This window comes from Schistocerca serialis, chromosome 3 (genome assembly GCF_023864345.2).
Source record: "Schistocerca serialis cubense isolate TAMUIC-IGC-003099 chromosome 3, iqSchSeri2.2, whole genome shotgun sequence".
Lineage (NCBI taxonomy): Eukaryota > Metazoa > Arthropoda > Insecta > Orthoptera > Acrididae > Schistocerca > Schistocerca serialis.
Window position 1 is genome coordinate 699,234,596 of NC_064640.1, and position 72,089 is coordinate 699,306,684.

The 72,089-nt window shown below is 41.1% G+C and overlaps 1 protein-coding gene across 4 annotated transcripts; it reads left to right on the forward strand.

Annotated features, from left to right (window-relative positions):
• Nucleotides 1-36,208: 36,208 nt before the first annotated feature.
• LOC126470567 (c-Myc-binding protein-like) lies at nucleotides 36,209-50,951 on the forward strand. 4 transcript variants are annotated; one of them, XR_007586243.1, is made up of 3 exons: nucleotides 36,209-36,350; nucleotides 36,693-36,810; nucleotides 49,620-50,951. XR_007586243.1 is itself a non-coding variant. In XM_050098511.1 (3 exons), the coding sequence occupies exons 1-3, from the start codon at nucleotides 36,585-36,587 to the stop codon at nucleotides 49,834-49,836; spliced, it is 363 nt and encodes a 120-aa protein (XP_049954468.1). In that variant the 5' UTR covers nucleotides 36,570-36,584; the 3' UTR covers nucleotides 49,837-50,951. The 4 variants fall into 4 exon arrangements, 1 of the variants encoding a protein (XP_049954468.1); XR_007586244.1 differs by having other exon boundaries at nucleotides 36,250-36,414; nucleotides 36,689-36,810; XR_007586245.1 differs by lacking the exon at nucleotides 36,209-36,350 and adding an exon at nucleotides 36,354-36,487 and having other exon boundaries at nucleotides 36,689-36,810.
• The last annotated feature ends 21,138 nt before the right edge of the window (nucleotides 50,952-72,089 follow it).

Genomic DNA, 72,089 nt, shown 5'->3' on the forward strand with positions numbered 1-72,089 from the left:
CGAAAGATATGCCGCACATATTGAAAACGAGGAAGTCTGCGTCTTCATACGTTTCCTCCTTGAAATCTGTATGCTCTATTATATAATAAGTAGCCCGATCATTGTTTCAGTAATGTTACCCTCTTGTTTGACCCTGTAACGATGAACAGATTCCAAATGCATGTCTCTGCATGAAAGTAGCTGTTCGAACCCTTCCTGGGTTGTTTTTTGTGTTTTATTGGTTGGAATTCCTGAAGCCGACCACTGTGCCTTCCCCCCTCGTGGGTTAGGTCTCAAAACTAAACCGCTTTTTATCCAATGGCATAATTTATTCAGACAGCATCAGCACAAGACTATCAAACAAAGCCTTCCATTTACAGTTGCAACACTCTAACCAGCACTGACCGAAGTGTAATCCACGGTCATGGTCCGAAATTAGCAGCTGTCTGCTACTGTGGCAAAGTCCGTACTACACTTTCGATTCCGCAGCACCATTTTATCTGGTAACACTGTGTAATTGCAGAGTTGTGGCAGCATGTCTCTCCTCACACTGTCAACTTTATGTATCTCACTTCTCCTGTAGCGTAGATCACGAGGAGCCGAAGTAAATGAGTGTATTCTGCATGACGTAACATTCAGTATTCCCTTCTTTCATAGCCACTCTTCATGTGCATCGATACCAAATAGGAATGTGAAAACTCTTGCGAGTGAGAGAATGACAATAACAATCGTAACAAGAACAAGCAAATAATGAATGATGTTTATTCCGACGCAGAACGAGAATGGCTTCAAATATAAAAATCTATATCTATATCCATATCTATTGATCTTTGAGTTGGCACAATGCAAATATGTTCTTAGCATTTAGTTACTGAATTTAGTTCTGGATGTTTGCAGACAAAAGGAAACGTCGGTACTTCTCGCTAGTGTAATATAATGTGAACCAGCAACTACCCTTTCCTTAGAACACGACTCAAGCAGGTCCTCAAGTAGGTACCAAGGCACTGCTGCATTCTGTTCTCTGACATTGCTCTGATGACGGTTAATGCAGATAGTTCCGTGCGGTTCTAGGCGCTTCAGTCTGGAACCGCGTGACCGCTACGGTCGCAGGTTCGAATCCTGCCTCGGGCATGGATGTGGGTGATGTTCTTAGGTTAGTTAGGTTTAAGTAGTTCTAAGTTCTAGGGGACTGATGACCACAGATGTTAAGTCCCATAGTGCTCAGAGCCATTTGAACCATTTGAACCAGATGGTGGGTTCACAACGGTATTGATGCGAAAATAAAACAGAAGTTCGCAAAAGTGCAGTTGTGCATTTTCGTACGTTTTCACCTCGAGATGTACAGGCGTGCTCAAAAGTATCCGAACGACCTGAATTACATTTCGCCTGATTCGCATGCAACCGGCATAACGCAGCTGTCTAGCAGGTCCTCTAATCGCTCCCTGGTACAGTCGTTTGACTATTGAAAATGGTTCCAATAAGTCACCACTAGAAAACACTGCTCTGTATCGCAATAACTCAAGATGCAAAGTAATACCACGATACTACAAATATCAGGGAACACCTTATCACAGATAAGACTGTCCTTAAGGCTTGTAAGCTCACATTTATTACAATAAATGACATACCTGAAATGTTACCACTCTCATTATTACGTCGGATTGGTAATGCACGTAGTAAGATCGTCGTATTCATGATTTCCTCTTCAAAGCAACATACCGTACTTATTATTTAACACAAAATGACATTAAAAATTTAAGTTATTCACGAGCAGCTAGTTGAGAATATGAATGAACTTTAAATGACACGACAAACCGTCTTGTTCCGCATATGGATTCAAACCCAGCTCATGCAGACTAAGCAAAGATTTCGTGACTGACGGAAACTAACAGTCATTCCTGATTAGGCATACAGAGAGTTATATACCTCGATTTTAGACAGTATCAGTTAGCAAATATCAACTTTAAATTGCATCACGCAAACATTTTTAACAGACGCGAATTCCTACCCAGCATCTATTGTCCCTGTTAACGAACCACGAGAGATGTTAAGTATTGCTTCTTCACAAGTAACTTTCTTGAAATGCCGTGAGGTAAAGCATTGTGTTGGACACGGATTCGAACCCAGAACCTAATCGGATTGCTATCGAAGCACAGTCAAATGTGACATATTGGATTTTCGCGGCAGTAGCTAGATGTTTTAACTGAAATGACGAGACGAAACAATAATTTTTTCCTTCCCAGGACTCCAACCCGGCACCTATCGCTGTTATATTCTAGGGAAAACGAACGTTAAATATGGGTTTGTTGCACCAGCAGTGACATGTGAACATGTTTGAACTAGAAATAATATGACGAAGAGTTCAGCGCTCACTGGGAATAGAGCCCCACACATATCGTTGTTGACTACACACAAAGAGACGTCAGCTACCGAATTTTTCTCCACCAGCTGCTCAGAATAGCATCTTGAACTTAGACAGTCAAATCGAAAATAGTTCTGTGTCTCACTGGGAGTTAAAAACGTCAGATATCGTTAGTGTTGACAACGAATGAAAATACATTAAAAATCAGAATTATTATCCACCAGCAGATAGGTGTTCTGATGCTAGAGTTTGATAATACATAATTAAATCTTTAGTGCCGGGCCAGGATTCGATCCCATTCACGCGTAATATGTGAAGGTGTTGAGGAATCTGCAGTTTTGAACAAACAACAAATTGTAGCCGAGCTGTATTGCCACGAAGGGATCAAATTCCGCGTTAAGGGCGGTCTGAGTTGCATTCCCAGTTCAGAACCAATTTTATCGACATACATAAGCTCGGATAAAAGATGGAACAAGTGTCTTGTGACCATACATAGCGTTTGTTTCGTCACTTGAAATAAATAACTAGTATAAGAAAGGTTACTGGTGATAGAGTTTCTACATGTCGCCACTCCAGACTTTATTGTGGTTCAACGTACCGTCTACTTGGTAGAGAAGGAATATCATCTTTAATGTGAATTTTCAGACCACGCTGCCATTATATCTTCTTCACTTGGTGTAGCCAGGAGAGAATGGAATCTGTCTCTCCCTATCTAAAATCATTGACAGAAGTGGGGATCGAACCCAGACCATAGGTATAACAACATACCATCCGTCCAACAGGCCATGAAATCCTCTTCTCTGCGACTCATTTTTCTATCGTAACGCCGTTGCGCCACACTGGATGAGAACTCTGACACACAGGATCCCTGTAGTAATTTGCAGCATGTTCAGTAAATTCATTTACTTGGTTGACCGAATCACCATGAACTAGCTGCCTCGGCTACCCAGTGCATACATTCGACTCTATTTTGTAATCACTGAAATAAAATCACTTAACTGCCACCTACAAAGAACTGCCAACAGTGTAGGATGCAGATGTTTAAATAGGAAGTGTCCCTTTCCACTTGAGCTATTCTATTACGCTATCTGTTACTAGAAAACGTCGTTCAGTCCAAAAGAAAAGCTGTAACTGTTTGTCTCTCAGAAGTCAAGACCTGGCCATATGCATAATCTCACAGTGCTGTGGAATCCAAAAGTTCTGGAGGAATAGTTGTCAAGCTCTGGAGCTGTTGTAGCTACGTGTCAGCTTGTAGCATAGATAAGATGTCGCGAGTTCGAATACATTCAGTGCTACATTTTTTAAAACGCAATTCTGCTCTCTGCTGAAGTTATCAATCTAATGGAACTTTGAACATAATTCCCTTCACTTCTCAACCCAAAGTAGCCGCATGTGGAAAAAGGGCTAACTACTGTGACATTTTGTTCTATTCAGGTTTAATAGACAGCAGGCAGCAGATGCATCTCGAAGATGTGTAGGGAGAGCGCATCGTGCCATAATATGTCAGAAAAGTATTTTCTACATTAGCTGTCCTGTGGTAGTGAGATTTTATTCTTCTTCAAACTTTGTTTGACAGCTTTAACTCAGAACAAGTTTTCTACATGCATGTAATCAATAAACTGCTTGTGCATTGTCAGACTGTCATAGGTAACATCAGAGAATTCGCATACATCGTTGATGATTAATTTCTCTCTCATGTTTACTATTGTTTTAACAACACTAAAGGAAACCTTACGAAAATTGTGCACTGTATTATAAGAAAGGAAATAAAACTAACCACGATAACCTTACGACGAAAGTCTGTTTTAATAAAACCGAGTATCTGTACACAAGCATGCCTCTATCGACACGAATTAGTAAAATACTACTTACTTAGATTTTGATTGGGTCTGTGTTTAATTGGTATGCTGTGTCATACTCAAGAGGTATGCAAATGTGGCATTTCATAAATATAGTTATGTATTCCAAGAAACCCAAAATTCGCTTGTCAGCAGCGGGAAGAGGCGTTACCTGTTGTGCAGCATTGTAAGTTTTTCAACATTGCACTATGAGCTGAAAGCATTTTCTAGCGATTTCCTTATTGATGTTTGATCCGACTGCTTGTAGCTCTTTCACAGAAGGGATAAAAACGTTGCAGTCAGTGAGACTGGAACTGCGAACCATAACAGACGCTTTTTCACAAGTCAGCATGTTACCACAGGGGTGGCGAGGAGGCAATAGGAACTAGAACTCGTAAACCGCTATTTAAAGGTCGAGATTAGTTGCGATTTCCACCTGCAACGACTTTCCTGGACTGAAAACCGTAAATTTACAATCTTTTGTTAACCTTCAAGCGATAATAACTCAGATTATTCAATGGAAACGACAGGTAAAATCAAGTGAACTTTGAGGCTTAATTCCGTGCACACCAGGAAGTAACTCGTCGATCACAGAGTTGCCAAATGTATGTTGCCTTGTTGCCAAATCTCAGTTACAGTACCAGCAGGAAGAAGACGAACCGATGTGATCCTACAGCGGGCTGGGAAGTGACCATAGCTGGTGTCTCCAAGTCGCGGCTGCTACGGCCTGGAATATGTAATGCATCTGATTCGCTTTCTGTAACTAGGTTTAGGGACTGGAGCGTAGTTACTAATAATACTCAGAACTGACTGCAAACTGAGCATCATAAATCAGCAACTCTCATTGTTGTTTTTATATTTCTTTCATAAGTGTACTCAAAACTAAGAAACTCATTCACAGGTGTTTTCGTGCCTCGCCGATAGTCGAGGACAACATACAAATAAAAATAAAAAGTGTGTGTGTGTGTGTGTGTGTGTGTGTGTGTGTGTGTGTGTGTGTGTGAGGGAGAGAGAGAGAGAAATAAAAGCAATGAGAGAGAGTGTAAAAAATTGTTGTAAAGAAATTGAATCATGGTATTTAAAGAAATCTATCATTAAAATGACACGTTCCACATCATTATGAAATGTCGTATTTGTGATCTATGGAACAAGAGTTAATCTAATGTAATCTAATCTAATCTAATCACATCATATTGATCATTAGCCATGAAGAGTCATGAACTACCGAAATTTTTGCCAATACCAGTAACCAAATCTAAACTTGAAAATAAAAGACGACATTTGTGTAATAAACCGTGACTCCTATCAAGACCCTTTCGTCCCTGTTATCTAACCACGACAGATGTCTGATATACCTCCATTCTGAAGTAACAAAGTGTCTGAATCTAAAATAAGGATACAAACTTTTGTGCCTAAGAGACAATCGAACTGCACACCTACTGTGCATCCACGAATATAGCTTAAGTATCAGTTGCTTACTCATGAACAGTAAGATGTGTGCGATGAACAGACACTGAAAATGCGCGTTAATTTTCACTAGCAGGTGGGTGTGCACTTGATAAAGCTTGAAATGAAATTATGAATATTTTCAAACTGGATCAGGTTTCAGACCCTCATACTTACCTTTGGAGGAGACCTAGAGAAAATTGCAGTCTTGGGAAAAGGAACGAAATGACTGAACTATACTGTTCTGAGAGATTCAGATCCTCGAAAGAGGAGATACGAATTCGAATCACAGTCCAGCACCAAATTTTTAAACGTCTCTAGTTCAATCAAGTACAAGGAAAATAAGAGCCCTGTCCCTTTAAATGGATATCGGTTCATCAAATAAAATTAAATTTTCTAATGTAAGTAAGCTTACTGTCGACTGTATTTCTGTTTACCATGACGTCCGCTATGTCATTTCCCAACGTAAACCGGCTCTGCCCAGTTGGTAATGAAGGAACGTGATGTTTAATGCGGATTCTGGATTATAACATCTTTCTCTTGAGGTTACCAGAGGTAAAATAAATCTGTTTGTGCCTCTTAAAAGTAAATGCCTGAACCCACGCATTGCACCTGTGATAGTTCGTTCCACCAGACCATTGTGGCCACATTACCCAGCCCCAGGAGTGTGCTGTAACGGATGAGGTGCTTAGCTTACAAAATTAGTCACGGTGGAAAAAATGCGAGTCTATTAAATGGTCAAGTAGAAGCAAGCTTCTGACGCAGAGATTATGCTGTTCTCATGTCAGCAGGATGTAAAGACTCTTCTAGTCTCACTGTGGTCTAGGGGTGGCGTGTTTGATTCATAATCAAAACGTCTTCGATTGCGGGTTCGATCCCCACCACTACCTAAATTTTGATAAATAATCAGCATTGGCGGCCGAAGACTTCCGGCATTAGAAGTCAGCCTCATTCTGCCAACGGCCTTGTCAAAGAGGGCGGAGGAGCGGATGGAGGTTCAGGGCATTCTCTTGTCCTAGGGGTGGGAAATTGCCCCTAAAGGCGGAAGAATCAGCAATTATCAACGACATGAGGATGCAGAAGGCAATGGAAACCACTGCATTAAAGACACGTAACGTGTATCCACAGGACATGTGGCCTGTAATTGAAGAAGTGTCATGACGATTGGCAAAAGATTCCGGAAGAGTCCCCCATTCGGATCTCCGGGAGGGGACTGCCAAGGGGGAGGTTACCATGAGAAAAACAGGAATAATCAACGAAAGGATAACGTTCTACGAGTCGGGGCGTGGAATGTCATAAGCCTGAACGTGGTAGGGAAACTAGAAAATCTGAAAAGGGAAATGCAAAGGCTCAATCTAGATATAGTAGGGGTCAGTGAAGTGAAGTGGAAGGAAGACAAGGATTTCTGGTCAGATGAGTATCGGGTAATATCAACAGCAGCAGAAAATGGTATAACAGGTGTAGGATTCGTTATGAATAGGAAGGTAGGGCAGAGGGTGTGTTACTGTGAACAGTTCAGTGACCGGGTTGTTCTAATCAGAATCGACAGCAGACCAACACCGACAACGATAGTTCAGGTACACATGCCGACGTCGCAAGCTGAAGAAAGTGTATGAGGATATTGAAAGGGTAATGCAGTATGTAAAGGGGGACGAAAATCTAATAGTCATGGGCGACTGGAGTGCAGTTGTAGGGGAAGGGGTAGAAGAAAAGGTTACAGGAGAATATGGGCTTGGGACAAGGAATGAAAGAGGAGAAAGACTAATTGAGTTCTGTAACAAGTTTCAGCTAGTAATAGCGAATACGCTGTTCAAGAATCACAGGAGGAGGAGGTATATTTGGAAAAGGCCGGGAGATACGGGAAGATTTCAATTAGATTACATCATGGTCAGACAGAGATTCCGAAATCAGATACTGGATTGTAAGGCGTACCCAGGAGCAGATATAGACACAGATCACAATATAGTAGTGATGAAGAGTAGGCTGAAGCTCAAGACATTAGTCAGGAAGAATCAATACGCAAAGAAGTGGGATACGGAAGTACTAAGGAATGACGAGATACGTTTGAAGTTCCCTAACGCTATAGATACAGCAATAAGGATTAGCGCAGTAGGCAGTACAGTTGAAGAGGAATGGACATCTCTAAAAAGGGCCATCACAGAAGTTGGGAAGGAAAACATAGGTACAAAGAAGGTAGCTGCGAAGAAACCATGGGTAACAGAAGAAATACTTCAGTTGATTGATGAAAGGAGGAAGTACAAACATGTTGCGGGAAAATCAGGAATACAGAAATACACGTCGCTGAGGAATGAAATAAATAGGAAGTGCAGGGAAGCTAAGACGAAATGGCTGCAGGAAAAATGTGACGACATCGAAAAAGATATGATTGTCGGAAGGACAGACTCAGCATACAGGAAAGTCAAAACAACATTTGGTGACATTAAAAGCAACGGTAGTAACATAAAGAGTGCAACGGAGATTCCGCTGTTAAATGCAGAGGAGAGAGCAGATAGGTGGAAAGAATACATTGAAAGCCTCTATGAGGGTGAAGATTTGTCTGATGTGATAGAAGAAGAAACAGGAGTCGATTTAGAAGAGATAGGGGATCCAGTATTAGAATCGGAATTTAAAAGAGCTTTGGAGGACTTATGGTCAAATAAGGCAGAAGGGATAGATAACATTCCATCAGAAATTCTAAAATCATTGGGGGAAGTGGCAACAAAACGACTATTCACGTTGGTGTGTAGAATATATGAGTCTGGCGATATACCGTCTGACTTTCGGAAAAGCATCATCCACACAATTCCGAAGACGGCAAGAGCTGACAAGTGCGAGAATTATCGCACAATCAGCTTAATAGTTCATGCATCGAAGCTGCTTACAAGAATAATATACAGAAGAATGGAAAAGAAAATTGAGAATGCGCTAGGTGACGATTGGTTTGGTTTTAGGAAAAGTAAAGGGACGAGAGAGGCAATTCTGACGCTACAGCTAATAATGGAAGCAAGGCTAAAGAAAAATCAAGACACTTTCATAGGATTTGTCGACCTGGAAAAAACGTTCGACAATATAAAATGGTGCAAGCTGTTCGAGATTCTGAAAAAAGTAGGGGTAAGCTATAGGGAGAGACGGGTCATATACAATATGTACAACAACCAAGAGGGAATAATAAGAGTGGACGATCAAGAACGAAGTGCTCATATTAAGAAGGGTGTAAGGCAAGGCTGTAGCCTTTCGCCCCTACTCTTCAATCTGTACATCGAGGAAGCAATGATGGAAATAAAGGAAACGTTCAGGAGTGGAATTAAAATACAAGGTGGAAGGATATCAATTATACGATTCGCTGGTGACATTGCTATCCTGAGTGAAAGTGAAGAAGAATTAAATGATCTGCTCAACGGAATGAACAGTCTAATGAGTACACAGTACGGTTTGAGAGTAAATCGGAGAAAGACGAAGGTAATGAGAAGTAGTAGAAATGAGAACAGCGAGAAACTTAACATCAGGATTGATGGTCACAAAGTCAATGAAGTTAAGGAATTCTGCTACCTAGGCAGTAAAATAACCAATGATGGACGGAGCAAGGAGGACATCAAAAGTAGGCTCGCTATGGCAAAAAAGGCATTTCTGGCCAAGAGAAGTCTACTAATATCAAATACCGGCCTTAATTTGAGGAAGAAATTTCTGAGGATGTACGTCTGGAGTACAGCATTGTATGGTAGTGAAACATGGACTGTGGGAAAACCGGAACAGAAGAGAATCGAAGCATTTGAGATGTGGTGCTATAGACGAATGTTGAAAATTAGGTGATAAGGTAAGGAATGAGGAGGTTCTACACAGAATCGGAGAGGAAAGGAATATGTGGAAAACACTGATAAGGAGAAGGGACAGGATGATAGGACATCTGCTAAGACATGAGGGAATGACTTCCATGGTACTAGAGGGAGCTGTAGAGGGCAAAAACTGTAGAGGAAGACAGAGATTGGAATACGGCAAGCAAATAATTGAGGACGTAGGTTGCAAGTGCTACTCTGAGATGAAGAGGTTAGCACAGAAAGGAATTCGTGGAGGGCCGCATCAAACCAGTCAGTAGACAGATGACCAAAAAAAAAAAAAAGGAAAAAAAAAGGCATCATAGGCTGGATGTGAAGCCATTTTGATTTTTCACAAATTCAGCAAATTTCTTAGTTCGAGAAAATCCACTGTGAAGTGTGAAGTTGCCGGATAGTTCGATTATTACTGTCATTATTACTATCATTTTATTCATACCGCTGCTGGAACACGACCGTAGTCTTGAGGTAAAACGCGAGACCAGCTAATATGACGTCTGGTGACCGAAAGCACATATCGACAAAATTTTTATCGCCCCTTTTCTCTCGCTGCTGAAGCTATGAGTGTAATTCAAGCGTATCTACAATATCATATTAGCTGGTCTCGCGTTTTACGTCAAGACTACTGTCGTAGTCAAGAGTAATGTACTAAGACTGGAGTCAAGACTTCCTCTGGGAAGTGCCGCAGTCTACATGTTGCCAGATCGAGCATATTGCCAGACATGGAATTCTGAGAGGAGCACGACTGTATTGTCCACCTTACGTGAACGACTCGGCGGTCAATTTTTTGGTCTGAGACTGTATCTACAACACATATTGCACGCTTAAGACCCAGAATAATTAAAAAAAACACAAGAAGTTTATGAGAGTAACGTTAACCATAGCGTTCGAAGTATTCATAGTATTGTATACGTGTGTGTAAACGCCTTCCAATGACCACTCAAGGAAGACAAGGATACACAGTCTAGCTTCAACATTATAAATACGCCTCAGTTTGTGGATGAACTCAGACTTAGGTTGATAATAATTTTGAATATCTAGCAGCACTGTACCCATTGGTGTTAAACTCGTTTTCAACCCATGATTCCCACAGCTACAGGGACACTACTTGTGATACCTCTTAGACAAAATACTTAAGCAGTGTTATCAGACGAAAAGATCAACCTGACACAAACTGTGAGAAGTTTGTTTTACAACCTTCGTACCTGGATAATGAGCTTTTTCCTATTTGAGATATCTGTGAACGTTGCTGCTTAAGACGATTTAAGCAGAAACTAAATTCCCTCAGCTTCGACAATGTTTAAAGAAATCGTCTTATCGCCACTAAATCGTGGTTTGTGAATTGTTTACCGGCCGTACTCTGCCGTATTTTGCCGGTTGGAAGGCAAAAGCTTACTGACAAATTTCACACAGAAATTACTGTTACAGTGTACTTATGGAGCCAAATGAGTGAACTGCGTATTTTCCGGTGAGAAAGAGCACTGGCAAATAGTCTTCGCTACATTAGGTTATTTAAACTGGTGTCACTCTGAACTAGAATTTATGGTCAGCGACTAAGTGTAAGGTCAATGTTTCGGATGCGAGTTTTGCAACTGTGAAATACTTTCCTACATTATAGAAGCGAGTATGTGGGTCTGAAACCTGATCCAGCTCAAAAATATTATAATTTCATTTCAAGCATTATCAAGTGCACACCCACCTGCTAGTGAAAATTAACGCGCATTTTCAGTGTCTGTTCATGTGTTGCCAACAATCGCAACGGGTGTCGTTATTTCTGGTCAAACACGCACACATCTTACTGTTCATGAGTAAGCAACTGATACTTAAGCTATATTTGTGGATGCACAGTAGGTGTGCAGTTCGATTGTCTCTTAGGCACAAAAGTTTGTATCCTTATTTTAGATTCAGACACCTAGCGGCTAGTAAGAAAAACTGATATGTAACATTTGATTTCTCTTAGTTAACAATCCGATTACGTGTTGGGTTTGTATCTCCGTCACAGAACTTCACATCATGCACTTCATCTTTAAATGCATGCACACTTTGTTACTTCAGAATGGAGGTATATCAGACATCTGTCGTGGTTAGATAACAGGGACGAAAGGGTCTTGATAGGAGTCACGGTTTATTACAAAAATGTCGTCTTTTATTTTCAAGTTTAGATTTGGTTACTGGTATTGGCAAAAATTTCGGTAATTCATGACTCTTCATGGCTAATGATCAATATGATGTGATTAGATTAGATTAGATTACATTAGATTAACTCTTGTTCCATAGATCACAAATACGACATTTCATAATGTGGAACATGTCATTTTAATGAAAGATTTCTTTAAATACCATGATTCAATTTCTTTACAACAATTTTTTACACTCTCTCTCATTGCTTTTATTTCTCTCTCTCTCTCCCTCACACACACACACACACACACACACACACACACACACACACACTTTTTATTTTTATTTGTATGTTGTCCTCGACTATCGGCGAGGCACGAAAACACCTGTGAATGAGTTTCTTAGTTTTGAGTACACTTATGAAAGAAATATAAAAACAACAATGAGAGTTGCTGATTTATGATGCTCAGTTTGCAGTCAGTTCTGAGTATTATTAGTAACTACGCTCCAGTCCCTAAACCTAGTTACAGAAAGCGAATCAGATGCATTACATATTCCAGGCCGTAGCAGCCGCGACTTGGAGACACCAGCTATGGTCACTTCCCAGCCCGCTGTAGGATCACATCGGTTCGTCTTCTTCCTGCTGGTACTGTAACTGAGATTTGGCAACAAGGCAACATACATTTGGCAACTCTGTGATCGACGAGTTACTTCCTGGTGTGCACGGAATTAAGCCTCAAAGTTCACTTGATTTTACCTGTCGTTTCCATTGAATAATCTGAGTTATTATCGCTTGAAGGTTAACAAAAGATTGTAAATTTACGGTTTTCAGTCCAGGAAAGTCGTTGCAGGTGGAAATCGCAACTAATCTCGACCTTTAAATAGCGGTTTACGAGTTCTAGTTCCTATTGCCTCCTCGCCACCCCTGTGGTAACTTGCTGACTTGTGAAAAAGCGTCTGTTATGGTTCGCAGTTCCAGTCTCACTGACTGCAACGTTTTTATCCCTTCTGTGAAAGAGCTACAAGCAGTCGGATCAAACATCAATAAGGAAATCGCAAGAAAATGCTTTCAGCTCATAGTGCAATGTTGAAAAACTTACAATGCTGCACAACAGGTAACGCCTCTTCCCGCTGCTGACAAGCGAATTTTGGGTTTCTTGGAATACATAACTATATTTATGAAATGCCACATTTGCATACCTCTTGAGTATGACACAGCATACCAATTAAACATAGACCCAATCAAAATCTAAGTAAGTAGTATTTTACTAATTCGTGTCGATAGAGGCATGCTTGTGTACAGATACTCGGTTTTATTAAAACAGACTTTCGTCGTAAGGTTATCGTGGTTAGTTTTATTTCCTTTCTTATAATACAGTGCACAATTTTCGTAAGGTTTCCTTTAGTGTTGTTAAAACAATAGTAAACATGAGAGAGAAATTAATCATCAACGATGTATGCGAATTCTCTGATGTTACCTATGACAGTCTGACAATGCACAAGCAGTTTATTGATTACATGCATGTAGAAAACTTGTTCTGAGTTAAAGCTGTCAAACAAAGTTTGAAGAAGAATAAAATCTCACTACCACAGGACAGCTAATGTAGAAAATACTTTTCTGACATATTATGGCACGATGCGCTCTCCCTACACATCTTCGAGATGCATCTGCTGCCTGCTGTCTATTAAACCTGAATAGAACAAAATGTCACAGTAGTTAGCCCTTTTTCCACATGCGGCTACTTTGGGTTGAGAAGTGAAGGGAATTATGTTCAAAGTTCCATTAGATTGATAACTTCAGCAGAGAGCAGAATTGCGTTTTAAAAAATGTAGCACTGAATGTATTCGAACTCGCGACATCTTATCTATGCTACAAGCTGACACGTAGCTACAACAGCTCCAGAGCTTGACAACTATTCCTCCAGAACCTTTGGATTCCACAGCACTGTGAGATTATGCATATGGCCAGGTCTTGACTTCTGAGAGACAAACAGTTACAGCTTTTCTTTTGGACTGAACGACGTTTTCTAGTAACAGATAGCGTAATAGAATAGCTCAAGTGGAAAGAGACACTTCCTATTTAAACATCTGCATCCTACACTGTTGGCAGTTCTTTGTAGGTGGCAGTTAAGTGATTTTATTTCAGTGATTACAAAATAGAGTCGAATGTATGCACTGGGTAGCCGAGGCAGCTAGTTCATGGTGATTCGGTCAACCAAGTAAATGAATTTACTGAACATGCTGCAAATTACTACAGGGATCCTGTGTGTCAGAGTTCTCATCCAGTGTGGCGCAACGGCGTTACGATAGAAAAATGAGTCGCAGAGAAGAGGATTTCATGGCCTGTTGGACGGATGGTATGTTGTTATACCTATGGTCTGGGTTCGATCCCCACTTCTGTCAATGATTTTAGATAGGGAGAGACAGATTCCATTCTCTCCTGGCTACACCAAGTGAAGAAGATATAATGGCAGCGTGGTCTGAAAATTCACATTAAAGATGATATTCCTTCTCTACCAAGTAGACGGTACGTTGAACCACAATAAAGTCTGGAGTGGCGACATGTAGAAACTCTATCACCAGTAACCTTTCTTATACTAGTTATTTATTTCAAGTGACGAAACAAACGCTATGTATGGTCACAGGACACTTGTTCCATCTTTTATTCGAGCTTCTGTATGTCGATAAAATTGGTTCTGAACTGGGAATGCAACTCAGACCGCCCTTAACGCGGAATTTGATCCCTTCGTGGCAATACAGCTCGGCTACAATTTGTTGTTTGTTCAAAACTGCAGATTCCTCAACACCTTCACATATTACGCGTGAATGGGATCGAATCCTGGCCCGGCACTAAAGATTTAATTATGTATTATCAAACTCTAGCATCAGAACACCTATCTGCTGGTGGATAATAATTCTGATTTTTAATGTATTTTCATTCGTTGTCAACACTAACGATATCTGACGTTTTTAACTCCCAGTGAGACACAGAACTATTTTCGATTTGACTGTCTAAGTTCAAGATGCTATTCTGAGCAGCTGGTGGAGAAAAATTCGGTAGCTGACGTCTCTTTGTGTGTAGTCAACAACGATATGTGTGGGGCTCTATTCCCAGTGAGCGCTGAACTCTTCGTCATATTATTTCTAGTTCAAACATGTTCACATGTCACTGCTGGTGCAACAAACTCATATTTAACGTTCGTTTTCCCTAGAATATAACAGCGATAGGTGCCGGGTTGGAGTCCTGGGAAGGAAAAAATTATTGTTTCGTCTCGTCATTTCAGTTAAAACATCTAGCTACTGCCGCGAAAATCCAATATGTCACATTTGACTGTGCTTCGATAGCAATCCGATTAGGTTCTGGGTTCGAATCCGTGTCCAACACAAAGCTTTACCTCACGGCATTTCAAGAAAGTTACTTGTGAAGAAGCAATACTTAACATCTCTCGTGGTTCGTTAACAGGGACAATAGATGCTGGGTAGGAATTCGCGTCTGTTAAAAATGTTTGCGTGATGCAATTTAAAGTTGATATTTGCTAACTGATACTGTCTAAAATCGAGGTATATAACTCTCTGTATGCCTAATCAGGAATGACTGTTAGTTTCCGTCAGTCACGAAATCTTTGCTTAGTCTGCATGAGCTGGGTTTGAATCCATATGCGGAACAAGACGGTTTGTCGTGTCATTTAAAGTTCATTCATATTCTCAACTAGCTGCTCGTGAATAACTTAAATTTTTAATGTCATTTTGTGTTAAATAATAAGTACAGTATGTTGCTTTGAAGAGGAAATCATGAATACGACGATCTTACTACGTGCATTACCAATCTGACGTAATAATGAGAGTGGTAACATTTCAGGTATGTCATTTATTGTAATAAATGTGAGCTTACAAGCCTTAAGGACAGTCTTATCTGTGATAAGGTGTTCCCTGATATTTGTAGTATCGTGGTATTACTTTGCATCTTGAGTTATTGCGATACAGAGCAGTGTTTTCTAGTGGTGACTTATTGGAACCATTTTCAATAGTCAAACGACTGTATCAAGGAGCGATTAGAGGACCTGCTAGACAGCTGCGTTATGCCGGTTGCATCCGAATCAGGCGAAATGTAATTCAGGTCGTTCGGATACTTTTGAGCACGCCTGTACATCTCGAGGTGAAAACGTACGAAAATGCACAACTGCACTTTTGCGAACTTCTGTTTTATTTTCGCATCAATACCGTTGTGAACCCATCATCTGGTTCAAATGGTTCAAATGGCTCTGAGCACTATGGGACTTAACATCTGTGGTCATCAGTCCCCTAGAACTTAGAACTACTTAAACCTAACTAATCTAAGAACATCACCCACATCCATGCCCGAGGCAGGATTCGAACCTGCGACCGTAGCGGTCACACGGTTCCAGCGCCTAGAACCGCACGGCCACACCGGCCGGCCCCCACCATCTGGTATCAATGCATTACATTATCATCCATTATATATAATCATTTTGATAGTACACTTGATATTATAGACGAGTAGGACACAAGACAGGACATCGATAATGTCCGTTTGACGTCAACAGTGTGTAACATTTTACTTTTTTTGAATAGGACAATGCTCCTCTCCAATAATTTTTAGATTAGTTGCAATAAGCTCACGCTGCAAGAGAATTCGCTTGTATTTTTCAATATGTGGTCTGTTATCGGTTTGAAGGCCTTCCGTAACATCGGCAACGTAGTGCAACTCCACCGAGGGCTGTCTGGAGTAGGGTGGAGATAGCAATGTGAAAGTTGCGAGCTGTCGAAGACGATCTTAATATTCCTAATGCGATTAGGACATCGTATACTCTTGACGACGTTTAGCACCTGTGGGGTCAGTCACCCAATTTCAGAATTCATGTTGAGTAATCCTGCTAAATTCCCATAATATTGTCTTTTTATATTGATGAGTAATATGGATAGTCGTCACGTTCATGTGCCGTCTACAATGCAAATTTAATGTTACTATCCTAGGAACTAACCTGCAATACGTTTTGTATTTCATAATCGGAACTATCTGCATTAACCGTCATCAGAGCAATGTCAGAGAACAGAATGCAGCAGTGCCTTGGTACCTACTTGAGGACCTGCTTGAGTCGTGTTCTAAGGAAAGGGTAGTTGCTGGTTCACATTATATTACACTAGCGAGAAGTACCGACGTTTCCTTTTCTCTGCAAACATCCAGAACTAAATTCAGTAACTAAATGCTAAGAACATATTTGCATTGTGCCAACTCAAAGATCAATAGATATGGATATAGATATAGATTTTTATATTTAAAGCCATTCTCGTTCTGCGTCGGAATAAACATCATTCATTATTTGCTTGTTCTTGTTACGATTGTTATTGTCATTCTCTCACTCGCAAGAGTTTTCACATTCCTATTTGGTATCGATGCACATGAAGAGTGGCTATGAAAGAAGGGAATACTGAATGTTACGTCATGCAGAATACACTCATTTACTTCGGCTCCTCGTGATCTACGCTACAGGAGAAGTGAGATACATAAAGTTGACAGTGTGAGGAGAGACATGCTGCCACAACTCTGCAATTACACAGTGTTACCAGATAAAATGGTGCTGCGGAATCGAAAGTGTAGTACGGACTTTGCCACAGTAGCAGACAGCTGCTAATTTCGGACCATGACCGTGGATTACACTTCGGTCAGTGCTGGTTAGAGTGTTGCAACTGTAAATGGAAGGCTTTGTTTGATAGTCTTGTGCTGATGCTGTCTGAATAAATTATGCCATTGGATAAAAAGCGGTTTAGTTTTGAGACCTAACCCACGAGGGGGGAAGGCACAGTGGTCGGCTTCAGGAATTCCAACCAATAAAACACAAAAAACAACCCAGGAAGGGTTCGAACAGCTACTTTCATGCAGAGACATGCATTTGGAATCTGTTCATCGTTACAGGGTCAAACAAGAGGGTAACATTACTGAAACAATGATCGGGCTACTTATTATATAATAGAGCATACAGATTTCAAGGAGGAAACGTATGAAGACGCAGACTTCCTCGTTTTCAATATGTGCGGTATATCTTTCGTGTTAACGAAAGTAAATTCCCGCTTTACCTCTTCTTACGTCTCAAATGAAATGAATGCCATGAGGAATCGAATATTTGTTGACTGCGTCTCTTCTTGCTTCCATCCTTAGCAACATATTTCTTCATTCTCGTGGAAATCATGACATTCTATGCGTATGCTGCAAAAGATTGCACGTGGACAAATTCGACATCGAGGTGCAAAGCATTTGGTATCTTACATTATATTCAATTCGAATAAGCTTCCGATGTATTTTTACTTCATTTGTATTTTTAGATGATTATGAACGTTACGGAAAATTATCTCACATGCTTTATGTTGAATGAGAAACATTGAATGATCCGTTTTGCTTTCCCTACATTGAAATGATATAATGTCGGTGTCAACAGCCTTCTTCCACGCCGGAAGCTGAAACTTGTATCATTCTGGATTAATGATAATTGAATGTCTCAAATGTATACATAGCCCACAAGGCGACGTCAGAAACCATCAGGTGAGAACGCCGCATAAAAACCAAACGTGCGCGCGCATCTCCACTCTGAAGAACCGTATTGGAGAATCACGGCAAGCATTTCGCTGAAGAGCTGCCTCGTCAGAGAGCCGAGATATGGCAGCGTTGTAACAAGTATTTGTCAACACTCTGATAGTGCATTTACTTCCGGGTGTAGGCCGGCATTACCTCGCTAAATTCACTTGACATTCGTTTTCCACATCGAAGACTTGTACGATATAATCCACTGTAAGATGACACAATTAGAAAGTATATTTAATTTCTGGACTCCAAGAACGGCGTTCTTCACATAAGTAACACCTGTTTGTGTGTGCATTCGGGAGGACAACGGTGCAATCCCGCGCCCGGCCATCCTGATTTAGGTTTTCAGTTATTTCCCTAAATCGCTTCAGGCAAATGCCGGGATGGTTCCTTAGGAAGGGCACGGCCGATTTCCTTCCCCATCCTTCCCTAATCCGAGCTTGTGCTCCGTCTCTAATGACATCGTTGTCGACGGGACGTTAAAACAGTAATCTCCTCCTCCTCTGTTTGTGTGTTTAAGGTTGCGTTTTGAGGCTCAGGCAACATCGCAGTGACTATAGTCCGCCTCTTGCCGCCAGTGTGTCGTTAGCTCAGAGGTTCCCTTGTGCATTGCAGTGCTCGTACTATATGACATAGCAGTTCGAATCACAGTAGAAGCCACTGACTACAACCTTTTATTTTCCATGTTAATTAATGGAGTTGCAAACTGCTAGTAAAAATTCCTTATGCGAAATCTGAAGAATGCCTTTAAACATCAATCTTTGTCCGATTTCGACTTAGTAAATTAAGTTAATATAATGGATGTCTGCTTTGCAAATGCCAAGGTGCTTCACTGTAAAATAGGTCCTGAAAAGTTACAAACCGACTGTCAACGATATAAATTTGAGCTTTGTTCGTTGTATAGGTCTAACATGTCAGAAGGTTGTTTATGAAGTGCACATGTTGATTAATATAGTTCCCTTCTTCTAAATTTTTGCAATAGCATTTAACTGTAGACTTTTCTAACACCGGCGTTAGCAATTCCTTTCCGTTCTCTGAAACCTTCAAAACGACAAATTTTTCTGGTTTAAATCTGATGACCTTAACTATCACTTCCGATCAACAATAAATACTTCATGAACCCATACATGGAACTCCAAATGTGCAGTGTTCCTGCACTGCTACAGAGCATGCATTGCAAGGTATTCACACAGTTTATCGCATAGACTTACCATAAGGAATGAAACAAGAACTGTAATACACTTTACACCACAGACGCTCACTCTGGCTTGATGAAAACATCCAAACATTGACCAAAAGTTGCACAAGTAATTGAGTTTGAAAGGAAAAGAAACGAGGTATGAAGCATTTATAATTTCATCGAATGTAGTGAGGTGGTTTAATTTCGTCCCAGTCTATAAAATTAATTTCGGGCCATACTCAGCTCTTGCCGATTAATCTAATATAATACCCGCCTACTAATCAGGGTGTCTGTCTCCGTTGCTTTTGAGTGTGAATGGAAATTGTAGAAATTTTCTGTGGAGCAACATTTAATAATAAAGCGTTTTAAATCATCAAAAGCGATGAGCGGTAGCAGGCGCTTTCGATAAAGAACGGGGGAATGCAACGCCACTGCTGTCGCCACGGCCGCTGCCAGTAGCCAGCAAATGGATCCCTGAGCTTTGCCACATACGGCGTCCAGAGGAGGACAGTCTGCAGGAAATCTGCCGCAAAATCGTTACTGGATAAAATTTTGATATTGGTGTGTCAGAAAGCGAACTAGATTGAATCTGCGCCACCATTACATTCACGTCTTCAGCATTCAGACAGAAGAGGCTATAAAAATATTTTATGCCAGCTGCTCTCGATCCACTGAGATTATGAACAGAAACAATGCATGCTACCGCTAGACCACAGGCGTAATCAGCCTGGGCTTTCTCTTCATGGGACAAGTTTTCCTCCAGGAAGTGCCGCAGTCTTCAGTGTTGCCAGATTGTGCAGATAACCGGACTTAGAGAATTAGCGAGTTGGCCAGTTATTTTGTCCCATGCCGCGATCGGCGCGGACTTAGCCTCTGAAGCGGCCGGCCGCCGGTCGAGTTTTATGTCAAAGAGTGTACATACAACAAGAGAAACAATCTCAACTGGAAAGAAAGGAAATGACAATGCTTCTAGGTGATATTTACATTCCTTAAGTTCAACACTATTCCACTTATGTGACAGGATTACTTAGTTATTTATCTTATGAGATGCTATACATCATCATTCTTTCTCTGTAACTCATTATGGAAAACAAAAGCTTTACTGTCAGCTAATCCCAATACAACAAGAATGATCAGTTGAGAAACTTTTTTTTATATATTTCTTAATAAAATAACATAGTTAACAGAAATCCTTACAATTAAATCTGGACAGAGGAGATATCAACAGACTTTCACCAGGAAACCAACTGTTTCAAAAATAAATAAATAAAAATAGTAGAACGTAGGAGGGAAGTCCTTTTAACTAACAGCCATGGAAGAGGCATGGGCCAGATCTTGTGGAAAAAGTAGATGACAGGTATCAATACCATCTGCAATGAACCATACTAATGTTGACTTGGTTTCTGCTTTTATGCAGTATGATGGCCCAACTGAACAGCTCCGTCAGGAGGGTCAATATGCAGCTAGATCAGCTGCTTCAGGCAACTACTTTGTCAGGCATAGGTTTGGTTCCTGTTGATGCATTGGTAGGTGGGACTTTACGAGGCATGGCCAGCATCTGAATAGGAAAGGGGTGAAAAGCAAGATCTTTTTTTTTGGGGGGGCGGGGGGGGGGGGGGGGGGGGGAGCACGCACAAACTTGCATGAGTAACTTGTTTTTAGGCTACAAACTTATGCTATTAGGGTTACTGCAAATTTTGGTGGTAAGTGTACCAGTAAATTAGCTTACTATTTTCACTCACTGCTTTCATATGCTGCCACATTTTGGGGTAATTCATCATTAAGAGAGAAAGTATTCATTGCTCATAAGTGCAAATCAGAATAATCCCTGCAGCCCATCTAAGATCACCTTGCAGACCTTTATTTAAGGAACTCAGGATATTCACAGAACCTTCACAAAACAAATATTCACTTATGAACTTTTTTGTTGTTAATAATTCATCCCAATTCAAAAATAACAGCAAAGTGCATAGCTATAATAGTAAAAGAAAGTATGATCTTCACTATTCTGGGCTATATCTGACTTTGGGATGAAAAGGAGTGAATGATACTGCCACAAAAATCTTTGTTCATTTACCTAATAGCATTAAAAGTCTGATAGATAGACAACAACATTTGAATTTTTAGATATGTTTTTTTGTATATGAAGTAGTAATTGTAAAAAAACTGTGTAACAAAAACATTCCACTATGAAATGTAGTATTCATGAACTATGGAATATGTATTAATTTAATGTAATGTAATGAGCAGCTCAGTCAAAAGGTAAAGGGCAATCCCATTCAGAATATGGTCGCAGCTGTGGTGCCTCTTTCATAGTCTCACAGGATGTAATATGGCATGGTTAGTGTAAAGTTCTATATAGCATGCACAAAGCACAATCTCTCTGTTGGTAGCCTACAGCTGAAAGAGGAAATGTTCCCGAGTTAATTGCATATGGTGTTCTAATGCTACAATCTTACAATACCTATTAGTGCAAGTGTGCTGTGTAACACCACTGTTGACTGTGGATGAATCTGGTGCAAGATCCCCTGTTATTTACTGCCTCACTAGACACACTAAGTTTGGCCTATGCAGGTTTTCCTTAGATCAGATACAAAAGTTTACTAGAAACACCAAACACAAGACAACAGTTAGTCTCATCAACAAAGCTTTTATCAATACAGTTTGGTGATTGTGACAGCTACTACGATGTCAGGAGAGTGTAGTTATGGGATATACTGACCACAGGTTGTGTGCCTCGCACGCTGGCCAGAAGTGGAGACAGAGGACATGCACAAAACATAAATGGCATTTCAATGCTGAAGAGTACTGTGTACACTGTGCTGAAAACCCTGCACTTACAAGCACAAAAAGAAAAATTCTCAGAGCTATTGGATGGTTTCCTTACTTGTCTTTTGCATATACATGGTCTCAGCTACTGTTTCCACTCTCCAAGAGGTCTTGTATAATGGTCTCAATTTCTGCACAGGATGGTGTTGCAAATGAAAGTTCCTTCTTTTCACACATCTTCCTTACTGATTGGAACTGTCTCTGAATCCTGCATGTCTCATTTGGTGGAGTTGAACTTACTGGGAAATGCGGACCAACGAGTTGTTTTTGTGATACAATGCCTGCCCTCATTTCTTTAATTAATTTATCAAATGATGCAAGGAGAGAGCCAGCAGTTTCACTGTTAGCACTTCTTGCTAATTGTTGCACAATAATGAGCCTGTCTTCCAAAGCAACTTGGTAGTCAACAGTGCTGCCAGCAGCTGAAGTCTGCTGAGCAACTATTTGTGTTAACTCCTGCACAGATGACTCTCTGCAGCACCTGTCTTGCATAGGGAGCTTTACAGTTCCTTTGTTGATTTCCACTGCATGAATGTGTTCACAGAGGTTACCCTTGATCAAATTGTCTATGCAAGAACACACATAACTGTGCATACAGATCTGAAAAGAAATACAAAATAATACATTATACACACATGTGGATTAACATCTCTTAAATTGTCACAAATGGTTGTTACACTTAGGAATTTAACTGTTGAAAATAAGTATACATACCTTGCACTCAGAACAGGACAATGGGCATGCAGTGCAAGAGTTCTCTGTATAGGTGACAGTATATGGGGGCCGATCAGAAAGGGTATATACATGCCATGTGCCATCTTCAACGCAATGTATCAGTTCCTTATTGATACCACAACCTCTTCTGTGACTCTTACTTATTTCAGCACTGCGTGTAGTTCTCTCTGTCCCCTTACAAAGCCTTATTAATCTTTGAAAAAGTGAGTCCCTCGTTCTGTGCAACAGGGCCTGGATACATTTATCTACTCTGTTATTTATTTTCTTCAGTAAGTATGAGTATTTAAGAGTTTTATGGTTTGCTTCTCATAACATATTTGTATTAAGGCCAAGTCCAATTCTGTAGCTGTATGCCCACATATGTGCCCTCCATGAATATCTATCTTTAAAGTACTTGCCAAACTCTTCAGTTCCTCCCTTCTCTGCACACCAAGTAAGAAAGCCATCCAGCAACTCTGAGAATTTCTCTCTATCTGTCTGTGAGTGCAAAGTTTTCAGAGCTTTGTATACTGTACTCTTCAGCATTGTATTCCCATTTACTTTTGCACATATATTCCATCTCCATGCCCGATCAACGTGCCAGGTACATAACAACCTATGTTCACTATGGCCCATAACTACACTCCAGGCACTGTAGTAGCTGTCACAGTCATCAGACATGAATACCTATAAAAATAAAACACATATATTAATGCTATAGTTATTTTCAGCAAGCAGTGGATCAAACATTCTCTAATGAAACTGTCTTCTTACCTTTGTTTTGATGTTTCCAATACATTTCTTAATCTGCTCAAAGAAAACTTGCATGGACCTTGTGTCAGTATGTGTACTGAGGCAATAAGAAACTCGACATCCAGCACCAAATTCATCCACAGTCAACAGTGTGGTCAGATAAAATTTATACCTATTAGTGCCATGTGTGCTGTCTATCAAAACTTTTTCTGCACAGAATTTTTTTGCCATTTTCTGCTGATACTCAGTCATAAGGACTATCATAAAGTCACTTTCTGATAATTTGTTTCCATTATCCTCAGTGCCTTGGGCTTTGTAATAAATCACCGGGGAATCTTTCCCTAGGCACTCTTGTTGTCTCACCCACAGATCAACACTGGTTGCATCATCTTCGTGTGCACTACTATCGTCCAGCTTGTATTCTTTCCTAATATTTCTAATATCTTGTTTGCTTAAAAGATGAATTCTTCTGAAGAGTCCAACTTGAATGCTCTCTCTCACTTTCTTCAAAATTGTAGTATCAGGAACACCTTGTGCAATTAATTCAGCAACCATTGCCCTGTCAGCTGTGGTCAGATGTAGGCTACCCACAGAGAGACTGTGTCCTGTGTGTGTCCTGTAGAACTTGACATTGACCATGTTAGATGACACATTTTTGACTACCAAACAGGCAGGGCAGGTGCCACCAATTTTGATTGAAGGTTCCCTTAACCCTCTGCCTGAAGCTGTTTTGCCAGCATATCCAGAACGGTGGCAAACCAAATAATCACATTTCTGCTTTCCCCTTGGTCTTATGAAGGAAACCTTCTCTTCAGCTTCCATCTGTTCCTTCCACAGAAAGAACTCTGAAAATAAAATTACAATGCATAAGAAATAAAAACTTAAGTACAGCATTTGTGTGTTATTCTGAGGAAATAATTTAGTTGAAATACACAAGATAACACTGAGTAAGGTCAAAACATATTAGTAGCTCTCTAATAATTATTATAAGCAAGGTGCCTGAGAAATAATGGTAATGGAGACAGTCTCTCCTACTCATGTGTTATAGAATCTGAAAATGGTTGTGGTATGTACATACAATCAATGTCAGAATGCTTTATGCCAACATTACAAACTAAGCCTAGGGCTACACTACAGATCAGCCTGTCACCACCACCAAGATTTAAAAACATGTAGCATGCTGGGGCAAACAACTTCATAAGTCCGACAGTTTAGAGTTGTTTAAGTTATACGCAGAAGATATATTGCCAATCACTGATTAGCCTATGATACTTTCTTACCTATATTTATATAAATGATACCCAACATGAACACTAATGATTACTAAATCATATCATTAACTCACTGGAAAGTCCTACATATACAAACAGTGTACAACACCAGTTATCTGGCAAATACAAATAATAAACTATACTTTTGTTTTCTCACCTTCCACAGAATTAAATGTCATTTCTTTGCACTCCATTTTCTGTTGGTGAACACACTCCAAATGGTGTATCAGTTCTTGCCTCCGAGAGCATCTAAATGTATTGCACTCAGTACATGTCATCTAAATAACAAAAAAAAAAAAAAACAAAAAAAAAAACAGGTTTTTGATTAATATCTTAATAGCGTACTGAAACAGAAAAAGAACGTGTAAGCACAATTAATGCACTTATTCATCCATCATGTTTCATACTGCCAATTATGAAGGAGAATCTTCAGGGATGTGGAACACCACAGTGAAGCCGCGGTGAGAAACTAGGGCCTGCATTACTAAAATATCTAAAATAAGTTATTTGTGCTTCATGAAACTACTTTAAAAATTTAGAGGAAAGGTCGCACCCCCCGATATCATACTGGTAATATCTGCATAACATTTTCGCCAATATAGCACGCTTGACTATGAACCAGCCATCTGCTTGCAGTTGTGTTACATTAAGATTCACGCAGCATTCATATGGTGACAGAGAGGTAAACAACTTGCCTCCTACCTTTCCAGATGCGAAATTGTGTCTCTTCATGTGTTTGTTTACGTCTGTTACCAACTTGTCGCAAATATTACATATTTCTTTACTAGGCTGTACATAAATATTCTTGCAATGCTTCACCCTCATATGTCGGTACAAGCTTTTTCTTGTATTAAAATTTGTTCCACACATGTCACACAAGCCTGCCACACCACGAGTCCGTTCAACATTATCCCTAGTGTACCTTGCGACGATGAATTAAGAAAAGCACAACATCAACACACACACCAAGATGGGTACCGCGAAAATCATACGAAGCGTTCAAAGATCTACCTACAAGCAGCTACGTCTCATTGGCTCTCACCGCCAACCAATGAGATATCGGTGTCAGTTGAAATAGCTACGTATAATGCCTCGTGTGTCACGCCACCGTCTCAGGACCAGTAGGTCAGTTGGTGTCGCCTCAGGCTGTTGTTCCACATAGCATATGGCGGCCTCGAGAGCAGCGTAGCCATCAGTGTGACTCATCATCGGCGCAGCCTCTGCCTCGTCATCTTCATCACTCTCACACTGCGATGGAATGTTAACCATGTCAATTATAGAAGAGTCTGTCTCTTCCAACTGTTCGTCCGAATTTAACCACTCGCCTACTTCCACCTCTTCTGCCTCTTCACACCCTGGCAATCTTCTGATTAAATTACACAATGGTTGATCGTCCTCATCTGCTAAATCTTCAGTTTCTATGTCTGGCATACTTTCCTGCAGAATTTTCCTCCATGACTTAGAAATTGTGTCTGACTTTATTTCGCCCCAAGATTCGCTAATCCAGTACACGACGTTCTTCAAAGTCACTTTCTTCAAAGCTCCTACAGTGCTTTCGTTGTCTTCGGAATGCAGGACTGACTGTAGCAATCGCCGTCGATACTTTTTTTTTAGACATTCCAGAACGCCCTGATCCATGGGCTGAATGAGACAGGTAACGTTTGGTATGAAAAACAAGGCATGGATACCATCGCACTGCAGTTCTCCTGCACTTAGATGATTAGATTAGATTCGATTAGATTAGATTAATACTAGTTCCGTGGATCATGAATACGATATTTTGTAATGATGTGGAACGAGTCAAATTTTCCAATACATGACATAATTAAGTTAATTTAACAACATACTTAAGGTAATATAACAACTTTTTTATTTTTTGTGTTTTTTTAAATTTTTTATTTTTTTAATAATTTTTTTTCTTAATTTATATCTAAAAATTCCTCTATGGAGTAGAAGGAGTTGTCATTCAGAAATTCTTTTAATTTCTTCTTAAATACTTGTTGGTTATCTGCCAGACTTTTGATACTATTCGGTAAGTGACCAAAGACTTTAGTGGCAGTATAATTCACCCCTTTCTGTGCCAAAGTTATATTTAATCTTGAATAGTGAAGATCATCCTTTCTCCTAGTATTGTAGTTATGCACACTGCTATTACTTTTGAATTGGGTTTGGTTGTTAATAACAAATTTCATAAGAGAGTATATATACTGAGAAGCTACTGTGAATATCCCTAGATCCTTAAATAAATGTCTGCAGGATGATCTTGGGTGGACTCCAGCTATTATTCTGATTACACACTTTTGTGCAATAAATACTTTATTCCTCAGTGATGAATTACCCCAAAATATGATACCATATGAAAGCAATGAGTGAAAATAGGCGTGGTAAGCTAATTTACTAAGATGTTTATCACCAAAATTTGCAATGATCCTTATTGCATAAGTAGCTGAACTCAAACGTTTCAGCAGATCATCAATGTGTTTCTTCCAATTTAATTTCTCATCAATGGACACACCTAAAAATTTGGAATATTCTACCTTAGCTATATGCTTCTGATTAAGGTCTATATTTATTAATGTCGTCATACCATTCACTGTACGGAACTGTATGTACTGTGTCTTATCAAAATTCAGTGAGAGTCCGTTTACAAGGAACCACTTAGTAATTTTCTGAAAGACAGTATTGACAATTTCATCAGTTAATTCTTGTTTGTCAGGTGTGATTACTATACTTGTATCATCAGCAAAGAGAACTAATTTTGCCTATTCATGAATATAGAATGGCAAGTCATTAATATATATTAAGAACAACAAAGGACCCAAGACTGACCCTTGTGGAACCCCATTCTTGATAGTTCCCCAGTTTGAGGAATGTGCTGATCTTTGCATATTATGAGAACTGCTTATTTCAACTTTCTGCACTTGTCCAGTTAGGTACGAAATGAACCATTTGTGCACTGTCCCACTCATGCCACAATATTTGAGCTTGTCTAGCAGAATTTCATGATTTACACAATCAAAAGCCTTTGAGAGATCACAAAAAATCCCAATGGGTGGTGTTCGGTTATTCAGATCATTCAAAATTTGATTGGTGAAGGCATATATGGCATTTTCTGTTGAAAAACCTTTCTGGAAACCAAACTGACATTTTGTTAGTACTTCATTTTTACAGATATGTGAAGCTACTCTTGAATACATTACTTTCTTAAAAATTTTGGATAAAGCTGTTAGAAGGGAGATTGGACGGTAATTGTTTACATCAGATCTATCCCCCTTTTTATGCAAAGGTATAACAATAGCATATTTCAGTCTATCAGGGAAAATGCCCTGTTCCAGAGAGCTGTTACACAGGTGGCTGAGAATCTTACTTATCTGTCGAGAACAAGCTTTTAGTATTTTGCTGGAAATGCCATGAATTCCATGTGAGTTTTTGCTTTTAAGCAAGTTTATTATTTTCCTAATTTCAGCTAGTTACAATATATGACATAGCTCCATTCAGCAATACTTAACAGTCACGAGAAGACGCATTATCCATGAGCAAAATTGCATTGCATGGCAGTCCCCTTTCTTTTAAAAATTCTTGCAGTCAGGTACAAGTGAGTTGAAAAACCAGTTCTTGAAGATTTCCTGATTCATCCAGGCATTATTCTGATTTGTATACACAACCGGAAGAGCTGAGATGGATACATTCTTGAATGCTCTTGGCTTGGCAGACTTCCCAATCACAACTAGTTTTACTTTGTGGTTTCCAGTTGCATTTGAAACTGCAACAACTGTGAGCTGCTCTTTGCTTTTTTTGTGTCCAGGAGCACTTTTTTCTTCACTAGAAGCAAGTGTTCTCTTTGGTAACATTTTAAAATTTAGCCCAGTTTCGTCACAGTTATATATTTGTTCATTAGACAAATTTTCGTCAGTTATGATTTTTTTAAACTCGACGATAAATTTTGAAATGGCCTGAGCGTCATCAGAGAGGTTTTCTCCACATACGTCTAGTTGACGCACTCCATACCTCTTCTTCCACTTGTCGAGCCAGCCCACACTAGCGGCGAAATTGTCATCTCCTTCCTGCAGCAGGTTTCTGAAAAACAAAGCTATTTCTTGCAAGATTGGGCCATAAATCGGAGCACCCTTCTGTCTCTGTTGGGTAAACCACATGAACAATGCCTCATTTGTTTTTTCGAAGTCTGACTTCTTTATACTTCTTCGACTGAGAGATTCGTGTGAGCACTTCTGTGAAGAAAACTGTGCCAATTTAAGTCTGTTTCTTTGCCAGTCACCAACAGTAACCTCACTGACACCATATTCTAGAGCAAGTTTTTTTTATTGTTTATCCTTTGTCAAGTCGTCTTAGTGCTTCTAATTTTAGATAAAAAGGCACACATTTCCTCTTTTTTGTTACAGAACTCATCTTTGTAAGGTGTACAACGGAACACACAGTCAACAAACAAAACGACACACAACACTGTACAGTACAGGTACTGGGAACTACAGCAGCGCATGAACTCCCCAGGTTTGATCGGTAGCATCCGGCAGCAGTCGTATTTCGTGCCATACTGACAACAGATGTTCGTGCAACAGGGCAGCGATCTAATCGTCGGTGTTGATTTCACTGTTGTCTGCTTTGTCACTGTGCTGTACTCTCCCTATCTATCTTTTACAATGATGTTTTCATTATTTATCATGTCAGTAAAAAAAAGAAAGTAGATCGTTGCAATTTTTTTTAAAGAGGCTCGGACTATTGGAAACTCGAACTATCGAGACTCGAACTATCAAGACTCTACTGCAATATGATAACCCAAAAGGGGCTGGTCACACTGTCTTGCGCTGAACTGTCTGCATGAGGCTGCATTAGCTGGCTACACACAAGGGGATGTTAAGGTTGGTCCACAGATATTTTCAGTGGACTTTGGTCTGGACCTGTAGTCTTCGCCTGTGCATTAGTGAAGGCACAACTTCGAGGCTGTCAGCTGCAATTTTCGGAACAACCAATGTGGCCTCGATAGTTGGGTGCACACCTGCGTATTTGTGTAGCTACAGGCCAGGCCACGTTCAAAAAGTCCGCGAGTTTTCCCGCGGTTTTCATGGGACAGCAAGTTCTAGTTGCTTCCAGTATAGTGAAGGAATGGACCACTGACCACTTTAGAAACTTGTAAAATTGTACTTCAGAAGACCTTGCTTGTGGAAAATGGTCCAGAAATATTATACAAAGAAGAATTTTTAAAAGTTGAGCACGCAAAGAGATTGTTGAAACATTTATGGACTAGAATGAGATTTTCACTCTGCAGCAGAGTGTGCGCTGATATGAAACTTCCTGGCAGATTAAAACTGTGTGCCCGACCGAGACTCGAACTCGGGACCTTTGCCTTTCGCGGGCAAGTGCTCTAGCAACTGAGCTACCAAAGCACGACTCACGGCCGGTACTCACAGCTTTACTTCTGCCAGTACCTCGTCTCCTACCTTCCAAACTTTACAGAAGCTCTCTTGCGAACCTTGCAGAACTAGCACTCCTGAAAGAAAGGATATGCGGAGACATGGCTTAGCCACAGCCTGGGGGATGTTTCCAGAATGAGATTTTCACTCTGCAGCGGAGTGTGCGCTGATATGAAACTTCCTGGCAGATTAAAACTGTGTGCCCGACCGAGACTCAAACTCGGGACCTTTGCCTTTCGCGGGCAAGTGCTCTACCAACTGAGCTACCGAAGCACGACTCACGCCCGGTACTCACAGCTTTACTTCTGCCAGTACCTCGTCTCCTACCTTCCAAACTTTACAGCTCTCCTGCGAACCTTGCAGAACTAGCACTCCTTTCTTTCAGGAGTGCTAGTTCTGCAAGGTTCGCAGGAGAGCTTCTGTAAAGTTTGGAAGGTAGGAGACGAGGTACTGGCAGAAGTAAAGTTGTGAGTACCGGGCGTGAGTCGTGCTTCGGTAGCTCAGTTGGTAGAGCACTTGCCCGCGAAAGGCAAAGGTCCCGAGTTTGAGTCTCGGTCGGGCACACAGTTTTAATCTGCCAGGAAGTTTCATTTATAGACTATATTCCAACTGTGGACGATAAAAATAATAAAAATCTAGCTACAAAATTTGATATCAAGTGTCATAAAAGTGGCCAGCTAGGCGGAGGCTTTAGAAAGGAGAGGAAATAGTAAAGGATTAATTGTATAAACGCGTAATAAGTTGCTGGTACTATGTTCATCACTGTGTTACACATTACTATGTTACAGCCATTATTTTATATTGCGAGTTATTTTTCTTTACAAAGGATCAAGAACACCCTGTTCCTGGCATATCAAACCTTCTAGTTTCTCAAAGGTACGCAGACGATTCAGAAAGCAAATCCGCTCATGTGTAGCCAGTCATTCGTGTCTTCCCTGTTGCACCGAATCCTGTTAACACCTGGGATCGGTCATGTACTCAAACGAGCCGCTGGCCTCAATGCTGGATTGCAACTTGCGCACTCTGTCCCCTGTACGGTTGAGCTCGACTACCTGTGGTGCTGGCAAGACAATGTATAGGTCGGCTGCAGGCAGGCTTGGGCAGGTAAATGTGGCACGATCCACTGCTTTCGTTAATGTCTGCAGAGCCAAAGCAGAGTGCACACAGACTGGTCTCATGAATGTCATCTGATCACTGATGTCCATGACAAATGAACCACTAAAACTACATGCTCAGTGTGCAGATTTTATACCTTATTGCCTTTTATCACAGTCTTTGAAAGGGTGAATTTTTTTCCTGGCAATGTATGTAGCTTTCATTGATGCTGTGTTCTGCTGCTGCAGACATGGTGGTTTGACCGAGATGAACACTTCTCACATGTGCTGCACAGTGTTGTGAGGTGTATCACTGTATCTGGTTAATGTACTGCGTTACACACTCACCACTGATACTGTAAACGCATTGTGCCCATAGCCCTAATTGTTCTTTGACTAACCCAGCGTATTCTTGGCATTAACGGTTAAGCACACAGTGATTCTTATGTGCTTCTCGACTGTTCTCGCAATCTTGGCAGTGGCCGTTGGGGTCTCGACAGAGGTTTCTGCGGTCCAGCAGCTGTAAAAGAATGAACCAGATTTAATCATGACACTTTCAAAAAGGTCGTCAACGAGGCCGGATCTGAAACCTTAACACTGGTAGCAGGAATACCACAAGGAGCTATCATCTTGCCCTACTGTATAGACTTTACACACCAGACACTCCACAATGACACAGCTTATTAATAAAGCACGAAAACGATAAATAAAATCCATCAAGAACCTCGGGACTATTTAAACCAGCTTGAACTCTGGCTCAGCAAATGGAAAATTAAACCTAACGCAACGTAAGCACAATTAAAAATCTGTAAACACAACAAATCACGAAATTCGGTGCAAAATCCAAAAGACACAAAACAAAAGCTATGGGGACAGATAATCCAAGCGAAAGACACCGCAGAATACTTGGGATCACCCTAACAAATATATGTGATGGAATCAGCACACTGAAGGTATTATAACCACACTGAAAGTAAGATTATACCTAATCCAAATACTAAGAGAAAGAACAAATGTGGCAAAGAGAGACGCCATTATGTACATCTACAAACGCTTTGTCCACCCTGTCTTAGAATATACCGCACCAATTTGGATGTCAAACAAAATCAACACACAAAAGCTAATTGCGACAGGAAGAAGAATACTACTACGACAAAAACAAAAATCAACCCCAGGACCACCAACAAAATGGTTTAGAGAAATCCGAAAATAAAATCAATTAGGACAAGATGACTTAAACTAACAGCGAAAATAAGCATGAATGGATACCACAGAAACATATCCATAACTCCACTACTGGCACTCAAAGAAAATTATACAGAATTTACATAGCCTAAAACGAAATACCCATATCCAACGAAAATAATCAAAACTTACTTTAAAGCAACTGATACACAGACAAAAAATGCCATAGACGTAGATGAGGATAAAATAAAACACCGAACAGTAAACGAAACACAAGAGAAGAAAGTAACCAAAAGCAATAAAGAAAGGCAAAGCAAGACGAAACAGAAGTTAAACACAAAACGGACAAAATAATCATAGAGAAGAAATGATATAAGAATAGAGCTAAGAGATCCTTGCTGAGGTTATCGGATGGTTTCCCTAGATGCCTGGGTCAGAAATCACCCCCCCCCCCCCCACCCACATGATAAGAAGCGATAACTAAAAAGCAGATACAGTACTCAGTAAAGTAATAGGAAAACCCCACTGAAGAAATGAAATGTCTTCACATAGTATCACGTAAGTTATTATAAGGCACCAAAGATCATTAATCTCTCCATGTGCTTGCCTTCCTCCATCAGAGGGAGGAGAAAAAAAAATCACCTGTGGGTGAGGAAGCTCATCGAAAAGTGGCAACAACATGACTACATAACTCAGCTGATAACCCAAGAGCATTTCATCAGTGAAATTCACCGACAAAGACTGCATTGCCCATTATGTAATTATTAATATGAAAACACACATTTTTGCCTATGTTTTATAAATTGCTAAAATACAGGTGAAACATTGTTTTTTCTTGTGAAAAATCATCAAACTACAAAAATTAACAATGCAAATAATAGGTAATGTATAAGCTGTAATATACTTTTCAGGGGTTGTACTTTTGAGAATTTTAATATGTTAACTCTCTGCAGTGTCTTAGTACATAAGCCATTACTCTTTACTTAGACCCATAAGACAAGCTTTTTTTAAAAAATGGAGTTAAAATATACATACTAAAAACTGAATGATGTTTAGAGTACATTGGGAGCACAGGACAATATGAAATAAACACTGGTTATTTGCAATAAAATTGTACAAGTGACACAACCTATTCTTATTTCTAATGTGAATATGGAAGAGAAATTTAAAGAAATTCTAAACTGTTTCCTGTAGACGGAAAAAAACAAAGAACTGAAATTGGGTATACAGTGAGATACCTTTCAGATGTCTATTCTGGAACTGAGTGCTAGATATTAGAAACACGCATGCTACTCATTCTAAAATATTGCTCACGTGTGTGGCACACATACCAAATAGGACTATTATACACCCGCCTCCCCCTCGAAGGGCTGCCAGCCTACAACCACGTTCTGTGCTTCCACGGAAGCAGAACTGACATAACTCATAGAGATTGTCGATTCCTTTTGCTGTACTGAGTGACCCATTCGAAACCCTTTATGCACCAGGATTTGTCTCTCCACTCACTTCAAAATAAGAAAAGAAAACAAGAAATCCACAAAACAAAATAAATTGGAGTACACAAAGAATTTGCTGTGGTTGGCAGTGATAGTTCAAGCCTGATCTCTACCAGTATATTATGCAAACATAGTTCAAAACGCTCCCCACCTAAAACTGCCATGATATAGTGTCCACACAATATCAGTGGTCATTGAAGGTATACAAAAAAAGAACACCACCTATGTTCACAGATTTGCTTGACCTATGGCTTATCGTCACAGAGATGCTGAAAAACATAAACAGGCAGACGCTTGAAGAAATTTGACAACTATCTCTCAAAAGTCCATGCAAAAAGTTTCAAGAAGCAATATTAAGTGAGAAACCCAGAAATATTTTATAACCCACTACGCATCGCTCCTGTAAGTAGCCTACTGCTAAGTCAAGATTAAACTAATTACTATGCACAGACAGGGATTTAAGCACTCATTTTTCTTGCACATGCTACAGGAATGGAATGGTAAGTGCTAATTAACGATATAATGGTAAGTAGAGTTCACAGTGTTTTACAGAGTATATACCTCAATTTTGATGTGTACTTGTGTCAGGTTGATTCACACTTGACAGAATGCAACAGGGTGGAGCAGAGATTCAAAACGTTCCGCAATTTCAAATGAGAACATTGAAACAGGCCGCTCATTGCACAGGATGTCAAGGTCGAGGTAACTCGGAAATAAATCAGGAATGGTTTGACGTTGGTATCTGTGGGGATGGTGATTGGTTTGCAAAGGTGGGAAGAGGTAGGAGCGGTGGAGGGGGTCGTCATCTGCTAACACTTACCCTATTTTCTCCGCCCTATCTCATATAATAGCAGTTAATTTTGTGTTTTTGTTTCTTCTTGGTCTGAATTTCATGTTTCCGTGTTACACTGCAAATCTCCCATAACGACTTGGATATTTTGCAGTACGTGTTCTTCCAAAAGAGAGGCCAGATATCTGAAAGCGAAAAATAATTTACGTCTGAAAATAAATGGACAGACAAAAAGAAACCTATGCTGTGTATATGTAATAAGACAAAGTTATGAAGCAGTTTGTATTGTACAGATAAAAATACAGTTGTTGTAAAAGTAATTTGGTATCTAGAACAAAGAGGCAGTGGATAAGGGAACAGGCCCTATGTACTGATTTATTTGACGAGTTTCTATGTACACATTTTCCCTACCTACACTTTGAAATGTTTGGAAGACGCTCTCTATCTCTTGTTTCATTTTCAGCAGTTTTCCATGCAAACTTTATGGAGAAAATCCGTTATGAAGGTTGATGTGGGTATTAATAAACTTTGTCATTGCTGGTTCCTTTATTCTGATACTATATTCAAGTTTTTTGTATCATCTCACTTTTACTATAATGACACCTGCAACAAGAGGAACACGATATAGCAAGCTGTCGACTGTCTGGAACACAAGATAGTTTTGCAATGGTTGCTTTAAAAATGTTCAGCTCATTGTCCCGAGAAGCCACCAGGACCATTCAAAAGGAAAATTGCAAAGGACCTGAAAGAGTACCCATTATATTCCATTTGAGAATTCTTCAATAGTGACCAAAGTGAATGGACAAAATAATACTGTTAATCTTTATTCTCGTATTAGCAAATATACTGAATATTTTTCTTATATATATATATATATATATATATATATATATATATATATATATATATATATATATATGAGTGTGTGTGTAAATAACATATATGTATGTAATTTTGAAGCAATCTATTCAGTCATGACGTAAATGACGCAGATCTAGCAATAAACTAGTAATAATATTAAAATTACTGAGTTGAGTGACGTGACGTTGTATTGACCTTAAATGTGAACAACATTTGACTATTGATGGTGATGTTCATGCTGCTCCGCAACCGTCCTGAAATGTTAAAATATTGTACATCGAAATTACAATCACACATGTGTATGTGATAGAGTTCCTGTTTAACAAATAAAATCAAGTAATTACTGAGATATGATCCACGGATGTAAGATTTCAATTGCTAGAAAAAGAATAATTAAAATTAAACAAAACGTACAGATTCTACATGCAGAGTGTAATATCCGTGACCACCTTTATTTATCGTTGGCTGTATTTGGTTTTTAAGCTGGGAAAGTAAATTGAGAAATTGGGTTTAGGTATTTCATTGGAGGATAAACGTAGTGTAAACCTTTTATAAAACAGACAAAAAATGGCAAGTTACAGAATATGATTCCATAAAATGAAGTGTGTGCTTGAGAAAACAGCGGCGATAATTTGCAAGTACTTGAGATTCATTATGTCAAGTGCTCCTTTATTCCTGATTCCTGCGTAGTTCCTCTGTGGAAAAAGAAAAGTAATAATGCATGCAGGAATTTGTAATTAGTGATATTTTTAGTAGTTGCATTAGTACACGGTTAGCTGTGCATGCTAACTTCGGAGCACAACGTGACATGTTTGCGTTCATCAGCAAACTCGTACTTGGCCGCTTTACGTTAACTGTCAAATATTGTTTCTGAATTGACATGTTGTTTATCTGTATTGTTTTTGTTTGTAGTCAGTGGAAACACATTGCGAAGAATTCCGAAAATATTTGGAGAAAGGCGGTGTCATGGAAACTTTCACGAGAATACTCGTATCACTTTACGAAGAAAAGGAACGTCCAGCTCAACCTTTGGAGTATCCTTTTCTACGAAATAATTAATCTTTGTTTACTGGGTTTTAGCGATAGTTTTAAACACGCTGTGTTTGTAGATCTTCATATCCAACAATCCAGTGCAAGGTAGGTAGTATCAGTAAGACTATCATAGATTTTTCTGTATCCTCTTCGTTGATAGTAAGGAGACTGGGACGACCCGATTGTCTACTGGAGGGGTTGCAGTTACCAGCTTTTTAGAGCATTAAACTGCAGTCTGTTTACACATGTGTTCAAACCGTATAGTCTTGGACATTTAGCTCCAAAACGTGAACTGCTCTATCTTTCCGCATTATTACTGTGACATTTATTAAAAAAAAAATAATAATAATAATAATAAAATAAAAAATCTGGTGTCGTAAATTTACTACTTTTCTACTGATTGTGTCGTAGCTTTCTGTAGATTTTGACTGCCAGTGTATCTATATGTTCTCTTTATTCAGTATAACTTTGGTCCTTAAAGTATAATAAGAATGTAAAAGTTGCTTGTGCTGTGCCTGATTTTGTAAGAGTTGAATGCAGTTCGTGGACGCTTAACCCTGTAACAAACCCTGGTAAATAGATAACAGCTGGAATTACCATATATAATTGTTATGCTCCTGATTCATTGGTACTAATACTTACCACCCCGATACTTATGATAAAAGTACATATTCTAATAAATTGCTATTTCCAAAGAATACCTACAGACATGAATGTCATTGTTATGCTGGACAAAACATTTGTCACTTACAGGGTTAAAAGCTTCTTTGACTATTCTCTATCTACTAGAAGCTGCTGCAAATTTACTTTGAACAAGAGAAGAATCCAAGGTACTGCGCCCCTCCTCCTTACTAATAAATATGAAATCCTCTTTGGATGTGAGTGATATGTAGCTGCTGTCTGCGACACCTCTGTTGAAAAACCTTAAAGGTACTGCGCTGCAAAAAAGCATGTGCAGGTAATGACAGATTGATTTATAATCAATAATTTGACTGTACAACATTAAGTTGTGTTCTTGTGAAATACTAACAAAATAGGGAACTCAGTGCACTCAGTGTTCTGCCTAGTGACTTGTTCCATATGATGTGACCGTGTTCTTAGATCATACTAGGCTCCTTCCAAAGACTCTAAAAAATGAAGCAACCAGCATGACCTGTAACTTAAAGTTTTCAGTTACATTCCTAGAATTAACCTTGCACCTTAGCTTTTGTATAGGTGAAGGTCTGAATGGGTGTTGTAGGCAATATATGATAAATATGAAGGCTCTAGACTTGTATTCAAGAGTAGTAGGGTTCAAATCCTTGTGTGGACATTCTCACTTGGGTTTTCCATGTTTTCCCCAAGTTGCTAAGATGAATGCTGGGATGGTTCCATTGAAAAGGCCATGGCTACTTCCTACCCCATCCTTGCCTAATCATATTCAACTTTGTGTATTTGTTTTACCTACTGCAAGGTAATCAAACTTTCACTGTGTAAGGTTTCTTGCAGTTAATTCTTTGCGTAACCTGTATCATCATCTTCATTTTGATAAGACTGCATCAAGAGTTTCATACACCTGTAATCGCTGATCACCCAGTACCATATGGTGTACATTGCTGGAGTTTTCATCTGTGAGTCACCCTAAAAAGCACGGCATACCAGAATTGTACAACATATTTCATAACTGCTGGAAATTGAGCAGATTCTTTACAAACCTGTGCCAACTTTGGATGAGTTTGACTTTAAAAAGTTGTGTATACAAAACTGTTTAGCAGATCTAATTGACACTTCACTTACATTGTTGCAGAAGATGGAGCACCACAGTGATAGTTTTGAAATTGCTGCTAGGCTTTAAATGTTAAGTTTGTGCAGCCTTTTTGTTGGGGCCAATGTATTTCAGTATACTAACACAAGTTGAATCAGTGCCTCAACTACCAAGAGCTGTTGAAACAGACTGTGTCGAGTTGACTCCAAAGTTTTCTTAACATATAAGAAGTCTAGGCAGAGTGGTCATTAATCCCAATTGCTCTGTTATATAATTTTATTCATAAGTAGCTCAATTGTGTTATATCCACTTGTAAAGCCTGCTTGTTCGTTTGCTTGATTAAAATGTAACGTTTCAATGTAAGCAGTTGGTGATAATTTTAATGAATTTATTCTGAATAGGGGGCTGATAGTTTTGTAGTTTTTGTATTCTGTCTGACTCCTTTCTTGTGAAGAAGACTGATTATTACAGCATTGTTTCCCAGTGGAGTAATTGTCTTATTTCACAAACATTTGGTAAACTAATTGCCATGAGTCTTTCATGTTAATTTGCCTCCAGCTTTAATAATTTCTATTAAAGCACCATCACCCAGCTTATTCCCTTTCTGCATTACCTCGAATGACTTTTAAACGTCTCTTGTGGCATTATTTATGGAATTTCAATAGTTTCATGATTGTCACGTGTTTCTGTTTCATCTATTGAATTATGCAACCATTTGAAGAAACCTTGCAATGCTTGTACGAATTGATTTCAGTTATTTCTCTTATTAGATTTTCATAGTTATATTTCCTTGACTTGCAGTGGTGATATATATATATATATCTGTGTGTGTGTGTGTGTGTGTGTGTGTGTGTGTGTGTGTGAGGGGGGGAGAGAGAGAGAGAGAGAGAGAGAGAGAGAGAGAGAGAGAGAGAGAGAGAGAGGGGGGGGGGGGGGTGAAGGAACAGGACTGGAGAGGTTTAGGGGAAGGGGTACAGTTCAGAAAAGTTATCGAGAACCTGGGTCAGGGGAAACTTACCAGTCAGGATGAGAAGGAAAGGCTGATTGTTGGGGACTGCACCTGATGAGATCTGAAAACCTGAGAACTTAAAGGTGGAAGACAGGGTAATATGCAAGACAGAAATTAGTACTGAAACATCGTGCATGATTAATAAGAGTGAGAAGCAAGATGCATAATATGTAACAGATTTGGGAGCGGGGACGGCCAGAGTTGGAAAGATCAGAAAATGAAAGAGGTAGAAAACCAAAATAGTGTGAAGAAAGGAGTAGTTACTGTGAAAAAACTGGTGAGACGGAAGGAATTAATGTAAATTAAGGCCAGGTGGGTGGCAAGAACAGAGGACGTGTTGTAGGGCTAGTTCCCACCTGCAGAGTTTTGAGAAACTGGTGCATGGGGGATGAATCCAGATGGCACGTGTGGTGAATCAGGAACCGAGGTCATGACTTCATGTTGTACAGAATGCTCTGCAACAGAGTATTGTGTGTTGTGCTCTTATACACCCTCTGCCTATGCCCATTTATCCTGAGTGACAACTGGGTTACGCCGGTGTAAAAGGCTGAACAGTGTTTACATAACAGTTGGTATATGACATGTCATTTCACAGATGGTTCTCCCTTTGATATTAAATGTTTTGCCAGTTACAGGGTTGTAATAGATGGTGGTAGGAGGATGCGTAGGACAAGTCTTGCAGTAGAGATGCTCATGGGTAGGAGTCATAGAGAAGGGAGATGGGTGCAGGAGCAGCATAGGGTTTTTAAGGTTATTGCGGATATTGGAAGGGCAACAAAAAGATAGTCTAGGTGTGGTGGGAAAAATCTCAGACAGAATGGATCTCGTGTCAGGGTATGATTTTAGGAAGTCGTGCCTTTGTCGAAGTTGCTGATTAATACATTCAAGACGAGGATGATACTGGGTGATGGGTGGTGTGCTCCGAAGTCGTTTTTTGGCGGGATCAGCAGTACCAGGACTGGATATACATTCAGTGGGTGCTTTGAAGCCAGCAACTATAGGGTGGACCACTGTGGCACTTCACCGATATGAGTATGTATTGAAGGCCTACACCAGCTGTCTGACACCTCTACATACGGCAACTGCCATCAAGATCCTATCCTTCTGATTCAAACTGACCTGCAGTCCCTCCAAACCTCAGGCCCATCACAAATATTGACACCTCAAGCCGTAGAACTTCTTAACCCAACCAAACCACACACCTCCACCTTTTACCTTCTTCCTAAGAGCCAGAAACCCAATCACCCTGGCGATCCTATAGTTGCTGGCTTCAAAGCACCCACTGAATGTATGTCTGTGTTAGTTAATCAATACCTGAAACCCATAATACAAAGGCTTCCCTCCTATATTAATGATACCAACCATTTCCTAGATTGACTGAAATCTGTGCCTGTCCCACTCCCACCACACACCTTTATTGTCACCATTGAAGCCAGCTCCCTCTATAGCAACATTCACCATGCACATGGTCTGTCTGCTACTGAACATTTCCTCAGTCATTGCCCACTTGATTCCAAAACTATGACAGCCTTCCTAGTCACCTTAATAAATTTTACAGTTCACCTTTGAGAGGCAGATACACAAATAGATCAGGATTACGGTCATGGGAACCCAGATGGCTCTTTCCTGTGCCAACCTTTTCATGGGTGGCTTGGAGGGGGCTTTCATGGGATTCATAAGCCTTCTGCCCCTGGTTTGGTTTAGATACATCGATGACATTTTTGCCATATGGACTCATGACGAGGCTGACCTATTAAAATTCCTGGAATCTCTTAATACCTTCTCCCAATTAAATTTCACATGGTCCTATTCCAAACCCATGTTATTCTTCTTGATGTTGACCTCATCCTCACCAAAGGCCAGCTATATACTTCCATCCACATTAAACCTACTAGCAAATAACAATACCTACATTTTGACGGTTGCCATCCTTTCCATGTCAAACGTTTCCTCCCTTACAGCCTTGGCATTCGAGGCAAACCTGTTTGTTCAGATACAGAATCTTTACAGCAATACACCACCACTCTCACCTCAGCCTTCACTGGGCATAATTATCCCAACAACTGTGTCGACAAGGCCATGACTTCCTAAAACCATGCCCTGAAGTGAGATCCATTCTGTCAGATTATTCCCATCACACCTAGAATATCTTCTTGTTGCCTTTCCAATATCTGCAATGTTCTGGTCAGGCCCTATGCTCCTTCTGCTCAGTACTAACTCAGGATTATTTGTTTCTAAGAGGTCATGTGTGTTTTTACAACCATTTACTATTCGCATGGGCTCACGAACTAACTGCTCGAAATAATTTTCGGAAAATGTGTTTAGCACAATATTGGATGATGTTTTATGCATACCTCTGGAATTAAACAGTGTATTTTCACCAACACATTGAAGGTAAGTTACAGTCACCACCAACTATAATTGATTTCAAACCCATACCCGACTCATACCATTATAGTTGGTGGTGACTTTAATTTACCCTTGATATATTGGCGAAAATACATTTTTAATTCTAGAGGTACTCATAAAACATCATCCAAAATTGTGCTAAATGCATTCTCTGAAAATTATTTCGAGCAATTGGTTCATGAGCCCGTCGCGAATAATAAACAAGTTGTGAAAACACACTTGACCTCTTGACAACAAATAATCCTGAGTTAATAATGAGCATCGAAACGGTTACAGTGATTAGTGAACACAGGTTGTCATAGCAAGATTGAATATTGTAACCCCAAATCCTCCAAAGATAAATGAAAAATATGCCTATTCAAAAAAAAGCAGATAAAAATTCACTTGACGTCTTCCTGAGAGACAATTGCCACTCCTTCCAAATTAACAATATATGTGTAGACCAGAGGTGGCTTGAATTCAAAGAAATAGTATCAGCAGAAATTGAGAGATTTATACCAAATAAATTAACAAATGACAGAGCAGATCCTCCTTGATACACAAAACGGGTCAGGACACTGTTCCAGAAACGATGAAAAAAAGCATGCCAAATTTAAACAAATGCAAAATCTTAAAGATTGCCAATCCTTTACAGAAGCTTGAAATTTAGTGTGGACTTCAGTGGGAGATGCTTATAATAGTTTCCACAATGAAACTTTGTCTCGAAACCTAGCAGAAAATCCAGAGATTCTGGTCATGTGTGAAGTATGCTAGCGGCAAGACACAATGAATGCCTTCTCTGCACGATAAGAATGGAGATACTATTGAAGAAAGTGCTGCCAAAGCGGAGTTACTAATCACAGCCTTCACAAAAGAAGACGAAGTAAATATTCCAGAATTTGAATGAAGAAGAGCTGCCAATATGAGTAACATAAAAATAGAAATAGATATACTTGGAGTAGTGAAGCAACTTAAATCTCTTAATAAAAGCAAGTCTTCTTGTCCAGACTGTATACCAATTAGGTTCCTTTCAGAGTATGCTGATGCAATTGCTCTCTACTTAACAATCATATACAGCTGTTCACTCGAAGAAAGATCCATACCCAAAGACTGGAAAGTTGCAAAGGTCACACCAAGGTTCAGGAAAGATGGTGGTGGTAAGGCCCATATCATTAACGTCGAGAGACAGCAGGCTTTTGGGACATATATTGTGTTTGAACATTATGAATTACCTCAAAGAAAACAGTCTATTGACACACAGTCAACATGGATTTAGAAAACATCATTCTTGTGAAACACAACTAGCTCTTTATTCGCATGAAGTGCTGAGTGCTATTGACAAGGGATTTCAGATTGATTCTGTATTTCTGTTTCCTGTCAGAGAGGTCACAGTTCATAGTAATTGATGGAGAGTCATCGAGTAAAACAGAAGTTATTTCTGGCGTTCCCCAAGGTAATGTTATAGGCCCTTTGCTGTTCCTTGTCTACAAAAACGATTTGGGAGAAAATCTGAGCAGCCGTCTTAGGTTGTTTGCAGGTGCCGCTGTCGTTTATCGACTAATAAAGTCATAAGACGATCAAAACAAATTGCAAAACATTTTAGAAAAGATATTTGTATAGTGCAAAAATTGGCAATTGACCCTAAACAATGAAAAGTGGGAGGTCATCCACATGAGTGTTATAAGGAATCCATTAAACTGTGGTTACACAATAAATCAGTCAAATTTAAACACCATAAATTCAACTAAATATCTAGGAATTAAAATTACAAACAACTTAAATTGGAAGGAACACACAGAAAATGTTGTAGGGAAGGTTAACCAAAGACTGCATTTTATTGGGAGGACATGCAGAAAATGTAACAAGTCTACTAAGGAGACTGCCTACAATATGCTTGTCTGTCCTCTTTTAGAATACTGCTGCACTGTGTGGTATCCTTACCAGATAGGACTGATGGAGTACATCAAAAAAGTTCAAAGAATTGCAGCATGTTGTGTATTATCGCGAAATAGGAGAGAGAGTGTCACTGAAATGATACAGGATTTGGGATGGGTGTCATTAAAACAAAGGCATTTTTCGTTGCTGTAGGGTCATCTCATGAAATTCCAATCACCAACTTTCTCCACAGAATGTGGAAATACTTTGTTGATGCTAACCTACATAGGGAGAAATGATCACCATAATAAAATAGGGAAATCAGAGCTCGTACAGAAAGATATAGGTGTTTGTACCTTCTGCGTGCTATACGAGGTTGGAATAATGGAGAATTGTCAAGGTGGTTCGATGAACGCTCTGCCAGGTACTTAAGTGTGATTTGCAGGGCAGCAATGTAGAGGTAGATGCACCAATTCTCCAGCCCTATGGCTCCTACTCGTGACAGTCCCCGCTGCAAGACTTTCCCTATACATCCCCGTATCACCACCTATTCCACCCCTGTAACTGACAAAACATATGCTGTCAAAGGGAGAACAACCTGTGAAGTGACACGTCGTATGCCAGCTGTTATGTAAACACTGTTCGGCCTTTTACATCGGCGTGACTACCATGAAGTTATCAGTCAGGATGAATGGTAATAGGCAGAAGGCGTATACCAGCAACACACAATATCCTGTCCCCCCTGCGGGTCTGGGGGTTAGAATAGGCACGAGTTATTCCTGCCTGTCGTAAGAGGCAGCTAAAAGGAGTCTCTCACTTTTCAGCCCTATGAGTTCAGGTCCCATTCTATGGTTTGACCTGCCACCTTCAAAATTCTACAAAAGTGCGGGCCACATGGGGAAGGATGCCTTACGTGATGCTCGAGTGCCCTTAGATTTGATCTCCTGTCATGGCTTTGCTTCTCCACCTGCAATTCACGTATTTGGGCGAGGACACTTTCAGGGGTATGTCATCTTCCGTTGTCTCCTGTCCTCTTTCGCCCCCGTGAGAATACTGGATTCCTCTGCACACAATATCCAGTACGGTAGCCAGTCTGTTGTGGTGGAGCTGTCATGTACCCATTTAGTGGTAGCCCCTTGACAACACAGGGATCGCACTGCTAATGTCTGAGCTGTAAACTCCCCATGTATGCCAAGGAGTAGATGCCTGTCTTCCTGGGGCATCAGGACTCCTGGCAACGGCCATCATGCAAATTGGCATTTGCTGTGGCTGGGTGGCGCCCATGGTGAGAGCCCCTGATCGGAGTGGGTGGCATCAGGGTGGATGACCCGCAATGAAGCAGACTGTCATCTCTTGCTGGTGACCGTATGGCACTAGCAGTCTCTAAGAAGGGCAAGATAGAATACAATGCCAGCAGGTATGACCCTAAATCATTTCCCTCCCTCACTACACCTTGGGAGGAACATAGAGCTACAGAACGGAGAGAACCCTATTCGCCTCGGTTTTTAGTCTTTAGCAGAACCAATGGGGACTCTTTTCTACCGATGAAGCTCAATCTTTCGTTGCACGCCTTGAGGATAAGTTTAGAGAAGTGACAGCACTGTCCAAGATGCGAAACAGCGCAGTCTTGATTCAGACAGCATCCCCAGCCCAATCCCGAGAGTTACTTGCCTGTGACAAGCTGGGTGATCTTCCTGTTCCCGTCACTCCCCATAAAAGCCTCAACATGGTCCAGGGGATTATTTTCCATTGTGTCCTCCTCTTGCAGTCTTACGACGAGCTCCGCACCAATTTAGAACAGTGGGGTGTTCATTTTATCCGGTGCGTTTACAGGGGACCCAAAGACAACAGGGTTGCTACTAGTGCCTTCATCTTGGCCTTTGAGGGTGATTCATTGCCTGAAAAGGTGAAGGTGATGGTTTACCAGTGTGACGTTAAACCATATGTCCCTCCCCCTATGCGGTATTTTAAGTGCTGGAAGTTTGGACATGTCTTCCCGTTGCACTTCCAGTGCCACATGTTGAGACTGCGGACGTCCACTGCACCCAGATACTCCATGTGTGCCACCTCCCATTTGCGTCAACTGTGGAGAGTACCACTCCCCCTGCTCGCCAGACTGCCCAGTACTCCAAAATGAGTGGAAAATTATGGAGTAAAAGACCCTGGACAGCATGACTTACACAGAGGCTAAACGTAAATTCGAAAAATTACACCCCATTTGGTTGATGTCGACATGCTGCAGCTACGTCACCATCACCGTCCCAAGTGCCAGTGACTCCTCACTCTGTGCCACAAACAGGAGGTACTCCAGGCCACCAGAATACATCTGCCCCCTTGATGGTAGATGGCAAATCTTCCTCCGTTGCTCCCAAAGCACCTACTTTGGGAGCAAGGCCCCCCCCCCCCCCCCAAACACAGGGGACATTGGTCCCCTCCGTCCCCCCTACCAGAGAAGCAACAGCCTCCTCCAGCTCCTCCCGTGCAGAAGGGGTCCTTTGGGGCCCTCTCTTCCGTCTCCACTAATGCCATGGCAGACACTCACCAGTGGCTAAAGGAGTCAAAAGCTGCTGGATGAAGAGCTTCACGGTCTTCCTCCATGCCTGAAGCTGCTTCAGTGAAATCTTCCCAGCAAACCCCTTAAGAGAAGCGAGAGAGCAAGCAAACTAAGAAGTGGTCTGCTAATAAACAGGACCCTCTGGTGGCCCCAACACCAGCACTCCCTATCAATTCTGCATCTGAGAATGCAGTGGAGATCTTAGCATCACCTGTGGATCTGGATCTCACTGATGCATCATCCACCATAGAAATGTCTACAAATACTCAAACGGAAGTAGCAGGTGACCCTGAGGCATAACCTGCCTCCTTGTGCGCTTCATGCCTTCCCAGACTCACGATAATGTCATCCTCCAGTGGAATTGTGGTGGTTTTTTTTTGCATCACCTGGCTGAGCTATGGCAACCGTTAAGCTTTACACCCGCTTTCTGCATTGCCCTCCAGGAAACCTGGTTCCCGGCAATGCGGACCCCTGCCGTCCATGGCTATAAGGGATATTTCAGGAACCGTAGCAACTATAATAGAGCGTCAGGTGGAGTTTGTGTCTATGTCCTGAACCCAGTATGCAGTGAACCTGTGCCCCCTCAAACCCCTCTTGAAGCTGTGGCTGTCAGGATAAGGATGTCGCAGGAAATAACTGTCTGCAATGTGTATCTTCCTCCAGATGGTGCAGTACCCCTGAACGCATTGGCTGCACTGATTGATCAACTCCCTAAACCTTTCCTACTTTTCAGAGATTTTAACATTCCTAACCCCTTGTGGGGTGGCACAATTCTTACTGGCCAAGGCAGAGATGTCGAAAATTAACTGTCACAACTCGACCTCTGCCTCTTAAATACTGGGGCCGCCACACATTTCAGTGTGGTACATGGCACATATTTGGCCATTGATCTCTCTCTCGGTTTGCAGTCTTGGCCTTCTCCCATCCATCCACTGGAAAGCACATGACGACCTGTGTGGTAGTGACCACTTCCCCATCTTCCTGTTGCTGCCCTGGCGTCAGGCCCACAGACGTCTGCCCAGATGGGCTTTAAACTAGGTGGACTGGGAAATTTTCACCTCTGCTGTCACCGTTGAATCTCCCCCATGTGGTAACATTGATGTGGTGGTTGAGCAGGTAACTACAATGATCGTTTCTGCAGCAGAAAACGCGATCCCTCATTCCTTAGGGTGCCCCCGGCGAAAGGCAGTCCCTTGGTGGTAGCCGGATGCCACTGAGGCAATTAAGGAGCTCTGCCTCTTAAATACTGGGGCCGCCACACATTTCAGTGTGGTACATGGCACATATTTGGCCATTGATCTCTCTCTCGGTTTGCAGTCTTGGCCTTCTCCCATCCATCCACTGGAAAGCACATGACGACCTGTGTGGTAGTGACCACTTCCCCATCTTCCTGTTGCTGCCCTGGCGTCAGGCCCACAGACGTCTGCCCAGATGGGCTTTAAACTAGGTGGACTGGGAAATTTTCACCTCTGCTGTCACCGTTGAATCTCCCCCATGTGGTAACATTGATGTGGTGGTTGAGCAGGTAACTACAATGATCGTTTCTGCAGCAGAAAACGCGATCCCTCATTCCTTAGGGTGCCCCCGGCGAAAGGCAGTCCCTTGGTGGTAGCCGGATGCCACTGAGGCAATTAAGGAGCGTCGGTGAGATCTACAGCGGCATAAGCAGCACCATTCCCTGGAGCACCTCATAGCCTTTAAACAGCTCTGTGCCCGAGTTGGCCAGCTTATCTAAATGTGGAAACAGTAGTGTTGGGAGAGTTATATGTTGACCATTGGGTGCCATACATCACCTTCCCAAGTCTGGGCAAAGATCAAACGAGTTTTTGGGTACCAGACCCCAACAGGTGTTCCTGGTGTTAACATAAATGGCATGTTATCTATCGACGCAAACACGATTGCAGAACATGCTGATTTAGTTTTATGTTTTGTTCGTGAGGGTGGGTTTTATCATTTGATCTAAATTTTAGCACATGTCTTTTGCCCCTCTGTGTCCTCCTTACTGGTGCTTTTAGGGTGGAGGTTTTAATGTGTTGCAGAGTGGCTGGCTTCTCCTTTTTTATTCTCGCGGTCGGCCTGCCATGGTAACCTGCTTTGTTGTTTTAATCTCTTCTACTTTTTTCTTGCACTTCTGTGGTTTTCTTCTCCCCTTTTTTCCATTTAAGTGTTTGTTGCCCTTCCGTTGTTCTTGGGATTTTTCCTTTCTCTCCATTTTGTGTTGTCAGTCTTGCTTGTTTTATTCTCACCCTTGTGGCATTGTTTTACTCAGAACAAGGGACTGATGACCTAGCTGTTTGGTCCCTTCCCCCCTCTTTTAAACCAACCAACCAACCAACCAATATCCTGTTGCATAGCATGCTGTACAATATGACAATCATGGCCTCGGGGCCTTTTTCACCACAGAGACCAGTTTCTCAGAGCTCCACAGGTGGGAGCTAGCACTACGACATGTCCTCTGTTTTTGCCACCCACCTGGCCTTAATTTATATTAATTCCTTCTGTCTTAGCATTTCTTCACAGTAAGTACTCCTTTCTTCACTCCATTTTAGTTTTCTACATCTTTCATTTTCTGACCTGTCTATTTTACGCCGTTGCTCTTCCCACCTCTGTTAATTACAATGTTCTCTGCTTTTCATTCTTGTTAATCATGCATGATGTTTTAGTAGTAATCTATGTCTTGGATATTACACTGTCTTCCACCTTTAAGCTCTCAGGTTTTCAAATCCCCTGCCGTTGCTTGGTGAGTAGATTTTTTATGTATCCATTTACATTTTATATTTTGTTTTTTTATATTGTACCCTATTAACTTTTATGTATTGGTTTCCAACTTCTTAGAACTTATGTTTAATAAATCTCTGAATGTGAAGACCAACACTAATGTGTACTGACAACATCCCTTCATGGGGAGCCTGTACCATTGTTCTACTTGCTGTGATACCTAAATTACTGTAAATAATTTACAGAATCAAAATGTGTTTTCTGTGACATGTAAACAGACAGTTGTGTATTGTGAGAAGTGACTTACATTATTACAAAGTTTCATAGGAGGACAAAATCACATAGTTCGTGCTTTGAAATGCAAATTGCACCAAAACACCTCACACGAAAATACTACTACATTAATATATTTTAATTGCTCACTCTTATCCAGCATTCTGTTTTATTATATCAAATGAATATTGGATTTTGTTTCATAAAGTTTAGGCTCACAATGAAAGTTAGTTTTCTTAACTGTGTATAGTTACATAAAAAACAAGATGAGAATTGTGTCCCCTGAATCCACCGAAATTGAAGCATTAAAAAACGAACTGCAGGCAGCTTTGGCTACTGTGGAGACACTGACAGCTGAAAATAGATCGTTGAAGGAAGATAACTCAGACCTGAGGAACAGGATGTCTCAGCTGGAAGCACAAGTTCCCAAAACTGATGGAGAAACATCATCACTTAGCCATAATTGATCTAATGTAAGATAATGTAAGTGCTGTGATAATATATTTAATTTACCAGAAAGTGACAGTGTTCATTTACCGAAAAATATTTTTGGAAAGAGTTTTTGTACATCATAGTATTGTATAATGGTCCATGGTAAGAAATAAGAAACAGTGATAAAAATATTGTGTTTGTGTAATTTATTGCTTTAGTCATGCACAGATACATTCTATAATGTGTTAATACACACAAAGTGAGTCTTAATTTTATGCGTGTTAAGCTTTTGACTGACAAAAATCTATATTATTGGCAAATTATGACAGTTCACTTCCCCTTTCTGCTCCCAATGATATGCTACTAATGTCTTACTGTTATAAGAGGAATTGAATTGTCTTTTCGTTGTTTGTCATTGTGTACGAAAGCACTGTGTAAACTAACTGTTGTTAATAAATTACTTTCTGTTTAATGTTTCAAGTGATATATATTAGTGTTTGAAACTGTATTGTAATAGATGGAAACATATTCACATGATCAGTTTGGCAAAGTTTATTCACACCAACTTTTTTTCTGTTCACGGTTTTCGTGGCTTTGGTGCATTTCTTGTAATACTTCTGGTGTGAAAATGCAATGCAGTTAATGTGTAACTAGCTTTACAAAGTGTATACACTCTGAAGAGAGTCCTTTGAAAATTGATATGTGCAAGAAAAAAGAATGCAAAAGTTGTAGAAGTTTTAGGCACTAATAGAAGTACTTACAAAGGGAGCAGCATCTGCTGTGAGTGAAGTTACATTAAAAATTATTCTGCAAGTCTGCAAGCATTCCTCATGTTCTGATATTATTATTATCTAGCTAAGAAAGCTATAATGTTGTTGCTATTTATTTTGTTTTTAACTCTGTCATTTTCATGTTAGAATTCGGACATATTCAGAAATGGTTGTCTGTTGAAGAGAAAGATTTATTTTCTTGGAACCATCAGCACTTTTTCATATTCTTGCAGTAATGCTTGACCTATGACAATAATAGTCCACAGTACATTATAGTTCATCAAATTGACAAATATAAATTTTGTATTCAAATTTATGTAGCATTGTTAACACTGTATATGAAGAAATATGTCTAAGTGCATTAAATTATATGTTTATGATTTGGTCTTCTTTTGCACTGAATCAAATAACTGTTACATGTTTCTCACGTGTGGGTGTGTCAGGAGCCATATTAGCCATGTGCTTGGTTGTGCAAATGGTCATGAAGTGAATTAAGACGTGAAACTGGCAAGTTACCCTAACATCACTGATGTGCTCAGGCCACTTTTGTGAATTATAGGTGTTATACCGTATGAAAATACTCTTCAGCACAATGGTAGGTTCTTTGGTTTGCTCCTGGAGGAGTTTGAGTGAAACTTCTACATATAAAATATTAGTCCACTACATTACAATATAGATACAAAGATTTACTGAACTTCACACAATCCATTTCCACAGGGACATCCAGATTATTTGCAGTTGTCTCTGAATATTAAAGTATCACTGGATGCAGACAGATTTACGAGACTCTTCATTTGGAGAGTAACTTACATCTACATCGACATCCATACTCCGCAAGCCACCTGATGGTGTGTGGTGCAGGGTACCCTGGGTACCTCTATCGGTTCTCCCTACATAATGTACACATTATTTTCTGCATAAGACATTAATGCACTGGTGGCTTATCTAAGACAATGCTGGAGTCTTGATCATTGTCTGCAAACTGGGCGAGCATTCTTTTGCTCAGACTTTAGTAGACCATTGATTGTGGCAGCGTAGCAAAGTTCTGGGAGGAGTGACTAATGGTGTTGATATGTAGCGACTATGTGACTGTGGTTTTGGTGTGAGATGCCAACATTTCCTGGGTACCCCTCTCTTCAGGAACCACAATAGGTGTTCATTCTTTTATTAATAATAAAGCATGTGTAAAGTTCATTACATCATTTAGGTGACACTTTAAATATGGTCATTTCTAGAAAACCTGTAGGGAAAGTATTTCAGTACAGACGCAACATATGGAAAATATATTCGGTTTGCTGCTTGTGAATATGTAAATAGGGACTGGAAACCAGCAATGTGGGGTTGCCCGCTGCTCTCCTCTACATCTCACTTTGCACGAGTCTGATGCACATACAGAGCTACTGTGCCATCTGATGCTGCAAATGTATATGGTGTAGAAAGAATGATGATCTCCCTCACTTGCTTATTTATAGTGCAAGTTATAATTTATGTCAAGAAGAGACCTCTAACTGAACAAAACAAAAATAAATATACAAATAATGAAACAGTCACAGGATGTAACACTAGTTCCCCACCTAGTGGACTTTACAAATTGGTGTTTTCCAGTTCTGAAAAGTGCCATTTGGAAAGTAAGAGAAGAAAAACACTTTGAGACATAAGTTTAAGGGTTTAGTCCACACAAATGCAATAATGATTTGAATAAAAAAAACCTGGCTTGACATAAATGACAGACTTGTCTGAAAGATTACTTATGTAATTTGACAATAATGAAAAAATCGTAGAAAAGTATTAAATTTTATACCAGTCACATTTTAGAATTATTCTTTGACATTGTAGTGTGGAGTGTGCATGTGTGTGAAACTTCCTGACAGTAAACCTTCATGCCAGACTGGGGCATGAAATAAGTCCTTGCCGGGTGAATGAGCTTTCCAGATATTACTTCACATTTTCAGCTTTAGTTCTCCAAGGACCTCTCCTGCTTTGTATTCTTCTCCTTGCTAGACTAAAATTCCAAAAAAGAGTTCTTATCTGGTGCACAATTTTAATTTGTTGGGAATTATTAACTTGAAAAGTGGAAAATCCAGGATGGAATAATGACAGTATTATGAAAAGAATAGATCGCTACTCACTGTATTAAGGAGACACTGAGTTGCAGATAAGCACAACAAAAGAAAGACTGCTAAACATGTGAGCTTCTGTGTGTGTGTGTGTGTGTGTGTGTGTGTGTGTGTGTGTGTGTGTTTTCTGTTTACTTTAAAAGGAGGCCTTTTAGCCAAAAATTCGTATGTTTAGCAGCCTTTTTCTTGTGCCTGTCTCTGACTCAACATCTCCTCTATATAGTTAGTAGCAATTGATCCTTTTCATAATAGTGAAGTGTTAACTTGGTATCTTTCATGTATATCCAGTTGTGAAAATGCTTGATATATAGTTACCCTAAACATTATATCAAATAGAAAAGTATACATAACGGACGACAACAAACACTCATTTCCAAACTGTTGAAAACAGTTATTAAGAGACGGGTAGCTTGGTGATGGCCATGTTGTAATTAATTCCTTAAAACTCTCAGCTTTTGGGAAGGCACACCATGCAAGGACTTACGACGAGTTAAGTCAGCTACAAAATAGTAAGGATGGAGGTTTTATCAAAGAGTGGAACCTCATGATAATGACGAATGGGAACCTCGAAAAGACTGATGCGTACATTTTGATGTACAGTTCATTAGTCCTGCTAGAACATGTTAAGCTCTTGGTTTGCAGAAAAAAATATATTGTCTGTAGTTTAGGGTTATAGAATGTATGCCATTCTTGGAGCCAAAGAAATTTCTCAAAACCATGGTGCGTTGATCATTTGTAACATTATTTGGCTCGGTTGTGAAACAGTGCATGGTTAAAGTTCATCTATCAACACAGGCAGAGGCAGAAGAGCATGTCATAACACTTTCTTGTCATTGTTTATATCAAGCTGCATGCAGCAGTAAGCTTAACATCAGTCAGTGAATCACGTATCACAACTTTGAAGACCAGTGTTATGACTCATGCCTCCACAAAACAACACGTCTTCCACAGTGGTCGGTTTTTCAGTATAGGACCCTCCACAACTTCTTTTTAGAAAGAAATAAATTGATGTAAGAAACAAAAAGGGGAACAAAACATTCTAAAACACCAAGATGGAAACATTAGTGATTTTGGATGCTGAAGAATATGAAATGGGAGTTTCAAGCCAAAAAGAACTAGCAAGTATGTTTAGCATATCTCCAGTGGCTTTGGAATGCACTCTAATGTATGGAGAGAACTGGTAGAAAGCTGTCACCAGTAGGTGGATGACATACTACAGTGAATTTTGAATGGCTTCAAATCCCATTTGGAGTAACTACATCTGCAAACAAAGGTTAGCGTTGAGACGTGTTGTTTCTTGATGGCACTCAGCTAAATGCTATCAGCCGTACATAAAAGGTAACTGAAGTGATAAGGGGGTCAGGTGGTAGTGTTTGTCACTGAGCCACAACACTTTTCACTTGTCTGTCTAATCACTGTATTTTAGTACATATTGTATTAATTAACTGCACAGGATTAACATATTACATATACACCTGCTGTCACTACATGTGTTTTTCAGGTAGCCATGTATTTTATGACATGAGCTGCAAGATAGTGAAGCACTCTTACAGGTGATCGCCAAGTTTCTGCACCGTACTAATGCAACTGCCCTGCCACTGATGTGCATCCATATCAGAATCTTCAAGTCACAATAAAAGAACACCTATCCTTGCGTGTAATGATCAATTTTTCTCTGCAATAAGATGCAGATAGGTATCACTGCAGATAATTAAGTATCTGCAACCTTCCTGCTAGCTTGTGTAAAATCCTAATGGACCATAAACATGTTGACTGCCCCACACGTAGTATTGGATGTTTGCATTAAGTTTTTTCTTATGCCTAAGTTTAATTTTTTTATGTTCATTTTAGCCACAAAGACAAAGCTAGAGTCATTAATACGTAATTATAACAACAGTTGATCACTACTCACCAGACCAGACCACAGTGTCAGTCATGCGGCTACATTGTGACTATTGGTGGGCACACGGCATCAGTCATAAGCTGAGCTCTGACTGCTGGTGGCCTCATGGCAGTCGATGTGTTAAAGAGAAAAACGGGCGATTGTAGGATGTGTTTTTGAAGTCTATCAGCTGCTAAGATGACATGTGTTTTACCTTCCATGTAGGGGAAAGAAATACTCATAATCATATGAAAGAAGATAGCTCAGACACGGTGCAGTGGTATATCTCCTGGAAGTTCAATCCTAGGTTTCCAGTAGGGAGAAAGGGCGGGAAGAACTAATGTCAGTTCAATCAATGAGGAGCTTGCGAAATTCTTATCTCAATGTGGGAGCTGGATGCCATGCTACAAGTAATTCTGCTCTTGTCCCATACTTAGTCCATTATAGTATGCTGTGATACTTAACTGTAAATCCAAAGAAGTCATCATCAGATTTTTAACAAAGTACTGAATAATGGCCAGTATCTGACCTGTTGAGGGAATCAATAATGCTTGCACTTCATAAATCAGGAAAGGACTGCCTGTGTCCTAACAGCTATTGTATCATCATCCTTCCTAGGTAGTAGGAAAGACACTAGAGTGTATGATCAACTGCCACATTATCTGGACCCAGGACTTCAGTAATCTCACGAGTAACTTCTAGTGTGAGCTTAGACGATGACATTCCACTTTTGACAAACTAGCCTTTTGGGGGGTGGCTACACATAAAGTGTTTCTGCATAAGCAGTGCCTTGTAAGAAGCTTTTTATTTTTTTAAAAAGGGCATTTGATACTATGCAGGAGTAGGTTTCATAAGAAATAAAAAAATAAGAATGCAGGTAGGCTACTACAAACAGCACAGTGGATGTATTATTGTGGCCAAGATAGATACGAATCCCACACCTAACATAGTAGTACAAGTTGATATTCCAACTAGCTCCGCAGATGACGAAGAGATTGATGAAATGTATGATGAGATAAAAGAAATTATTCAGATAGTGAAGGGAGACAAAAATTTAAGCCATGGGTGACTGGAATTCAATAGTAGGAAAAGGAAGAGAAGGAAATGTAGTAGGTGAATATGGAATGGGGGTAAGGAATGAAAAAGGAAGCTGCCTGGTAGAATTTTCCACAGAGCATAACTTAATCATAGTTAACACCTGGTTCAAGAACCATGAAAGAAGGCTGTATACATGGAAGAGGCCTGGAAATACTGGAAGGTTTCAGGTAGATTATATAATGGTAAGATGGAGATTTAGGAACCAGGTTTTAAATTGTAAGACATTTCCAGGGGCAGATGTGCACTCTGACCACAATCTGTTGGTTATGAACTGTAGATTAAAACTGAAGAAGCTGAAAAAAGGTGGGAACTTAAGGAGATGGGACCTGGATAAACTGACAGAACCAGAGGTTGTAGAGAGTATCAGGGAGAGCATTAGGGAACGATTGACAGGAATGGGGGAAGAAATACAGTAGAAGAAGAATGGGTAGCTTTGAGAGATGAAATAGTGAAGGCAGCAGAGGATCAAGTAGGTAAAAAGACGGGCCCCACTGGAAGTCCTTGGGTAACAGAAGATATATTGAATTTAATTGATGAAAGGAGAAAATATAAAAATGCAGTAAATGAAGCAGGCAAAAAGGAATACAAACATCTCAAAAATGAGATTGACAAGAAATGCGAAATGGCTAAGCAGGGATGGCTAGAGGACAAATGTAAGGATGTAGAGGCATATATCACTAGGGGTAGATAAATATTGCCTACAGGAAAATTAGAGAGACCTTTGGAGAAAAGAGAACCACTTGTATGAATATCAAGAGCTCAGATGGAAACCCAGTTCTAAGCAAAGAAAGGAAAGCAGAAAGCTGGAAGGAGTAAATAGAGGGTCTATAAAAGGTGATGTACTTGAGGACAATATTACGGAAATGGAAGAGTATGTAGATGAAAGTGAAATGGGAGATATGATACTGCGTGAAGAGTTTGACAAAGCACTGAAAGACCTAAGTCAAAACGAGGTCCCGATAGTAGACAACATTCCATTAGAACTACTGATAGCCTTGGGAGAGCCAATCCTGACAAAACTCTACCATCTGGTGAGCAAGATGTATGAGACAGGCGAAATACCCTCTAACTTCAAGAAGAATATAATATTTCCAATCCCAAATAAAGCAGATGTTGACAGATGTGAAAATTACCGAACTATCAGTTTAACAAGTCACGACTGCAAAATACTAACACGAATTCTTTACAGACGAATGGAAAAACTGGTAGAAGCTGACTTCGGGGAAGATCAGTTTGGATTCTGTAGAAATGTTGGAACACATGAGGTAATACTGGCCCTACGACTTATCTTAGAAGATAGATTAAGAAAAGGCAAACATACGTTTCTAGCATTTGTTGACTCGGAGAAAGCTTTTGACAATGTTGACTGGAATACTCTCTTTCAAATTCTTCAGGTGGCAGGGGTAAAATATAGGGAGAGAAAGGCTATTTACAATTTGTACAGAAACCAGATGGCAGTTATAAGCATTGAGGGGTATGAAAGGGAAGCAGTGGTTGGAAAGGGAGTGAGACAGGGTTGTAGCCTATCCCCCATGTTATTCAATCTATATATTGAGCAAGAAGTAAAGGAAACAAAAGAAAAATTCAGAGTGGGAATTAAAATCCATGGAGAAGAAATAAAAACTTTGAGATTCGCCGATGACATTGTAGTTCTGTCAGAGACAGCAAAGGAGCCGGAAGAGCAGTTGAACGAAATGGACAGTGTCTTGAAAGGAGGATGTAAGATGAACATCAACAAAAGCAAAAGGAGGATAATGGAATATAGTCAAATTAAACTGGGTGATGCTGAGGGAATTAGATTAGGAAATGAGACACTTAAAGTAGTTTTGCTATTTGGGGAGCAAAATAACTGATGATGGTCGAAGTAGAGAGGATATAAAATGTAGACTGGCAATGACAAGGAAAGTGTTTCTGAAGAAGAGAAATTTGTTAACATCGAGTATAGATTTAAGTGTCAGGAAGTCGTTCGTGAAAGTATTTGTATGGAGTGTAGCCGTGTATGGAAGTGAAACGTGGACAATTAATAGTTTAGACAAGAAGAGAACAGAAGCTTTTGAAATGTGGTGCTACAGGAAAATGCTGAAGATTGGATGGGTAGATCACATAGCTAATGAGGAGGTATTGAATAGAATTGGGGAGAAGAGTAATTTTTGGCACAACTTGACTAGAAGAAGGGATCGGTCGGTAGGACATGTTCTGAGGCATCAAGGAATCACCAATTTAGTATTGGAGGCAGCGTGGAGGGTAAAAATCGTAGAGGGAGACAAAGAGATGAATACACTAAGCAGATTCTGAAGGATTAGGTTGCAGTACGTACTGGGAGAAGATGACGCTTGCACAGGATAGAGTAGTATGGAGAGCTGCGTCAAACCAGTCTCTGGACTGAAGACCACAACAACAACAACATGATACTATTTAGGTGCACAGAAACATCTACCAGTTACACAAATGTAAACTCCAGTGGTCTTCTCCCTGTTTTCGTGTATTCTTCCCTTGCTGAATGATATCTCAGTCAGCAACATACCATCATGTACATTTTGTAAGAGTAACAACCTAAGAAGTGGCCCTCACATGGTTCTGTCACCTCGGCCAGGGGAACCCGACATTTTTTAATGAGTTCATTTATCCCACCCCCACCCCCCAACCCTTTGTTCAGTGGAAAATACAATGGGTTGGTTCTGAATATTGTGGCTAAGCTGCATGGCTGCTAGCTGCCAAGTTAAAAGCTGTTGTTACACACACAAAATGAGCAGTTGCGTGAGGCAGTTGCTTGTAGCAGTAAGTGGCATACACAGCTGCATTTTTGGATGATTTGCCAGAACATGTTCTCGAAGTTGAAATGGAAACATCAGTTTATTTCCAAAAAGAAGTGACACAGAACTAAAGCAAATGCATATTATTTACCATTGAATAAAGAGAAAGGGTAACAACTTCATTAAAAAATCAGGGCTCACCTGTCCCAAGTGATAGAATTGTTTGAGGGTCCCTTCTTATGTTGACAGGAAAAACCTCAATGGTAGTGAAGGGGGAGGGAATGAATTTTGTTAATGTGGAACTAGCAGAAGAGGCATCTCATTTAACAAAATCCGTTTTGTGTCCAGTTTGGATCATGCGGCAGTGTGGTCAGAGTCTTTTCACCAGAGGTGCTGAAAGAACTTTAAATTCTTCAATCAAAGTCTTAATCACAGATTTTTGTAACGTAGTGCTTCAGAAAGTAAGTTACATGTGTCGTCCCACACTAACATCATTGCACAACTCTTAAGAGTGGAACTTTCTCAAATGAGAGTACATATGCTGGGGTTCCTGCAGAGACAATTCTGCAGTGGTGTGGATAACAAGTGCATCACGTTGTGGGAGTGAAATGGCATGGCAAATGGAAATGCACTGCAAAATTCCACGTGTGCAGGACAGTACAATTTTTGTGGGGAAAGCATCTAAACAGCACACAGATTTAGGTGAAATTATGGTAGTGTATAGACCAATTGTAATTTCGTCAGCCCAAGTGAAATGATACCAACAACACCACACAAATGTGAGTGATGCTGAGCAGCAAGTCAATATCTAACACTATTGGATTTCCATCTTTTCGACATGGTTGAAAGAATGTGAGGGTGAAAGAAATATTCCAATGATGAGGACATTCTCACTGCAGTCTCAAATTGCTCCTTGACCAAAGATTAGATTTTTATCACCAAGGAACACAGTGATTGGTAGAATGTTGTAACTGTTGTTTACAGAGATGTGGTGACTGTTGGAAGAATAATGCCATGTATCTGTGTCACTTTGAAGTGTAGTACAGCATTCAATAAAAATTACTTGGCCTGTCTAAATGGGATGAAACTTACTTTTTGTAGTTCCCTTGTACAAGCTCAATCCTGATATCATGAGTACAACAATATAGCATTTTTTAATTACAATATTACCCCTGGAGGTAAGAAATCCTCTGTTATCAGTAGTACAACTAGTCTATCAAAATTTGGGTAGCATAGATGTAGGCACTGTTTTCAAAATAAGAGGGAATCATAGTCTTATGGCCAACTTAAGGCCAAAAGCTAAATCTACAGCAACATCTATACTCCACAAGCCACCACATGATGGTGATGGAGGATACTTTTTGTACGACTCTCAGTTCCCTTTTCCTGTTCCAGTCACAAATGGTTCACAGGCAGAACAAATACTGGTAAAGCTCTGAGTGAGCTTGAATCTCTAATTTTACCTACTCGATCTTTTCGTGAGATATACCTAGGAGAAAGCAATACATTAGTCATCTCTTCTAGGAACGTATCCTCTTACAATTAATAGTAAACAACACCTTGATGCAGAATGCGTCCCTTGCAGAGTCTCCCACTGGAGTTGACTAAACATCTCAGTGATGATTTTTCACTCACTAAATTAACCTGTAATAAAATGTGCTCCTCTTTCTCTGTTTCTCTTTCAATCCTGTCTGGTATGAATTGCAGACTGATGAGGAATATTCAAGTACTGGTCAAACAAAGGTTTTGAAATCTACATCCTGTGGGTGGACTGCATTAGAAGGTATTCTGGGTGGGTTCTGATGCAGTGTGTGTCACCAATGACACCATCAATAATTCATGGGATTACCCATCCTCTTCCCCCTTCTGCCCTATGTATAAAATAGTGGGAAGTTCAAAAATAGCGCAATTTTGCTAATGTGTTTTCCCACTCCTGTGGAAGTAGGGCTGTTGTCCTAATTGTAAATTGGCGGGAAATCCAAGATAGCGCATTATCGTATTGGCTGACTTGGAATATTGGCCCTGTCTCTAGGATGTCAGAATCCAAGACCCGGAATGCAATCATTGGGTCTGTGATGCCAGAATCCAAGATTTCCTGAGACAAAGGATGTTTGAGCAGGTTCAGGCTTTTTGTCTGGACAAAGGATGTCCTACTTAATGTGATTTTCCCAAGCTGCTACTCATTTTAACTCTTAGTTTGGATTTCTCCTTTTGTGTCTTTATCTAAACCAACACAAGGAGAGGAATGGTTCCTCTGCCCCTGCACTGCCCCATAACACCACCACTGCCACTGCCTGTGGTAACTGACAGATGAACCTCAGTGTTTCTCTGGGCTGTGGCTGCTTTGGAGCAACACTGGCTGGCACCACCACTACTGGGCCATGGGCGCTGCAGCCAACAGTGCCACCATCCCAGTTCAGTGGGACAACTCACCTGCAACACACTCCACAGAGCTAGTGCTATCTACACTACTCTATCCCTGTGTCATTTAGGTATAGGTGTTCATATTTCAACAGTTTCAGTCATTCCTCCTTATAGTAAGGACAAACACAATGTAGATATTGATGCCTATTAAAAGAAGAAGAAGAAGAAGAAGAAGAAGAAAAATTGAACACCTTATGTGTGTGACTAAATTGATGTGTAAATGCATCCCTCCTTAGAGAAAGGGCACGTGCAATATAGATGTAAACAATTATATATGTGACATAGTAGAATGGAATGAAACAAACTACTTAACAAATATATTTATTTCTTCATGAAAATAAATTACAGTGATTGTTTCTTCTTACAAAAATATGTACCTCATATTGGGCTATTTCATTTGTTTCACATAATATTCACACACCAAAAAAATTTTTGCATCACCCCAGTTCCCAGAACTCCTGGAGATAGACGCTGACTGTGGATATTGTATCACAGACACAGTCCCTTTGACTGTTCAGAGATGTCCACAGCTCGTGGTCTAGTGGGTAGCGTTGTTGCCTCTGGATCACGGGGCCTTGGATTCAATTCCCAGCCAAGTTGGAGATTTTCTCTGGCCAGAGACTGGGTGTTGTGCTCATCATTTCTTCATCACCATCATTCGTGACAGTGGCTAGAGCTTGAGGCTTTGTATTGTCATTGATGACCACACAGTTGAACGCTCCACGCAGCAAAACATCAGAGCTGTTCAGCAATGTCACTAAACCACCCAAAGATGTAAACAACCATGCATGAGCAGTGCCTATTAGATTGAGGGGGTGCGACAGCCCATCAGTTCCAGTCATTCCACCAGGAAGAAGGTACATGGCTCGTGTTGTCTGTAGTTCAACTATGCCTAGAACACCAATACCATGGTTTGATTGTGTCTGCATTGTTACATTGTGCCAGGAAGGGCTCTCAACAACAAAAGTGTCCAGGCATCACAGAGTGAACCAAAGTGAAGTTTTTTGGACATGGAGGCGATACAGACAGACAGTAACTGTCAATGACATGCCTTGCTCAGGCCGCCCAAGGGCTACTCCTGCGATAGATGACCACTACCTACAGATTGTGGCTTGGAGGAACCCCTGACAGCAATCCCACCATGTTTAATAATACTTTTCATGCAGCCACAGGACATCATGTTACGACTCAAACTATGTGCAGTAGACTGCATAATGTGCAACTTCATTGCTGACGTCCATGGTGAGGTCCATCTTTGCAACCATGACGCCATGCAGCGTGGTACAGATGGGACCAACAACATGCCGAATGGGCCGCTCAGGATTGACATCACGTTCTCTTTACCGATGAGTGTCGCATATGCCTTCAACCAGACAATCATTGGTGATATGTTTGGAGGTAACCTGGTCAGGCTGAACACCTTAGACACACTGACAGCTAGTGCAGCAAGGTGGAGGTTCCCTGCTGTTTTGGGGTGGCATTAAGTGGGGTCGACGTACGCTGTTGGTGGTCATGGAAGGCGCCATAACGGCTGTACGATATGGGAATGCCATCCTCAGACCGATAGTGCAACCATATCGGCAGCATATTGTTGAGGCATTCATCTTCATGGACGACAATTCGTGCCCCATTGTGCGCATCTTGTGAATGACTTCCTTCAGGATAACAACATTGCTCAACTAGAGTGGCCAGCATGTTCTCCAGACATGAACCCTGTTGAACATGCCTGGGATAGATTGTAAAGGGCTGTTTATGGATGACGTGACCCACCAACCACTCTGAGGGAATTACGCCAAATCGCCATTGAGGAGTGGGGCAATTTGGACCAATAGTGCCTTGACGAACTTGTGGATAGTATGCCACGATGAATACAGGCATGCATCAATGCAAGAGGACATGCTACTAGGTATTAGGGGTACTGGTGTGTACAGCAATCTGGACCACGACCTCTAAAGGTCTCACTGTATAGTGGTACAACATGCAATGTGTGGTTTTCATGTGCGATGAAAAGGACGGAAATAATGTTTACATTGCTCTCTATTCCAATTTTCTGTACAGGTTCCGGAACTCTCGGAACCAAGGTGATGCAAAACCTTTTTTGGTGTGTGTATTTCTTCTGAACAGACAAAAAAACAATATGATGAAAATAAATTGCAGATAATATGTTTTTTTACAAAAAAGGTCTCACATGTTGGACTATTCCATTTTTTTGCACAAATTTTCAACATACATAAATGATATGCCTCACATGTCTAATTTTTTACTTATACACACACAAAAAAACATAGAAAAACTGTATACAGTAGTTACAAAAAGTAACTTAACAATTTACATGAATACATCTTCTGTGTGTGCCTAACAGGTTATGTTTCCCTCTACAGTTGATGCACTTTTCTCAACAAACAGGTGATGGACTTGTATTCTTCTGGCAGCTAGGAATACTCATGACACAGCTTACAGACTTATGAATTACCATATTTGACATAAAATATTTATTTAGGGTTGACAGACTTGGACATTTTAGTTACAATTGATATGGAATATTTATTTACAGCTTCCTGCTGTGAGACATATAACACTAAACTAAATGTAATTTCTTTTGGTATGGTCAGCTGTGCACATGGTCTCTCACATGTGGTGTGTGCACAGCACAAATGACTTGCTGACTGTCATGTCAAGACAGTCCTATTCTCAGTTCTGAAACAGTGTGCACATCATGTTTTCGCAAATGAATACTCAAGCGATGTACCATATACGAAGTGGGGGCGAGAGCACTGCCAACACCACTGCACAGACACTTCAAGTAGTTTTAAACTATGAGAGCCATTGGTGCCGCATGCTGCACATCCTTAGCTCATATAAGAGTGGTACCTGTGTCTATATGGTATGTGTACAGTTGTGCAGGGAGACCTACAAATTCCACAATTGGTGACCAATTTGTCTCATCTTTCATCAGGCTGATAAACTTATTGTTGGCAGGTGTTACACCATAAAGTTTATTGGCCACATATCCAGAAATGTCAAATGCATCAGGGCGGCACCCTATTACTTCGTATGAATCGCAACCCTTCACCCAACAAATAAAGCTGTCAGTACCCGTATAAAGTAACTTTGGCTTTGCAAAATGCGTTTTCACATACTTATAATGGAATTGGTACATGTAGAGTTTGGATAGGTCTAGCACACAAGTATGGACATGAACAAGTTTCGTGAACTCTACTGAAACCTTAGCCATCTCAAGTACAATGAAATCGTTGTTGAAGAGTGTGACCTGTTTAAAATTTTGCCGGATGATATAATCTGCCACATCATAACAGTCCTTCCAATGGGTATTTAGTGAATTTCATGATGTTCTCTGAAATTTTGTGTTGTTTTTCCGAAAATTCATTATTCGTAAGTCTCTAAAAAGCTTTCCCAAGTGTACACATTGCAAGCGTCCTCCTTTTCAGTGTTTAAATTAGTGCAGTTCTTCAGTCAGGGATGCTGGTTGAAGAAAATAGTGTGAATGACTCTATCTAGTTGCAACTCCCCCACTTGAGGTATTGCTGGAGATTATGATAATGTTGTATATACCTTGTTTTTCCCGCCAGTGTTGTCATCAGCTTGGAGTGGGAACTGTTTTCTGGAACTCGGTGCTCTGGATACAGCGATAAATTGCTGTGTTCATCATGCAAGCTAATAAGGTAAGTTAAATCTACCTCTAAAGTGTACCCCATTTCAGAATCTGCCCATCTACATTTGATGTTTTTATCCAGTCTAGTGATTTCCTTATCAGACATTAACCAAAACCCTTCAACAGGCAGGTGTTGTTACACAGCTTGCCTGAATGTTGTTTACATCCAAGTACATGATGTAACTTAAATCCCCAGATCAAGATACTGTTCATGTATTCATAGCTTGTTTGCCTTGGCATGCCTATGGACACACTGATAAAGTCCACCAAGAATCCTGTTGTGTCGGTATCTGGGCTGACACCGTGAAGTTGAGATGGCTGAAAAGGCAAGCTAGACTAACGCTGTAGCCGATAGGGCACGCAAGGCTAAGCAGACGGGCGTGAAGTCTGGAACATGAGAACTTATAAATGAATAAGAAGAAAAGTATGTAGATGCTTATTACTTATCTTTTTATTAGTCCTTGGAATACATCTCTCTTGAATACTCGTAAGCTATAGGCACTGATACAAATGGCGCCTTGCTAGTTCGTAGCCATTAACTTAGCTGATGGCTATTCTGTCTCTCGGCTAATGAGAGAGAAAAGGCTTCGTACATCTGGTCGGTAGCTAGGTTCTCGTACAACTGGGCTGTAGCTAGGTTCTCGTACAACTGGGCGGTAGCTAGGTTCTCGTACAACTGGGCGGTAGCTAGGTTCTCGTACAACTGGGGCGAGTCCACTCTCGTATCACGAGACCTGCCTTGGTGGTGGCGCTAGGTCTGCGATCACAGTGGCGACACGCGGGTCCGACATGTACTACATGGACCGCGGCCGATTTAAGCTACCACCTAGCAAGTGTGGTGTCTGGCGGTGACACCACATTCCTCCCCCGCAAATCGGCGAACGGTCGTGAGATAAGGCTTCCGCCCGCCGTGGGGAGGACCACATGTTGACGTATGCGATGAGGTGGGGAGCCTAACAACAGGCGAGGCTGTGCCACCCGCACCCGGCCATACGGTCCGAGGGGAGCTAGGAAACGCCTGCAAAACTAGTCCAGGGTGCACGTCAACATGCGGTGTATGCGCCCGTAAAGAGACAGGAGGGACCGAAGGGTCAACCTCCATAGCGTCGGGGTAGCCGACGCGCGATGACGTCACGTGGTCCGGAGCTGGCGGGAGTTCCATGGCGGAGGACAGCTGGTCACGGGAAGCGATCGGCGGTGCGTGACCCTGGGAGGCGCTTGGCGGCTGCAACGAAGCGTCGAATGTGGGCGGCGCCGGCGGGAGAACAAGCGGCGGCGGCGGCGGCTGCTGCTGCTGCGGCGGCGGCGGCGCGTCGCCATGGGGCAAAATGGAAGGCATCGTCGGTAACACCTGGGGATGAGGCGAGCCAGTAGATGGGTCCCCAGGGCGCTGACCGGACGGCACCGTCGCTGAAAGCAGACGGGGAGCGGCAGAACCCGAGCGACGACAGAGGCGCAGCTGATTGAGATGCCGTCGCACCTCACCAGAGGCCCCCAAAACCAAATACATCGCGCGGCCGAGGCAGCAAAGAATGCGCCCTGCGAGCCAACGCCGTGAACCTCGATAGTTGCGATAAAATACAACGTCGCCTGGAGCAAAAGCAGGAGTCTGCCGCTGCACAGGAACCTGATGCGGCGGATGCAGCAAAGACATCAAGGTGCGATGAGGACGACCGTGGAGCAACTCAGCCGGCGAGCGACCATCTCGGGGCTGAGAGCGATACGAAGACAAAAAGAGCAACAATGCGTCCTCCCGAGAATACGACTCTTTCAATTTCAACATCTGTGACTTGAAAGTCCGGACCAATCGTTCAGCGGCACCGTTGGACTGAGGCGAAAACGGCGCGGATGTCAGATGTTGAATACCATTGGCCTGGCAGAATGACTGAAATTCTGCGGACATGAATTGTGGGCCATTGTCGGAAACAATAGTCTGCGGAAGACCTTCAATGCAAAAGATAGCAGACAACGCTCGGATGGTGGCGGAGGACGTCGTGGAAGACATCCGGACAACAAAAGGAAAATTACTGAAGGCGTCGACCAGAACCAACCATCGAGCATTGCAGAATGGACCAGCAAAATCAATGTGCAAGCGTTGCCAAGGGGAAGTGGCTTTTGGCCACGCAAAGACTTTCCGCGGCGGTGCGGACTGTTGTTCGGCACACGCCGGGCACGAAGAACACATATTCGTAATCGCAACATCGATTCCGAACCAAGTACAGTGCTGACGAGCAAGTTGTTTCGTTCGCACTATACCCCAATGTCCTTGGTGAAGAAGCCGTAAAACAGAGGACTGTAACGAACGTGGGACCACGACTCTGGACTGATCATTATCAGAACGCAACAACAAAACACCACGTCGAACAAAAAGTCTCTCCTTGGGAGCAAAAAATCGGCGAACCAACGGATCCTCGATCCGAGACTTCGACAAAGGCCATTGCGTAGCAACAAAACGTAAAACAGTAGCAAGGACAGGGTCAGCAGCTGTGGCTGTAGCGACACGACGAAAATCAATCGGAAACGATTCGACCACTTCATCGGTTTCCGAATCAATGAACATGCAAGCAAGTTCGGAAGAATCGAATGCTTTATCCTCAGCAACAGGGAAACGGGACAACGCATCGGCGTTTCCGTGCTTAGCAGTGGACCGATACAAGATATCGTAGCGGTACTGCGAGAGGAAAATAGACCAGCGAATGAATTTCTGCGCTGTACGTGGAGGTACAGGCTTGGTCGAATGAAAAAGCGATGTCAAAGGTTTGTGGTCTGTGATGATGGTAAAGTGACGACCATACAAGAAATCATGGAACTCAGTAACACCAAACATGAGAGCCTAAGCTTCTTTCTCGATCTGTGAATAATTTCTTTGCGCAGACGAGAGCAATTTGGACGCAAAGGCAATAGGGCGATCATGGGAGCCAACTTTGTGCGCAAGCACAGCACCGATCCCGAAATCCGATGCATCTACCATCAACAAAAGGGGTTTCTGGGGATCGAATGGCGTAAGGCAAGTATTAGAAAGCAACGCCGATTTCAACTGGCGAAAGGCGCGTTCGCATTCCGTCGTCCAGAGAAACGGAACACCTGTACGGCGTAAGCGATGAAGCGGAGCTGAAAGAGAAGAGGCATTGCGCACATTCACTCACACCTTGTGATTCTACATTGTGCAATGTTCTTGCGACCTCCTGACGCAATGCGTGGGGAACATTGCGCGCTCTGAAAAATTTCGGTTGCGCGTTTACCCTCAGTTCTAAATGTGCTTCATAGTTTTTAGCGCAACCTAAGCCCGGTGCAAAATTGTCTGCAAATTCTTCACATACACTAGAAACACTGTCTGAAGGCACAGTTTGATTCACTGATAGGACCTGATTTACAATAGACATGTTAAACAACTTAAATAAATCTAGACCAAACAAGTTCACTGCAGAAGAAGAACGAAGAACATAAAATGACACAAGTTTTGTTTGTCCCTTGTATGTTGCAAGAAGGCTGCACTGTCCTAACACAGGAATTGTCTGTCCGGAATATGTAGTTAGCTGAACATTTGCGGAACGCAACGGAGGTTTGCCCAGTTGTTTGTACGTGTCATGATTGAGCAATGAAACTGCAGCTCCGGTATCGAGCTGGAATGGTATCACTTTGCCTTCAAAGTCTAAGTCCACAAAAAGTTTATTGTCCTGCTGACGACAAAAGCGACTGTTTTGTGCAATTGGAACAGACACTGGTACAGAATCACTTGCTAATTGACGTGATTTCCGGCGACGTCGACGCACAGTTTTTGTGGGACGAACACAGTTACTGTTAGAGAAAGTGTCACAGGACGAAGTGGAAGTAACGACATGAATGTCCATAGGCGAAGGTCCACGAGCCTGAGTGTCCTTGGTTCTATTCCGGCGCGAAGCAAAGGGCCTGGAATGATTGTGATTGTCTGATCTGAGCTTTTTCTGGCAAACACTTTGAACATGTCCTTTCTTATTGCAGAAAAAGCAAATAGCTTGGCGTGACGGGCAATGTTCACGCGAATGTCTAGTAGCACACCGCGGGCACGATTTCACTACATTTGTGGGCTGGCGCGGCACACGTGGCTTAGCGCGCGGCGGCAGCTGCGTTTGTTTGTGCGATGGCAGTTGTGCGGACGTGCGCGAGGCCCGGTTACCGGGCCGCGCAGCGCGTCCAGCGGGCCGGTTAATGTTACACACGGCTGGCGAAGTTTCAAAAGATTCCTGAGCACAGTCAAGTGTGTCCTGTCTATCCAATATGTCTATCACTTGTTGAAGGGAGGGATTAACTAGTTTCAAAATTTGCTCCCGTATGCGAACATCAGAAACGTTCTGTGCAATTGCATCACGCACCATTGTATCTGAATAAGAAAGACCACAGTCACATTCAAAGGCACAGTCCCTAGTAAGTCCTTGCAATGTTGCTACCCACTCCCTATTAGTTTGACCGGCCGTACATTTTGTACGAAAGAACGTATACCGTTTTGCAACCACATTAATTGTTTCTTTGAAATAGGCATCTAATGCAGACAAAATTTCCTCGTAGGACAGAGTTGCTACGTCGCGTCGGGGAAACAATTTCACTATCACACGGTATGTGGACACACCGACACAAGAAAGCAAAAACGGCTGCCGCTCATTACCTTGAATTCTGTAGGCAGCGAGGTGAAAGTTGAACTGGCGAGACCACTCGTGCCAGGTCTCATCGGCTGCCACGTATGGTCGAAAGGGAGGTGCAACAGCGTTTAGTGGCAGCGGTAGCGAAGAAGCGGCGGCGGCCGCATCGGTTTGAATGGTACGTTGACCCTGGACGAGCTGTCCAAGGGCATCCAGTAACGCCTGCGTCTGCTGATTCTGCAAGCGATAAAATTCGGACAGTACATCTGGAGAATGTGGCGAAGCCATTTCACAATTAAATGTAAGAAATCAGAAAGACACTTTAAATCGTCGCCAATGTTGTGTCGGTATCTGGGCCGACACCGTGAAGTTGAGATGGCTGAAAAGGCAAGCTAGACTAACGCTGTAGCCGATAGGGCACGCAAGGCTAAGCAGACGGGCGTGAAGTCTGGAACATGAGAACTTATAAATGAATAAGAAGAAAAGTATGTAGATGCTTATTACTTATCTTTTTATTAGTCCTTGGAATACATCTCTCTTGAATACTCGTAAGCTATAGGCACTGATACAAATGGCGCCTTGCTAGTTCATAGCCATTAACTTAGCTGATGGCTATTCTGTCTCTCGGCTAATGAGAGAGAAAAGGCTTCGTACATCTGGTCGGTAGCTAGGTTCTCGTACAACTGGGCTATAGCTAGGTTCTCGTACAACTGGGCGGTAGCTAGGTTCTCGTACAACTGGGCGGTAGCTAGGTTCTCGTACAACTGGGGCGAGTCCACTCTCGTATCACGAGACCTGCCTTGGTGGTGGCGCTAGGTCTGCGATCACAGTGACGACACGCGGGTCCGACATGTACTACATGGACCGCGGCCGATTTAAGCTACCACCTAGCAAGTGTGGTGTCTGGCGGTGACACCACAAATCCCTCATTCAAAAAACAACACATGAACATCAGTCAATAACTCAATGTTGACATGTGACCTTTTCAATATAGCTCCCCATGAAAACCCTGGTGCAGTGTAGTAATTGGCAGGATCCAGTTCATGTGTGTCCAAGCATACACTCAAGAATTGTTTGAAAATATCTGCAGGTAAGCACTCATCGATCTCCACATAAAGTTTTGCAAATTGCTTTAAATTAGGGGCATTGAACTCCTGCCATACACCCTCTGCATGGCCACACTCTGCATTCGATCTGGCAGTGCTTGAAAGTTTGCTGGAGAATGTGATTATGTCGGGCAGTGAGGTTTCATTATGTTTGTCCCGTAAATCCACCCTTCTTTGTTATGACCTGAAACTTAGCATCATTGGGAAATGCAGCTTAAGTGAGATGTAAGACCTGATGCATTTTTTTCAGCAAGTTTCTGTTGTGGTGTCTGCATGAATCTCAGTAAGTCAAGGAACCTCTGTCTAACTTTCTTGGTGATTCTATTTGGATCAAAATGTATCTCTCAGTAAAGTCAGGTAGGACATTAATCTGATCTCTGCTCATTCCATAATCAGCCAAGGGCTCAGCTATAAAGTGAGCATCATACCAATTCAAATTTTAGATGAAAATAGGTATGTATCCTGGGAGTTGGTAATTCAGTTTGCATGCAGTGTGTGCAGCACCACGGAATTTGCCAATTACATGGCAATGATCCCTACATGATGCTTCCATTTCTTTATCTAGTGGCTACCCATATATACAACAATCAACTGCATACTTGTACAGTAATTTATCCTCCTGCATTTCAGTCAAAGGAACAAATTTGTCATAAATACCATCAACCCTCCTTGCGAGGCTTCAAGATCAGAGAGCAACCAATCCACAGGTTTATCCCCAATGCACAAATCAAAACGATTAAGATTTCCATCATACATGCATACAGCTTGATAAGTAGATGTAAAAGGTACATGTTGTTCTGTGAGAGTGGTATGAGAGGCAGTTGGATCACCCTCACAGCGCACCATAGCAGTGAGAAGACATTCAGTGTCTGCATGAAAAGTGAAGGGTACTTGTTCCTTATGGAGGAAATTCTTAAACTTCAAGATTTTATTCTCCTCAGTATGCATTACAACACATACCAGGTCCATTGTAGAGCAATCTTCCAGCTGTTTTGTTGAGCTCTCACCCATTTTAAATGAGTTCAGTCACCTAGGGTGAAACTACAATGCCCCCTTATTTTTAGACATTTTGGAGGAGAGAAGACGGGACATGCTTTTAATCCAGCAGTAATGTTCTCTGCCACCTTCGGTGATTAACAACAAATCAGCATGTGTCGCATGCTGACTAGCGGCTTTAGGAAAGTAAGTGGGTCCAACAACTGTGTGTGTAACAACACTGTCATCTAACTTGCATTCCTTCAGGCTATAGACATGAGCAGATATATGGGGGTTCTGCCTCTCACATTTACTGATCTCCTGAGATGTCATGGGAATTTAATACCATTGTGTTTATAACAGCCTCTAATATGCACACAGTATTGTTCTGGATGCTCATTATTCTGTTCCTTTTTTCTTTTTCAAGCAAGAAGGGACCACAGAAAGCAGTGCTGCTCTTTATTTTGGACATTAATAATTGCCTTTTTATTAGCTACATCCTCTGGAAGGTGAATATATGAGGACCGCCCACGTATTTAGTTATACACATGAATGTGAATGTCCAAATATAAAACTGTACAGGAAGTTTTACCCTAATATTTTTGCTGGAAGTCAGAGAGCTGGACCTGATCGACTTCAGGGTAAATTCATCAAACCATTTAGTGATTGAGGTGCCCTGCATTATTTGTGGGTTATGTATGACACTGTCCTTTGAGTCATTCTCCTTAGGTGGGAGGGTGAACTCGCAGAATATTGTAGTGAAGCGCTTATTGGCGGGATGCCGCAGATCCATCAAGATCTTGGAAAATTCCCTTTCAAAACACCCATTTATGAGAAAAATTGAATCTTGGTACACAACTGTGTTACTGAAGTG

Coding starts and splice junctions, on each gene's coding strand:
- LOC126470567 (XM_050098511.1), top strand. CDS start 36,585: ATGTTTGCGTTCATCAGCAAACTC. Junction 36,609..36,688: donor TTGCGTTCATCAGCAAACTC/GTACTTGGCCGC, acceptor TTTTGTTTGTAG/TCAGTGGAAACACATTGCGA. Junction 36,811..49,619: donor CGTCCAGCTCAACCTTTGGA/GTATCCTTTTCT, acceptor AACTGTGTATAG/TTACATAAAAAACAAGATGA.